Source organism: Vicugna pacos, unplaced genomic scaffold (genome assembly GCF_048564905.1).
Source record: "Vicugna pacos unplaced genomic scaffold, VicPac4 scaffold_76, whole genome shotgun sequence".
In the NCBI taxonomy this organism is placed as follows: Eukaryota; Metazoa; Chordata; class Mammalia; order Artiodactyla; family Camelidae; genus Vicugna; species Vicugna pacos.
Genome location: NW_027328757.1, coordinates 821,472 through 877,065, shown reverse-complemented (window position 1 = coordinate 877,065; position 55,594 = coordinate 821,472). Strand labels below are relative to the sequence as shown.

Genomic DNA, 55,594 nt, shown 5'->3' with positions numbered 1-55,594 from the left:
TTGAAATTTACATCTCACTTGTGAGTAAACGTCTTTCTTTTTTTTTTTTAAACGTCTTTCTTTTCATATATTTAAGGACATTTGTATTTCCATTTCCGGGAACTAGGAACCCATTCTCTTAACCAGTAAACTACCACTCTCTTGATTCACCGTAACTATCAATAAAAACATTCAGGGGCCTGAATACACATGGGTTTCTGATTCTCAGGATAGGAAGTACAATGTCTTGTAAGCCTCTGTTGGAGATAGAGGAGAACCATTAGTACAAGTGATGTAGTCAAACGTGTGTCTGATCACTCTGGCTACACTGCGGAGAATAGACCAGAGGCTCAACTGGAAACAGCGAGTAGGCAGGTTGCGGGATAAGAAGTCCTTGAAAGCAGAAGCAGGGCTGATAGGGACACATTCCCAGGGAAATTAGGGGGTGGGGGACAGGATTTGGTGATACCAAAGGAGATAATCAGGAAGTCCAAGGAGACTCCTAGGCTCATGAGCTGGATATTTTGGGTGTTGCCTTTAACCTATATGAGAAATTCAATAGAAATGCTTGGACAATTTACAGTATACCGTTGCTCAATACCTACTCTCGGTTTCTAGCTTTGCGTGACTACAATTCCCAGAGCCCCGCGCTTCACCACAATCCCCTTAGAGTCGGCCGCGCAGAGTTCTGGGACTTGAAGTCCACGGCCTATTTACCCAAGTTAGAGCTAGGGGCCTGTGGAAACATGAAGAGGTAAGGGCTGTCTGAGAGCAGGCGGCGAACGGAGCTCTGTTCTACGTTTTAACTTTTCAGATGGTTTTTGATATTTTGGGCTTGGGGTGTGTCTCGTTCTGGGGATGCGGTTTCGCGTGGGCGGGGAGACAAAGGAGGAGGGAGAAGGGGAGACGGGCTGGACAGGCCTGTAGGGCGAAGTTCAGGAAGGGCGGCCGCCGCCACTGCCCGTCCCCGTAGGGATGCCCTCCCGGCATGGGCACCTAGGCCGTGGCGCCAGCCCTGGGAGCTGGATGGATGCTGTAGCTTCTTCCTATTTCAGATGGACCCACCCGGGTAAAAAGGTCTTGGCTGACTGATGAAACCGGCCAGCGCCGGGGAAGCCTGGGCCAGCTCCTCGCTGTCCCGCCCTACCTCCACTTTATCCTCAGTAAGGGGCTCAGGGTGGGCGCAATTATTTGCAGTATTGTGTATGAAAGGGGACTTGATGGGGCTCCGAGAGCATGGAGCGCATTCGGATCTTAAAGTAAGCAAGTGATACTTTGTTTCTACAAATTTAGAAGCAAAGTATCAAACCGGTTCCATTTATTATAGAAAGACAGGCGCTGCTGCTAGCAGTTCCCCCTACTGGTTCTGCAAGAAATGGCAGCTTTAACGTGTCTGGTCATTGTTGGAAGCCTGAGCTTCACAGTTCTTGATTGTACACAAAGCCTTTTTAAAGGGTCCACATTAAGTGAGCTTTGTATTCACTCTGGAAGTAGAATAATCACTCTGGAATAGAGTGGTGCATTTAAAATCCTTCCTAGTAATTATGCTCTCCTGCACTGTCAGTTTCTGCATCTTTTAAAAAAGTGTTTGATTTTTCCTGCCTCAAAATGACTTGAAACGTTTATGCTCTATCTCATACATGCAAAATAATATATATATACAAGTTAAAGAATAATAATAGACTTGGACCCACTACAAGATTTAGAAATAGAACATTAACTGAATCAGTGTGATAGATACTGTATCAACAGATACAACAGGACCATTGATTCAGAATTAATAGAACATTACCAGTCAGAAGCCCCCTGTGTGCCTGACCCTAAGTGCTTCCTGTGGGGACCACTATCCAAAATTTTGCATTAATCAGTCCCTTGCTTTTTAAAAAAAATATTTTTACCACATATGAACTTATATCTAAACAAAATATTGCTAGTATTATCCAATTTTCAACTCTGTATAAATGGACACATATTGTGTGAATTTTTCTGTGACTTCCTTTTTTCACTCTACATTTCTTTTTGAAATTCTTGTGTTCTGATGTATTTAGCTATGTTTTTTTTCATTTCGTAGCCACTTGAAACTTAGCAAGAACTTTCAGAATTCTAAATAATAGCTAAAATTAAGATACTTAAAAGGGATTTTTGAAAACCCTGGGCTTCTGGATATTTCAAAACTAGGAGTTTGAGATTTGCAGATACTGACAGGTAAATATAAAATAGATAAACAAGTTTATACTGTATAGCACAGGGAAATATATTCAATATCATACAGCTCACGGTGAAAAAGAATATGAAAATGAATATATGTATATTCATGGATGACTGAAGAATTGTGCTGTACACCAGAAATTGACACAACATTGTAAACTGACTATAACTCAATTAAAATTTTTTTTCCCAAAGTAGGTATAAGTCTTTCTAGAGTATGGGAATCTTGCTTATAATTATAAGACATACATCTTCTAGGCCTCCTCATAACCCCAATAGTAAAGAGCTATTTTTTTAAAGGGCTATTTTTTAAGGAAGGTATTTAATATTTATTTTCCTCATGGAGTTAACTCATTTTGTTTTTGTCTTTTATAATCTGTTGTTGCATACTCAGGTGGTCCTGCTATTTCTTTACACTCAGAGTTAGTTAGCTCATATTAGCGATACCTAGATTTCTACACAGTAGTGCTTAAACTATAAAATATTATGAGTCCGTGCACCTTTGTTTCTATACTCTCTCCTTTGGTGATCTTTTCCTCTCTCACAGCTCCAGATCCTGACCACACAGATGACTGAAGACTTTTTCCATGTGTAGCCTCAGACTCTCATCTATGGAACAATCCTCCTATCTCTTACTTTCCTTTTAGCTAATATCACATTCTGTCACCTCGGACTTAATACGTCTTTGATATATTCCTGTTACTTCATGCTGCTGTTTCGGTTGTAATAGGTAGTTGACTCAACACGGCTGAAACAATAGTGACTTCTCTTTCCCAAACCGTTTAGTCCATCCGGAACTTCCTCTTTCCTTCGTCGGTCCTGTCATTCTCTCTGTTACACAGCTTGAAATTTGGGGTTATCTTTCACTTCTCCCTTACCCCTCCCATCAAAGGGCCTTTCTCTTTCCACTATTACCACTCAGGTTTGGATTTTCATCATCTCATGCTTGATAAATTTAAATAATTTTCTAACTAGTTCTTCTGGTTTCTTTCTTACTAACCCATAAAGCTTATTATAACCACATTGATTTTCCTAAACCATCACTTGTACTGTGTCACTTAACTGCCTAATAAATTACTTTCTAATACCTGTACATTAAGGTCCAGGCCTCTGAGTTGGTGTATTTAAGGCCATTCACAGTCTAATTACCCCTCTAAGATGATCTTCCAATGCTTCCATACATGAATGCCAGCTAAATTGAACTTCTCATTATCCCCCAGATCATATTTCTGTCTCTTCATGCTTGCTCTCCCTGTTCTTTCCTTCATCGCACCCAATCCTTCAAATGCCAGTGTAAGAGTTACCTTTCCCAAGTGTTCATTTACCACCCTTCCTCCCAATTATCTCTTCTGTGAACTCCTAATTCGGCATATGCTTCTTTAAATCTTTCTTCTCCTCTTTCTCCCTCCCTCTCCCTCCTTTTGTCTCTCTCTCCGCCCACCTCTGCAAGCACATGCACAGCATACATACATATCTGTTACCTCTCCCTAAATAAATTGCAAGCTTCTTGAGGATAGGGACTATGTCTTGAATATCTGACTCCATCAGTACCCCGCACAGTGCATTCACTGTGTGTGAGCAGGTATTCAGTAAATGTTTGTGGAATGAATGATAAAGGCCACCAAATAGTTAGAGAAGTATCTTTGAAAAATTGGAGTCACTAGTGGTAGATAATATGACTAAAGAATCTGTAGAATCTGTTTTGAGATTCATTGTCTCTTCTGCTTTCTGTATATATTCTTGTATCTATTCCAGGGTAAATAGCTGTGTGAAGAGTGATGAGCATGTCTTGGAGGAGCTGGAAACAGAAGGGGAGAGGCAGCTGAAAAGCCTCCTTCAGCACCAACTTGATACCTCTGTCTCCATTGAAGAGTAGGTATTGATTTTGCAAACAGTATCATAGACCCTCAGCTCCAGGTGAAAGACGCCTCTTAAAGGCTGGCTGGAACACTCCTCTCCCATCCCTCTTTCCTTGTCAAACTTCTGTTTATGAGGCAAGGTTTCAGTTCTGTGTCTCTTACTCTAGGAAGCCTCCTGTATCCCACTCAGTCTGGGCTAAGTACCTTTCCTGTGTCTTCCTTTAACATACATGGCACTTATAATCCAGTATTATCATTGCCTGTTTACTTGCTTCTCTTCCACAGAAGCAGAAACCACTTTTATCTTTTTTACTGTTAAATCCTCAGTACCTAGCACAGTATCTGATGCGTAGTAGGTGCTCAGTAAATAAATATTTGATTCAGTCATTTGTTAGTCTTAGACTCTAGGGGACTATGACTATTGATGGAGTCCCATATCATTGCAGTGGTGCTTCAGCCTAGAAATAGGACGTGAGAGAGAAATTGGCTGATGGGTTTCACTGTGGCTTTTTTTTAATGATGAGCCCCATTTCTGTGAATTGTGGTAGGAATTCACAGGTAGAAAAACCAATCTTCCTGTTTGTTTTGCAGATGTGTATCTAAGAAAGAGAGCTTTGCTCCTGGTACTATGTACAAGCCCTTCGGGAAAGAAGCAGCTGGGACTATGACTTTGTCCCAGTTCCAGACACTGCATGAGAAGGACCAGGAGACTGCTTCTCTCAGGGAACTAGGGCTCAATGAAACGGAAATCTTGATCTGGAAGAGTCATGTTTCAGGTGAAAAGGTGAGTGGGGCAATTTTTTTCTGGAGAATAAAAAGTGAGATCTCTTCATTTCGCACTGAGAACCTTTTCATTTTGAGTTCTCACAACACTGAACTTTGTGTCTGAATTTCCTTTGGTTTTTAGGATAGGGACCTCATTAAAAGAGAAGCTGTTCCTTGACTTCTCAGCTAACATGTCTATAAATGATCATTTATGGGCCCTGATCATTTTCTTTCTTATTTAAGGCATCAGATCATCACTTTCAGGGTGTGTCCTCTGTGATATATGCCATCTCATTTCTCTGGTTTCAGAGGACGAGAGTTAGAGCAACCCCTGAAGCAATACAGAACCGTCTTCAAGATATTGAAGAAAGGATCTCAGAGCGTCAGCGCATCCTTTGCCTGCCGCAGAGATTTGCAAAGAGCAAACAGCTGACCCGGCGAGAAATGGAAATAGAAAATTCCTTATTTCAGGGAGCTGATCGTCACTCCTTCCTTAAGGCTCTTTACTACCAAGGTATGTGATCGCCACTGATGTGATATGTTCTTTCACTGACAGAAAGATTTAACATTAGGGCATCAACTATGAAGAATTAGTGGAGGAAGTAGGGGAAAGATGAACTTTCGCTACTCTTGAGGAATGTATAGTCCCATGAGAAAGACAAATACGTGCATAGTTAGTTGCAGTACAACGTGGAGATTGCTATTATAGAGACGTGGATAAAATGCTGAGGGAGCACAGGACATAGAACGCCTAAGTCTAGTTGGGAAGGTCAGGAGTGGACATTTGTACCAAGTCTCGACAGATCAACAGGCATTTGTCAGGTGAATAAGGGAGAGAGGGCATTACAGATAGTGGCTGAATAGGCACAGGATTGTGAAAGAACCTGGTGCATCTAGGGAACAAGGAAAAGTTCGGTGTGACAGGAAGTATAGGACATGGTGGGGGCTGACAGGAGATGGCCCTGGAAGGGTAGGTGAAGCTAGATTGTGAAGGGTCTTTAGGCTGAATGATAAATTAGCACAAAATATGTAGGTAAATGGCGTGTGTCTTAATTAGAAAAAATGAGTTTAACAGATAAGTTTTTCTAGGCACTGCGGAAGGTGCACAGATGTTTAAGAAATGGTTCCTGACTTTGTATCATTTGCAGTCTGGTTGGAAAGGGAAACATGTAAGCTTCAGTAACAATGCTAGATACAGTTGTTAAGTGCTCTAGGAGGTTCAGAGGAGGGAAAGGCCACTGTGCCTTGGCCTGACTGAAGAAGGCCTCTCAGAGGAGGTAAGATTTAAATGTTCTTTTCATACTACCAAGTCTTCTGGAAGAAGGACAGGCATTTCACTTGTAGCAGATGGTATGATCATTATGGTCTGCTCGGAGGTATTGTGAGAGATGAGGTTAGAAAGGTAGCTAAAATTTTTTAACTTTATTTGGTAGGTAGTGTAGACCTATACAGAGTTAGTTTGTTATTTTGGATATGGTTAAAGGTCTTTGAGCCAAGAGTAACATGGCAAAAGCAATATATGAAAATGATTAATCTGATGGCCAAGAAATAAGATGCAAGAGGGGAAGAACTGGAATCGGGGAGAATGATTTTGGAGGTATTACAGTCATTTTGGCAGGAAGAGCTGGACTAGGGTGAGGGCAATGGAATTGGAAAGAGAAGTGGGTGTGGTTGTAAGACACATTACAAAAGAAGAATTGGGAAAACTTGTTGACTGAGAATGAAGGAGGATGGTCAGTGGAGAGGAAGGCACTAAAGATAACCCAGGTGTTTCAAGGCTGTGACTTAACAGTTGGTAAAATTAAGAAAGCCTTTAAGGGGAAATTTTGAGGATAGATGATGAGTTTGATTTTAAATGTGTTGAATTTGTGAGACAGGCAGTATCATCAAATGCAGATACTGAGGAGGAAATACAGCGGTGAAGCTCTGGGGAGAGGGCAGAACCAGATCCGTAGAACTGGGAATCACCTTTGCTTAGATGATAGGTAAAGCCAAGGGAACGAATGAATGATTTGGCAGAGACAGAGAGACCATAGACATGGAAGAGCAGTGGTGAAGGAAGGAATGAGCAAAAAAATGAATAACCTTTAGTGGAGAGACATCATATCATACTGATTAAGAACATGGGCTCTGGAGGCAGACTGCTGGGAAAATCCTGGATCCCCCACTTACTAGCTATAAGATGTTGGGTGAGCTACTGCTCTATGCTTCATTTTCTTCATCTGTAAAATGAGATTAATAGTAGCTATATTACAGGGTTGTTAAGAGGATTAAGTGAGGTAATACGTGTAAATCACTTAAAGCAGTACCTGGTATTTGGGGTGGGTGGGTGGTGTATGAATCTGTTCTGTTTCCTATCTTTGAAACTCCTTGCTTTAAACCTTCACAGCATACCACAAAAAGACAAGTGCAGACAAGTACATGACCTCAATGAAGAGGAAGATAAAATTAGGCACAAAAGGCAAGTCGAGAGTTTTCTTACAGTGTTAGATTTAGGAATGTAACCTAGGGTCCCAGACTTCTAAGTTGAGTGCTTATTTGATTCCATATTCAGTATATGACAATGTTTACAGGAGATGATCCACAGGGAGCATATTATCCTAATACAGAATATTAAAGAGAGGAGTTAGTAGGTTGTAAAGCTTTTACATTTAGTGTTATTGATTTTTTCTTTATACCTTTAAGTTATTGTACAAAGCATAAAATGACCTTAATGAATTTAGATCCTATTTTATAACTAATTATGAATATTTTATTAATCAGTAAAGTATACCTATTGATGATGATGATGATGATATAATAGCTAATATTTTACTTTATTTTGAAAATGAACTTAAACAAAATTGCCTGTTTTTTTGTGGGGGGCGTGTACAATTCTGTGAATTATAAATCGTGTAAATCACGTAGATTCATGTACCCACCACCACAATCAGGATAGAGAACAGATCCATCACCCTAAAACTCCATCATACTATCCGTTGACAGTCACCCCCAATTCCACCCATAATCTCTGGCAATCACTGATCTATTCACCATCACTGTGGTTTTGTCTTTTAGAGAATGTCGTATAAATGAAATCATATGATATGTAATTTTTTGAAAGTGGCTTCTTTCATTCAGCATAATGCCTTTGAGATTCATCCAAGTTGTTGTGTGTATCAATAGTTCATTCATTTTTCTGAGTAGCATTCCATTGTATGGATGTTCCAAAGTTTGTTTATCCATTCACCCATTCAAGTAATTTGGGCTGTTTCCAGGTTATGGTGATTATGAATAATACTGATAAGAATATTCTTGTACAGGTTTCTGTGTGAACATAAAATTTTTATTTCTCTAAGGTAAATATCTAGGAGTGGGATTACTGGGTCATATGGTAAGTGTTTATTTAACTTTATAAGAAACTGCCAAACCATTTTCCAGAGTGGCTGAACCATTTTGCATTCTCACCAGCAATGTATGAGAGTTCCAGTTGCTCTACATCTTTGTCAGCGTTTGGTATTGTTGGTATTTATTTTAGTTATTCTAATAGCTGTGAAGTGGTATCTCATTGTAGTTTTAATTTGTTTATCCATTCATCTGTCATTAGACACTTGTGTTACTTCTACTTTTTGGCTATTGTGAATAATGCTGCTGTGAACCTGGATGTACAACTATCTGTTCAAGTCCCTGCTTTCAATTCTTTTGAATATATGCCCCATTTCCTTAATGGCTAATGATATTGAACATCTTTTCATATGCTTATTTGCCATCCTTCTATCCTGTTTGCTGAAGTGTCTGTTCAAATCTTTTGCTGTTTCTTAATTATTTTTCCTGATGACTTTTGAGAATTCTTTATATATTCTAAACACAATTCTCTGTTGGATATATGATTTGCAAATATTTTATCCCAGTCTGTAGCCTGTCTCTTCATTCTCTTAACAGTGTCTTTTGCAGAGCAAGCTTTTTTTATTGTGGTAAAATATGCCTAATTTAAAATAGACCATTTTAACTATTTTTTAAGTGTACAGTTCTGTGCCATTAAGTATATTCACATTGTTCTACATCTATCATCACCATCCATCTCCAGAACTTTTTCATCTTCTCAAACTGAAACCCTATATCCACTCAACACTAACTCCCCATTCCCCCCACCCTCATCCCCTGACAACTACCATTCTGCTTTCTCTCGCCATGAATCTGACTACTCTAGGTGCCTCATGTAACTCGAATCATATGGTATTTGTACTTTTGTGTCTGGCTTATCTCACTTAGCATAATATCTTCAAGGTCATCCATGTTGGAGCATGTGTCAGAATTTCCTTCCTTTTTAAGACTGAATATTCCATTGTATATATATATATATACTACATTTTGTTTATCCATTCATCTGTCTTTAGACACTTGTATTACACCTACCTTTTGGCTATTGTGAATAATGCTGCTATGAACCTGGATGTACAACTAACTGAGTCCCTGCTTTCAATTCTTTTGAATATATACCCAGAAGTGGAATTGCTGGATCATATGGTAATTCTGTCTTTAATATTTTGAGGAACTGCCATACTGTTTTCCATAGAGGGTATACTATTCTGAATTCATACCAGCAATATACAAGGTTGTCAAAGTCTTTTGCCCATTTTTTAAATGGGTTGTTTATTTGTTCTTGAGTTGTAGGAATTCTTTATATGTTTTGGATATTAATCCCTTATCATATATATGATTTGCAAATATTTTCTCTGATTCTGTGTGTTGCCTTCTTACTCTGTTGATAGTGTCCTTTGATGAACAGAAGTTTTTGTTTTTGATGAAGTCCAGTTTGTCAAATTTTTATTTTCTTCTCTGTGCTTTTGGGGTTACATCCAATAAATCATTGCCAAATCTAATGCCATAAAGCTTTTTTCCTGTATTATCTTCAGAAAGTTTTACTTTTAGCTCTTATGTTTAGATCTTTCATCCATTTTGAGTTAACTTTGTACATGATATAAAGGTCCAACTTCATTTTTCACATGTTCATATCTAGACTTCCCAGTACTACTTGTTGAAAAGACTGCCTTTCCCCATTGAACGGTCTTAGTACACTCTTTGAAAATCATTAGACTGTAAGTAAGAGAGTATATTTCTACGCTCTCCATTCTATTTCAGTGGCACATATATCTGTATTTATGCCAACACCACACTGTTTTAACTACTGTAAATTCATAGTAAGTTTTGAAATCAGAAAGTATGAGACCTCCAACTTTGTTCTTTTTCAAGATTGTTTTCACTCTTTGGGTCCCTTGAGATTACATATGAATTTTAGGATAGATTTTTCTATTTCTGCAAAAAACATCATTGGGATTTTGATAGGATTGCTTTGAGTCTGTAGATCACTTTGCGTAGTACTGACATCTTAGCACTATTAAGTCTTCAATCCATGAACACGGAATGTCTTTGCTTTTATTTGTGTCTTTAATTTCTTTCAGCAACATTTGTAATTTTCAGTGCACAAGTCTTTCACCTCTTTGGTTAAGTTTATTCCTAAGTAGTTTTCAATGTATAAATTTTTTGCTTCAGAGAAAATATTTTAAATTTTGATAGAATCCAGTTTATCCATTTTTTTCTTTCACGACTCATGCTTTTTTTCATGTCTAAGAACTCTAACACCAGATTATGGAAAAAGATTTATTCCTTTATTTTCTTCTAACAATTTTATAGTTCTTTATTTTACATTTACCCCTATGATTCATTTTGACTTAATGTTTATATAAGGTGTGAGGTTTATGTTAAAGTTCACTTTTGTGCCTATGAATGTCCAATTACTTCAGTACCAATTGTTGAAGAGTATTCTTTCTCCACTTACTTGCCTTTGCATTTTTGTCAGAAATCAATTGGCCATATATTGGTGTTAATAATTAACATCATAATTAGTGGTGAAAGATTGAAATCTTCCTCCCAATACCAGGAATAAGATAAGGATGTCCATTCTCACCACTTCCATTCACAGTGCAATGAAATCAGAAATCGATAATAGAAGGACATTTAGGAAATTTACAAATATGCAGAAATTATACAACACTCTACTGAATAACCAAGGGATCAAAAAGAAGTCACAAGGGACATTAGAAAATACTTTGAGGTAAATGAAAAGAAAATACAAAACATAACAAATGCAGTAGAAGCAACACTTAGGGGGCTGTTTAAAACTGTAAATTGCTCATATTAATAGAGAAGAAAAACATCAAATTGATAACCAAAACTTCTACCTTAAAAAACTTCAAAAATTGTTCAAACCCATAGAATGTACAATAACTAAAGTAAATGGTAATGTAAGCTATAGACTTTGGGTAATTATGATGTGTTAAGTGTAGGTTCATTAGTTGTAATAAATACTCTACTCCAATGAGAGATATTAATAATGATGGAGGCTAAGTGTATGTGCAGACAGGGGAGTATGTGGGAAATCTCTTTAACTTCCCCTCAATTTTGCTGTGAACCTACAGCTGCTTTAAAAAGTAAAGTTTGATGGAAAAAAACTACAAAAAGTAGAACAACCTAATCCCACATAAAGCTTAAGGAAGGAAATAAAAATTAGAGCAAAAGTAAATGAAATATAGAATTCAAAAAATAGAAAAGATCAACAAAATCAAAAGTTGGTTCTGTTTTGTAGAAGAGTTCATGGTGTCCTTGTAATAACCTTTAATTGAAAAAATGTGAAAACGGGTATATGTGTGTATATATGGGACTGGGACATTGTGTTGTACATCAGAAATTGACACATTGTAATTGACTGTACTTCAATTTTAAAAAATTTAAATAAGTAAATTTTTTAAAAAAGTTGCTTCTGTGGAAAGACCAACAAAATTCACAATCCTTTAGCTAGACTTAACAAAGGGAAAAGGGAGAAGACTCAAATTTCTTTTACCCTGTTCTACTTTGATTCTTTTTTGCGTGGAATATCTTTGCCTATCCTTTTACTTTCAACCTTTAAAAAATAACCAAAGTGCATCTCTTGTAGACAGCAAATAGTTAGATCATATTTTCTTTTTTTAATTCATTCTTCTAATTGTGTAGAGTGTTAATTTATATTTAATGTATTTAATTGGAGTCTGTTGATAAGGTAGGATTTACATCTACCATTTTGCTATTTGTTTTCAGTATGTTTTATATCTTTTTTGTTCCTCTGCTAGTCCATTTATTCCTTCATGTTAAATAGGTTTTTTATAGTATATCATTTTAATTAACTTGTTGCTTCTTTTACTATTTTTGTTATTCCTTTAGTAATTGCCCTGGGGATTATAATTAACACCTTAGCTCAAACAAATTGGTTTGTATTACTGCCAACTTAATTTCAATAATATTCAAAGCCTTTGTTCCTGTTTAGCTCTGTTCTTCTATTATTGTCATACAAATTACATCTTTCTAGATTGTAAGCCTATCAACACAGTTTTATAATTATTGCTTTATGCAGTTATCTTTTAAGTCAGATGGAACAATAAAAAGAGTTACAAAGACAAAAACATTTCTACTGTCTTTTATGTTTACCTCTATAGTCAACTTTACTAGTGATTTCTTTGTTTGAATTTGTTACTGTTTAGTGTTAATTTACTTCGGTCTGAAGGACTCCCTCTAGTTTTTCTCATAGGGCAGATCTTCTAGCGATGAACTCTTGTCAGTTTATATTTTTACCTTGGGATGTCTTAATTTCTCATTTAGTTTTTAAAAAAATATAGTTTTTTGCTAGACATTGAATGTTTGGTTGGTAGGCTTTTTCTCTCAGTATATCAAATATGTCACCTCAATGCCTTTTGGCCCCTTGTAGTTTCTGTTGAAAAGTCAACTGTTAATCTTAGGACCTCTTGTCTATGATGAGCCTCTTCTTCCTCACTGCTTTCAAGATCCATTCTTCATCTTTTGTTTTTGATAGTTTGACGACATGTTTAAGTGTCTCTTTGGACAGACCCACATAGGTTTTTCTCGAGTTTATCTTGTAGTCTGTCGAGCTTCTATGATGTGTAGATTAATGTTTTCCATCAATTTAGGAAAGCTTTCAGCCATGAATTCTTCAAATATTCTTTTGACCCCTTCCTCTCCTTCTGAGATTCCATTACGCATATGTTGGTATGCTTGATGGTTTCCCACAGGTCCCTGAGGCTCTGTTACTTTTCCTTTATTCTTTTTTCTTTCTGCTCCTTAGATTTAGTAATCTTACTTAGATGAGGTACTTGACATATCTATAGGTTTGCTGATTCTTTCTTCTTTCAACTCAGATCTTCTGATGAGTCCCTCTAGTATATTTTTCATTTCAGTTATTATACTTTTCAACTTTAAAATTTCTATTTGATTCTTTGTTATAATTTCTTTTTTTATATTTTCTATTGGGTAATAGTCATTTTACAATGTTGTGTCAAATTCTAGTTTAGAGCACAATTTTTCAGTTATACATGAACAAATATATATTCATTGTCACATTTTTTTTTCGCTCTGAGCTACCACAAGATCTTGTATAGATTTCCCTGTGCTATACAGTATAATCTTGTTTATCTATTCTGCATTTTAAAATCCCAGTCTGTCCCTTCCCACCCTCTGCCCCCTTGGAAACCACAAGTTTGTATTCTGTGTCTACAAGTCTGTTTCTGTTTTGTATTTATTTATTTATTTACATTCCACATATGTGTGATCTCATGGTATTTTTCTTTCTCTTTCTGGCTTACTTCACTTAGAGTGACAGTCTCCAGGAACATCCATGTTGCTGCAAATGGTATTATGTTGTCAGTTTTTGTGGCTGAATAGTATTCCATCATATAAATATACCACAGCTTCTTTATTCAGTCTTCTGTTGATGGACATTTAGGCTGGTTCCATGTCTTGGCTATTGTAAATAGTGCTTCTATGAACATTGGGGTGCAGGTGTCATTTTGAAGTAGGGTTCCTTCTGGATATATGTCCAGGAGCGGGATTCCTGGGTCATAGGGTAAGTCTATTCCTAGTCTTTTGAGGAATCTCCATACTGATTTCTACAGTGGCTTTCCTTGCTTCCCTCTCCCACTCTTAATGATTTAGATGTCTTCTTTTACAATTTTGTGTTTATTCTTTTTGTAATTCATGGTAGTTATCTCCTTTCCAGTTATGAGCTTCTCATTTTTGTAGCATCCTGCTTCTTTTCTATTTAGAGTAGATCTGTCAATATTTCTTTTAGCATGGGTTTAGTGTTGCTAAACTCTTTCAGTTTTTGCTTGTCTGTGAAGTTCTTTATCTCTCCTTCTATTCTACAGGATAGCCTTGCTGGATAGAGTATCCTAGGCTGCATCTTTTTTTCATTCAGGACTTTGAATAGATCTTGCCACTCCCTCCTGGCCTGTAGTGTTTGTGTAGAGAAATCAGCTGAGAGCCTTATGGGGGTTCCCTTGTAACGCACTCTTTGTTTTTCTCTTGCTGCCTTTAGGATCATTTCTTTATCCTTGACTCTGGCCATCTTGATTACGATGTGTCTTGATGTGAGTCTGTTTGGGACCCTCTGAGCCTCCTGTACTTGGATATCTGATTCCTTCTTTAAGTTTGGGAAGTTTTCAGTCATGATTTCTTCAAAGATCTTTTCAATCCCCTTTGAAAGAAAGAACTTTCTTCCCCTTCTGGAACCCCTATTATGCGTAGATTGGCATGCTTTATATTATCCCATAGGTCCCTTATATTGTTTTCATTGTTTTTTATTTGTTTTTCTCTCAGCTGTTCTGATTGGGTGCTTTCTGGTGTCCTGTCTTCTAGGTCACTTATTTGTTCCCCTGCATTATCTAACCTGCTTTGTACAGCCTTTACATCAGCTCTCATCTCAGCAAATGAGTTTACTAATTCTACTTGGTTCTTCTTTATAGCTTGTATTTCATTTTTGACATATTTTATATCTCTAAACACTATTTCTTTTAGTTCCTTCAGTACTTTGATCACTCCTTTTTTGAAATCTTGATCTAGTAGGCCATCAATGTCTATTTCCTTGATTGTACTTTAGGGGATTTCTCCTGTTCTTTTAATTGGGAGTGGTTCCTCTGCTTCTTCATATTGCTCATATCTTTCTGGTGCTGTGGCTTAAGGAGTATCAGTTATCTAGTTCTCCTGGAGACAGTGTGCTCTTAATGATTTTATCGAGAGGTCTTTGTGTCTTTGCCCTGTTTCACAAACTCAGCTTGCTGTTTCCAGAGGCCCTCTGTCTGTGCTGCTCCCAGTGGCTGTTGGCTAGCAGATCACACCCCCTCCCAACACTGGGTCACATGCGGAGCTCTTAAAGGTGGGCAGGCGGGTCACTCCCCCTCCCAGTGCCACAGTCAGATACTGCACTCAGGTGAGGCAGGTGGGTGAATCGCGCCCCCTCCCGGCACCACGGTCAGGTGCTGCATTCCTGCCAGGAAGGTGGGTTGCCACCTGCCCTCTCCTGGCGCTGGTCACTCCCCTGCTCTGTGCAGCTGCCAGCTCCACCTCGGGTCGGCGCTCCAAAGGCGGGCTTGGGGAAGACCATGGAACAGCCCCCCCCGCTCTGTGCCAAATCTCAGCTCCTTGTTTCTCTTCGTGGTACGAGTTCTCTGAGGTGTCAGGGCAGAAAGATCCTATCTGCCTTGGTCTGTAAACAAGTCTCAGTCCTGCCTAGGATATTGCAGAGCCCCCAGGGTATGGATTCAGGTCTCAGCCTCGCCCCAACCTGGGTGCTGCACATAGGAGGATATGGCGGCTGTGGCTGCGCCCCGCCTCTCAAGAGAAGAGCCAGTAATGGCGGCGCAGGTCTGAGACAAAGGCTATGGTGCCTCTCCCCCAGGGCACACCAGCTGTGTTGCTTTGCTTTTTTTGCAATTTATGGGGGACCGAGGTTGTTCTGCTCCATATCCCCTCCCAGTCACGGCACACAGCACCCTGAAGTCCCCTGGGGCTGCCTCAGTGCAGCCGCCCCAGTCCTCCTCCTGGCTCAGGTGGCCTGTCCTGGCCCCAGCTGCTGGCTCGTGTCTTGGACTGGGTGTCGCGGGGACCCTTTGTACCCGTTTAACTTGGTTCTGTTGGTCAAGGGGTGCTCAGTGCAGATCTGAGCCTCGGAGGCTCCCTTTCTGTCCCACTGGCCTCTCCATTGGAGAGGGGAGACCCAGTGAACGAGCACCAGTCCTTCTTTGCCGCTCCCTCCCCGTGGGATCGGTCCTGCACTGTTTTGCTTTTTCTTCTTTCTTTTTCCCTTTTCTCTTACCAGATTTTTGGCATCTTTGTCTTTCAAAGAGGGTGATGTTGTGTCACAGTTCGACAGGTCCTCTGGTTGGCTGAGTAGGTCCGTATGTAGATGTGAGTTTTGGTGTATTCATGGGAGAGGGTGAGCTATAAGCGTCCTTCTACTCCGCCATCTTGCTTCTCTCTCCTATTATAATTTCTATCCTTATTTTTATCCTCTACTTGATAAGGTATTCTGAAATATTCTTTTAGTTCTTTATACATGGTTTTCTTTTAATTGTTTGAATAATGTGTGATAGCTGGTTTAAAGTTTTTTTCTGAGAAGCCCAGTGTGCTTCCTTAGGGGAATTTCTATCAACTTTTTCTTTTTTCCTGTGTATGGACCATACTTTCATGGTTTGTTTGTTTACTTGCTTGCTTGTTTATTTATTTTCAGTGTCTTTGTCTTACTCATCTCAGGCTGCTATTACAGAGTATCATAAACTTGGTGACTTATAAACAACAGATATTTACTTCCCACAGTTCTAGAGGCTGGAAATCTGAGATCAAGAGTTCTAGCATGATCAGGTTCTGATGAGACCCCTCTTCCAGGTTGCAGACTACTGATTTCATGTTGGATCCTCACATGGCAGAGAGCAGAGAAAGGAAGCAAGCTCTCCGATGACACTTAAGGGCACTAATTCCATTCATGAGGGTTCTACCCTTGGAACCCCATCTAATTCTAATTACTACCCAAACATCTCCACCTTCTATTACTATCTCATTGAGGGCTGGGGATTCAACATATGAATTTGAGGGGGGGGACACAAATATTCAGTCCATAACAATCTAGTGATTTTTTTGTTGTTGAAATTAGACATTTAAAATAATATTATGTGACAACTTTGAAAATCAATCAACCCCTCCCCACCCAGGGTTTGTTGTTGTTGGTATTTGTTTGTTTAGTGACGGTCCTGGACCAATTCTGTCAATTTTGAAGCTTTGTCCTATAAAGCCACTGAAGTCTCTGTCCAGTTACCATAGTGGTGCACTAATGATTGTAGAGAGTTTTCCTTAAGTATCTTGAACCAAGAAGTCCACCAGCTTTGCCAAGGGGCTGTGTGTGTGTATGTGTGTGTTGGGTCACTCCTTTAATGCAGTTTACAGCTTTGTCTTAGACTTCACTTCCTGCTTCAACATCAGAGCCTAAACATCAGCCAGAATTGGAGATTAGTGACTTCTCAGACCCTAACTTTCCTGGGAAAAATATTTTTCTTTCTTTCTTTTTTAATTGTGGTAAGAATATAACATGAGACTTACACTCTTAAAATTTTAAGTGTGCAATACAGTATTGTTAACTGTGGGCACAATGTTGTTGATCTCTGAAACAGTCATTTTGTATAACTGAAACTTTATAATCATTGAGTAGTAACTCCCCATTTTCCCTTTTCCCTTGGCAATAACCATTATGCTCTCTGCTTCTATATGTGTGATTTCAGTTCTTTTGGATAAATATTCAGCAGTTGGATTGCTTTATCATAAAGTATTTCTTTTTTTACTGTTTTGTGGAACCTTCATACTATTTTCAGTAGCAGTAATACCATTTTACATTCCCACCAAAAGTGTACAAGGGTTCCAGTTTTTCCAGATCCTCACCAACATTTGTTATCTTTTGTTTATTTGATAATAGCCATCCTAACTGTTGTGAATTGATAGTTCATTGTGGTTTTGATTTGCATTTCCCTGATAATTCGTGATGCTGAGCACCTTTTCATATACCTGTTGGCCAATTGTATGTCTTCTGTGGAGAACTGTCTATTCATATACTTTGTCCATTTTTCAGTCAGATTTTGTTCTTATGCCATTGAGTTGTAGAAGTTCCCTATGTGTTTTGGATACTAACTCCTTATCAGATATATGGTTTGCAAATACACTTGACCCTTGAACAACACGAGGATTAGGAGTACTGACCCTCTAAGCAGTTGAAAATCCCTGTGTAACTTTATGTCAGCCCTCCATTTCCAGGGTTCCACATCCACACATTCAACCAACTGCAGATCCTGTAGTAGAATATATATTTAGTGGGGAAAAAAGCCTGCATATAAGTGGACCTTTCACTGTGATTTGAAGTTGTTGGTTTTCAAGGTTACCACAGACCCAGGAGAAAAGGATGAAAAAAGGGCAAGTTAAAATGTCACAAAATTTATTATTCTTACTGAGATTCAGCTATTTTCTTTAATAAATATTTCCCAGATTGCTGCAAACTTTGGTTAATTTCCAGAATTCTGAAAAAGTTGATTCCGACAGTTTCTGCCAGTGTTCTCATTGCTTTTATGGAGAAAGAATTCTAAGAGGTTCTTACTCTGCCATTTTCACTGACATCACCTCTCTTAATGGCATTTTCTGAAGCTTCAGAGTTTGTGATATTGATGAAGTCTAATTTTTTATGACTTGTGCTTTTGGTCCTGTAGCTAAAATTTCTTTCTAACTCAGGATCACAAAGATTTTTCTCATGTGTATTCTAGAAGATTTATGGCTTTAGCTCATACATCTAGTCTATGAACCATTTTGAATTAACTTCTGAATTACACATACAGTGTAAGGTTAGGGTTGCATTAATCTCTTTACATATGGATATCCAATAGTCCTGCCACTTCTAGTTGAAAAGATGATCCTTTCCCAGTTAAACTGTCTTGGTACTTTTGTGGAAAATCAATTAACCATAAATGAAAGGATTTTAAAAACTTTTTCTCTTTATTCTTCTATTTTTTTTTAACTCTTTACTTTTCAGCAATTTGGTCATGCCATGCCTGGGAATGAGATTTTGTTATCTCAGATTCTAAGTTTCTTCCCTATTCCACCTGTTACTATGTACTTTTCACCATCTTCACATGCTCCATGCATTCTCTCTAGGTTTTATAGCTGTATTCAGTGGGAAAGGCAGGGTGAAGTGTGTGCTTACTTCATCTTACCCAGAAACCAGATTCCTAACAGCTAATAATTTTTGAGGGCTTATTTGTGCTAGTCCCTGTTCTAAGTATTTTGCATATTAACTCATTTAAACCTTCCAATAGCCCTACAAGATAGTGGCAGTATTACAGATAATGAAATTGAGCTTCTGAGAGGATAAGTGACTTTCTCAAGGTCAGTTATTGAGTGGCCATGCTGGAACTTAAATCTAGGTCCGTTCTTACATGAAAGTCTGTACTCTTGGTCGTGGCATTTGTATATGTGATTTGAAAAGATTTTTTAGTTTGTTAAGCATGATTTTACTATATCTTGAGATAACTTTTTTGGTGTGTGTAATACATATCCCATTTTCTAACCTTAAATCAGTGGGAAAACAGCATATATTATCTCTGGAAATATACTTCCTCTGAAATCTTAAACTGCAGTATTCTATTCTTGACCACAACCTTTCTCTTATCCTTCTGGCTCTCACAACTCTATTACACCCATTATACCATTTCTTCAACCCTGTTGAAATCTCCAGTTCCTTGACCTTTTTATTTTCTCCCAATCTGTCATCCCCTTCCTGTCTCTTCTTCTACATCTCAGACTCTATCATCCATTATTTACCCAAGTTCTTGCCACTGAATCATTCTCCTTGCTTCCTTGTCTGTGTACCATGCCCATCCAGTAAATCCTCAACCCTGAATCAGTCCAACCAGTTGTCTTCTTTATTTCTGCATGAGCACTACTAGAGAAAAATCATATAATTTTGTTGATTAGTGCCTCTACAAACTTCTCATCTCCCCTGGTATTGTCTAGAGCCTTCTTCGTTGTTCAGCAATCTATCTCTTAGTCCCTGGTCAGCTCTCTATTTCATTCCTTATAAATGCTATTTTGGATCTTCATTACTCTTTCCTGTCCTACTGCTTCATTATTTTTAGCAGATAGTCTTCTTTCGTGTTTCAAAGGAAACACTGCCATCAATAAGAACCTTCATCCACTTTCTGCTTGACTCTCTGCTAACTTCCATATCCCAGCTCTCATTTTCTTCCATCTCAATTCAGTGCTAGGGATATCCTTCCTGCCTAAGGTTAGTCTTTATACCTCTGTGCTGGATCTTATCCCCCTCATCTCCCCAGGGACCTCAGTCAGTTATCCCCAATATTGTTCCTTTCCTTTCAAGATTTTAACATGATTTGCACCATTTACCAGTTTCCATGGTGTACATACTCCTACCATGAACTCTTTAAAAAATGATAAAAACAAAAAATGCCCTTCAGTTGTTTAGCTACTTGAACAAACAATGTTTATATTCTCCCCCTTCACTATATACCATAATAAGTAGCAGTGGTTGAAAAAATGAAATATAAAAATTAAGTCCTAAAAAGATAAGATTAAGTACATATGTTAATAGTTTTTTGGTATCCAAATGGGAAAGCATTTTTTAATATTTAATGAAAATTTGTAAACACACAGAAAATTTGAAAGAATTTTATCATAAACACCCATTACATCAATGGCTAGATTCTACCATTAATATTTTACTTTATCACATCTGTCTATCCCTGTATCCATCTATCAAACCATCTTACTTTATTGATGTATCTTAAATAGATTGCCAATGTAAATACATGTCTCCCTAAATATTTCAGTATGCATATTGTTAACTAGAATTAAATATTTACTTTTTTTTTCTTTTGATGTAAAATTTGCATACAGTGAATGCATAATCTTAAGTATTCACTTGCTTACTTTTGACCAATGTATACATCTTTGTAGTGATGGTTTGGTAAATGTTTAACAGAAAAAAGACTCTGATTTGTATTATGTGCCAGTTTTCATGATGTACATATTCCCACCATGGCCAGTTTCAAGCTACCAAAATGTTATCACTGAACATGAAGTTGGGAAGAGATGCACACAATCATTGGACCATGTTCAGCACACCACTGAATCTGAATAACTTAACCCTTATTAACACATGGAAGATTACCATCACCTCAGAAGGTTCCATCATACTTCTCAATAATTCCCACTCCACTCTCCTAGAGGCAACTTGTGTTTTGATTTATTTCCACTATAGATTAGTTTTGTCTGTTCTAGAACTCCACAAAACTAAAACCATACACTATGCATTCTTTGTGTAAGGCTTCTTTAACTCAGCATAATGTTTCTGAGATTCATTCATACTGTGTATATCAATAAGTTTTCCTTCTGTCTACAAAGAAAAATTTCTTACAAGAGTTTTCCAAAATTATTGCATTATTTTTCTATTGCTGCTGTAACAAATAACTACAAATCTAATGGCTTAGGACAACAGAAATTTGTCCTCTCACGGTAGCTGGAAGTCTGAAATCAAGGTGTTGGCAGGGCCATGCTCTTTCCGAAGGTTCTAGAAGAATATCCTTCCTTGTCTCTTCTAGCTTCTGGTGATCTCCAGCATTCCTTGGTGTTGTAGGTGCATCATTCCAATCTCTGCCTCTGTCATCACTTAAGTCTTTCTGTGTGTCTATGTCTCTGTGTCTTCGTATAACCTTCTTATAAGGACACTAGTCTTTAGATTTAGGGCCCGCCCTAATCCAGTATGACCTCATCTTAACTAATTACATCTGCAAAGACCCTATTCCAAATAAAGTCACATTTAGAGGCTCTGGATGGGCAAGAATTTTGAAGGTATGCTATTCAACCCAGTATAATTAGCCCTCTCCACAAATTCATGTCTCACCTGCAAAATATATATCCTGTCACAACATCCCCTAGAATCTTAACCTATTTCAGTGTGGTCTAAGTCCCAAATCTCATCTAAATGTCAACTCACAAAGTCCAAAATCTCATTATCTAAAGCATCTAAATCAGGGTCAATGAGGCTCTGGATGTTCCATTCTAAGGCAAAATTCTTCTCTGTCCAGAGACCTATGAAACTAGACAAGTTGTCTGCTTCCAAAATACAATGGTGAGATGGGCACAGGGCAGGCATTCCCATTCTGAAAGGGCGAAAAAGAAGGAATAAAGGGGTTACTGGTCTAAAGGAAGTTAGCAGCCCAGCCGGGCAAATTCCTTTAGGTTTCAAGGCCTAAGAGTAATGCTCTGGGCTTAATGCTCTGTTCTCTGGCCCCCAGGGGTAACCTTGCTCTCTGCACCTTCTGGGATAGCCCCACCATCTAAGCCTACCAGAGCAGCCACAGCCCCACCCTCTCTGGCTTTTTGCATTTGTGGTTTCATTTTACCTTCCTTCATTTTACTATGTCTCTGTTACTTGTACACCAGGCTGGCACTGTTTCTGCTGGTATAAAGTCCTTAAAAATCTTGTCAGTCTCTTGTGTATGTTAGGAGATCCACGTGTTAGATATGAGGGTTCTCCACAGATCCTTTCTGGATAACCCCTCCTCTGCTCTTCTGTTCCTGGTTTCTGCTGAGATGGTTTATTGGATACATGAGTCGCATACCTAGTCTCTTCCATGAAAGTTTGTCCAGCCACACCATTGGCCCTTTTTCCAGAGCACACTATCTAGACAGGCTGAGAATTCTCCAGATCATCAAGTGCTGGTTCCTTTTTAAACAGATCCTCCCTCAATTTATCTCTCTCCTCTCTCATTTTATTATAAACATCACTGGGAAACCAGACTGCATTGCATCCTCCACACTTTGTTTAAAAATCTCAGCTAAATATCCAAGTTCATCATTTATATTATACTTTCCACCCAACAGCAGAACTCAATTCAGCCAAGTTTCTGCCACTTTATGGCAATGATCACGTTTCTTATAGTGTCCAATAACATGTTCATCATTTCCTTCTAAGACCTTACCAGAAGCACTTTTAATATTCATATATCTAGCAAAATTTTGTTCTTGATGATATATGTATTCTCTAAGATGATAGAAGCTTTCTCTAATGTCCTCTTTACTTTCTTCTAAGCACTCACCAGAACCACTATTAACATCCATATTTCTATCAACAGTCTCTTCCAGGTAACTAGCCTTTGCTATCAGGCACCTCAAAAAGTCTTCCAGCCTCTACCCATTACCCAATTCCAAAGCCACTTCCACAGCTTTAGGTATTAGTTTCCTAGAGCTTTTGTTACAAGATGCCACAAACTGGATGGCTTAAAACAACAGAAATTTATTCTTCCACAGTTCTGGAGGCTGTGAAGGCGAACCTATTCCATGCCTCTCTCCTACCTAGTGATTGCTGGCAATCCTTGGTGTGTAAATGCTTCACTCCAATTCTGCTCCTATCATCATATGATATTCTTCTTCTGTGTCTCTCTGTCTTCACAATGGCCTTCTTAAAAAGACCCCAGTCATTGGATTTAGGGCCTATTCTAATCCATTATGACCTCATCTTAACTAATTAAATATGCAAATACCCTATTTCCAAATAAGATTACATTCTGAGGTTCCAGATGAGCATGAATTTGGAAGGGATAATGAAATGGATCAAGGCAAAGAGTGCTTAACACATAAGTTCAGTCAGATCCAGAAATCAAACGTTGCTGATACTCCAGAAGTCCCTGTATGCCCTTTAGAAATCACAACCCCCTGCCCATCAGATATAACCACTATCCTGGCTTGTGGTAATAATTTCTATGCATGTCTTTATATTTTTACAACTCATACATCCAGCAGTAAACAGTATTCAGTTTTGCCAGTTTTTAAGTACTATATCAATGAATTGTACTATATGTATTCTGTTGGGTCTTTCTTTTCCACTTAACATTATATTTGTGATTCATCCATATTGCAATGTGTAGCCATAGTTAATTCATCTTCATTGCAGTATTGTATTCCTTTATCTGAACATACCAATATTTTATCTATTCTACGGAGGTCAGACATGTGAGTTGTTTCCTTTTATGGGGGTATAAGTATCAGTGCTGCTACTGTGGTCATTCTTGTGCATTTATCCTGGGATACGTGTGCAGGAGTTTCTCAGAGTATATATATCTAGGAGTGGAATTGAAGGGTGAAGAGTTCATACATCTTCAGCTTTAATAGATGTAAGCTCTTTTCTGAAGGGATTGTCCCAAGTTAAAATTCCACCAACCATGTGTGAGGGTTCATGCTGCTCCATATCCTTGTCCACACTGGTATTGTCAGATGCTAATCTGATAAATTACTTATAATTCATTGTATTCTTTTTCCCCTTTCTTAATCATTGATATTCATTTATATTACTTTTTATTTTCTTGATCTTTAGTAAAGTGTTATTTTCCTCAACCTTCTATTTTGAAAAAATTTAAACATGGATAAAAATTGGAAGAATAGTACATCCATACCCTTCACCTACATTTCACAATTGTTGGTGCCACATTTGCTTAATGTCTTTCTTTGCCTACATGAGAATGTTGTATGTGTGTGTATATGTGTGGTTTGTTTATTGCTAAGCTATTTGAAAGTCAGTTTCAGACATTTACAGATTTTACTTCTAAATACTTCATTTCCTAAGAACACGAACATTCTCCTATGTAATCACAGTATTATTGATCACTCCTAAAGTATTGAACATTGTTATACTATTATAATATTATCTAATATACAGCTTGTAATTAGATTTCTAAATTTTAAATCCAGGATGCAATCAGGGATCACATTATATTTAGTTTGCTTTAGAACAAACAATTCCCCAGTCTTTTGTGTATGTGTCTGTCTGTCTGTCATTCAGGACATTGATGTTTTTCAGAAGTACAGGTCTATGTTGTTTTTTTCTTTGTGATTTTTATTTTATTTTATTGATATCTAATGACGTTGGAAATCTTCTCAGACATTTATTGAGCATTTGGATAGCCTCCTTTGTGAAATGGCTATTCAGTTCTTTTGACCATTTAGCAAATGTAGAAATGTCTGTTTCCTGTCTGAATGTCTTTCCATCTGCTTGTATCTATGTCCAGATACAGTCTTGTTTCAGAGATCACTTTAGTATATATCAAAGTAATAGTTCAGCCCCAAAGCCCTAGGATATGGCAGATCTCAGTGATTACTACTTACCTTCAGTACTGCTATGGAGAAGAGAGGGCTAGAAAAGTGTTGTGGTTGTATATCATGAATATTCTGTCTCCAAATTTCATCTCTAATCTTACATGCATTTCTTACAAATTTGTACAAGTTCTTTATCATTGTGGATACTTGCTCTTTGTTGGTTATATGTGTTGAAAATGTCTATTCCCATTCTGTTGCTTATCATTTCCCTGCCTTTATGGTATTTTTTGATGAATAAAAGTTCTTTATTTTTATCTAGTAAAATATATTGATTTTTCCATTCTACTTAGTGCTTTTTTGTGCTTGATTTATAAATCCTTCCCTAAGTGAGCTCAGGAAGATACTGTTCTTTATTTTAAAAGTTTTATTTTTTCCTTTCAAGTCTTTAAGTCTTTAATACACCTGGAATTGATTTATGTATATGATGTGAAGTAAGGATTCCACTTTCTTATTTTTTTTCCACATAGATAACCCTCTATACCGATACCCATGTATTGAAAATGTGACCCCTGCATTGTTATTGTCCTGCTAGCTCTGGCATATATCAGGTATTCATACGTGCATGGGTGTTCTTCTGGGTTCTTTTGATCCTGTGATGTTTTTGACTGTTACAGAATCAATAGCACACAGTTTAGCTTTTTAGCCTTGATATCTAGTACAGTGGGAGAACAAATCCTTCCACCTTATTCTTCTTCAAAAGGATTTTGTCTACTTTTGACACTTTGCTTTTCCATGGAAATTTCAGAGTCAGCTTCTCAAGTTCCACATACAGACACACACACACGCACACTCACTCTCTCTCTCTATGTTAATTTGATTGACAGTCCATCAAGTAGATCAATTAAGGACAATTGACATGTTTATAATATGAATCTTCAAATTAAAATATGGTATATCTTTTTATTCATTTAATTGTTCTTTAATGTCTTTCAGTATGTTTGTTTTCTATTTCTTCTAATGTTTTGTGAAACTGAATAGTTTCTTTCTTAATTTTTGAACAGATTTATTGAGATATGTAACTTACATAGGATGAAATTCACCTCTTGTGTTCAGTTAGGTGCTTTTCTAGTAAATTTATTGAATTTTACAATCATTACTACATCCAATTTTGGAACATTTCCATCACTCTGCAAAATTCCCTTGAGCCCATTTGTGGTAAATCACTCCCATTTCTACTCCAAAACTTCTGTCAGTATAAATTTGTCATTATTAGATATGTCATATAAATGAAATATTATAATATGTGATCTTTAAAATTTTGCTTCTATCAGGTAACATAATGTTTTTGACATTTGTTCATGTTGTAGCATGTATCAGCAATTCATTCCTTTTTATTACTAAATAATTTTCCATTATATAGGTATACCATATTTTCTTTATTCCTTCACCACATAATGACATTAGGTTATTTCCACTTTGGGGCTATTGTGAATAATGCTATAAACATACATGTCCAAGTTTTTGTGTAGCTATGTTTTCATTTCTCTTGAGTGAGTAGAATTTCTGGGTCATTTGATAACTCTATGTATGGCCTTTTGAGGAACTGTGAAACTGTTTTCCAATGTGGATGCACCATCTTACTTTCTCATCAGTGATGTCTGATCATTCCTACTTTTCTACATCCTTGCCAACACTTGTTGTTGCATATTTTTTATTCACCTATTCTTGTGCATGTATACTGATATCTCATTGTAGTTTTAATGAGAATTTCTGTAATAACAAATAATCTTGGTACTTTTTCATGTGTTTATTACCGATTCATTTGTCTTTTTTGATGAAATGTCCGTTCAAGTCTCTTACCCATTTTTTGATTGGCTTGTTTGTTTTCTTAGTAATGAATGGTAAGTTTTTTATATATTCTGAATACAAGTCCTTTACAAGATACATGATTTGCAGATGTTTTCTTCCAGTCTGTATTTTTAAATTTTCTTAATGGTTTCTTTTGAAGCACAAATATTTTTAATTTTAATAAAGTTCAATTTATCAACTTGTGCTTTTATGACTTGTGCTTTTGGTGTTGTATCTAAGAAATCTTTGCCAAATTCACAGAAACGTATTCTCCTATGTGTTCTTATAGAATATTTATAGTTTTAGCCTTTACAATTAGATCTGTTATCCATTTTGAGTTGATTTTTATGTATGAGATAGAGGGTCCAAGTTCATATTTTTCTATATGGATATCCAGTTGTCCCAGCATTGTTTATTGTAAAGATTATTTTTTCTCCATTGAATTGTCTTGCCACCTTTGTAGAAAAATCAGTTGACCATAGATGTATTTATTTCTGGGCACTTATTTTGGTTCCATTGAACTGTATACCTATATATACATATGCCTTTATATATGCCTATACTTATGCTCTGAATCTCTTTACCTTTATAGTAAGTTTTGGAATCGGGTAGTGTAACTCTTCCAACTTTGTTTCTCTTTCTCAAAATTGCTTTTGTTATCCTAGGTCCTTTGTATTTCCATGTAAATTTTAGAAGCAGCTTGTCAATTTTTCTAGAAAAAGTCTGCTGGAATTTTATAGGATTGTGTTGAGTCTGTAATTAAATTTGGGGAAAATTGCCATTTTAATAATATTGAATATTCTAAACCATGAGCATGAAATGTCTCTTCCTTTATTTAGATTTTCTACAATTTATTTCAGCAATGTTTTGTAATTTTCATTTCATGTATATTATACTTTTATTTATTTCTAAATATTTTATTTCATTTTGATGTGAGTAGAATTGTTTTCTTATTTCATTTACTGATTGTTGCATGTAAATATATAGAAATATAGTTGTATAGCCATTTTATATTCTGTGACTAAACTCTTGTTAGTTCTAGTAGTTCCAATGCATGCCTTACGATTTTCTACATAGAAAATCATATTGCCTATAAATAAAGATAGTTAACTTCTTCCTTTTCCATCTGGATGTCTTGTTTTTGTTTTTGTTTTGTTTTGTTTTGCCTGTTTGAATTCTTTAAAACCTTCAGTACAATGTTGAAGTGTGAGAGCAGACATCTTTGCCTTGTTCCCAATCTTAGTGAGAAAACATTCAGTTTTTAACCATTAACTATGATTTTAGCTCTAGGATTTTTGTGCATGCTCTTCAGCAGAATATTACTTTCTTATGGATGCTGTAACTAATTACCATGAATTTAATTTGCTTAAAGCAAGATGGAATTTTTCTCTCAAAGTTCTAGAGGTCAGAAGTCCTAAAATCAAGATGTCCATAGGGCTGCATGCCTTCTAAAGTTCTCTAGGGGAGCCTTTTCCAGCTTCTGGAATCCATCTGCATTCCTTGGCTCATGGCCCCTTCCTCACATTACTCCAACCTCTACTTCTATCTGATTATCTCTAACCCTTTTTCCTCCTTCTTATAAGGATCCTTGTAATTACATTGGGTCCACTGCATGATTAGTAACTTAATCACATCTGTTGAGTCCTTTTTGCCATGTAACATTTTCACAGATTCCAGGGGTTAGGATGTAAGACCTCTTTGGGGTGTCATTATTCACCTGACCCCATGCAAGTTGAGGAAGTTCCCTCCTATTCCTAGTTATTTGAGGATTTTTAAAAAGTCACTAATGGGTGTTGAATTTTGTTTACTGCTTTTTCTGTACCTACTGTAGTGATCATGTGGTTTAAAGTTTTAATCTGTTAATATGATGTCCTTATAAATTGATTTTTAGATGTTAAACCAATCTTTCATTCCTAGGATAAATCCACTTACAAGTATATAATCATAATCATTTGTATATGTTGCTAGATTAGTCTTGCTAATATTTTGTTAAGGATTTTTATGTCTGTTCATAAGGGATATTGGTCTGTGGTCTTCTTTGCTTGTAATGCCTTTCTTTAGCTTTGGCTTCAGTATAATAATGACATCATAGAATAAGTTGGAAAATATTCCCTCCTTTATTTTCTGAAAGTGTTTATGCAGGATGGATATTATCTCTTTAATATTTGATAGAATTCAGCAATGAAGCCATCTGGACCTGGACTTTGTGGGTAGTGTGTTGGTTCCTAATTCAGTCTCTTTACTTATTATAGGTTTTTCGTCTGTTCTCTTTCTTCTTGAGACTGCTTTGGTAATCTATATCTTCCTATGAATTTGTACATTCATCTAAGCTTTCTAATTTGTTGGCGTAAAGTTATATATAATATTCCCTTTTAATTGTTTCCATTTCTATAGGGTCAGTAATGATGCCTCCTCTTTAATTCCTGATTTTAGTCATTTTTGTCTTCTCCCATATTTTCTTGGTTGGTCTAGCTAAGGGTTTGCCATTTTGTTAACCTTTTCAAAGAACTGGCTTTTGGTTTTATTGATTTTCCCCATTTTTTCTGTTTTCTATTGCACTGATTTATTCCCTAATCTATATTATTTTCTTTCTTCTCCTCGCTTTGTGTTTTGTTTGCTCTTTTTCTAGTTTCCTAAGTTGGAAGCTCAGGTTATAGATTTGAAACCATTCTTCTTTTCTGATACAAGTGTTTAAAGCTCTGAGCATTGTTTTATCTGTATCCATAAATGTTATGTTATACTTTCATTTTCATTTAGTTCAAATTATTCTAAAATTTCCTTTGGAAGTTCTTTGACCTGTGGATTATTTAGAAGTGTGTTGTTTAATTTCCAAATATTTGGATTTTCCCAGATTTCTTCCAGTAGTGGATCTCTAATATGATTCTATGCAGTCAGAGAAATATTTTGTATGATTTCAAACTTTAACAATTTTTTGAAACATACTGCCTCCTTGGGGCCCTCACTCCAATATCAGGGTGTTAGATTACCTCACTTTCTGTAAGTCTTCTCTCAAATGTCACCTTCTCAGTGAGACCTACCCGGACCAACATTAAAATTGCAACCAGGACTACTACCACCTCCTAGCCCTCCCAATTACCCTTTAGCTTCTGTATTTTTTTCTTTTTAATAGCACTGATAACCTTCTAGTATACCATATAATTCACTTAGTTCTATATAGATAGGGATGTTTCTTTCATTCATTGATGTATCCCCAGAACCTAGAATAGTACCTGGGATCATAACAGTCATTGAATAAATATTTTTGAGTATATACATTAGTGTATTCACCTACTTGGCCATACATAGCTGAAATTTGTTCACTTTCATTGGAGTATAGTATTTCATTATATAAACTTACTACAATTTTATAATTGATTTTTCTTAGATGGACATTAATATTTTCCTAGTTTCAGTCTATTATAAATAGCACTGATCTAAGTTTTCTTATTATAGTATCCTGGTGCACACATGCCCAAATTTCTTTAGGGTATATATGTTGGAGTGGAATTGATGGGTCATGTTATGAACATGTTTTTTGCATTAATAGATGTAATAGTGATTTGTCTTGTGGCTGCACATTCTTGGCAGCAATATATGAGGACTTCATTTGCTCTACAGTCTCACTGACCTGTGGTATTGGTATTCTTTTATATTTTTTGCCAATATGGCATTCCCTTCTTAATTAGCATTTCCCTGCATTCTAATACTGAGTATATGTTTGCATATATTTATTAGCCAACGTATTTCCTCTTCTGTGAGGCACTTTTTCAATCTTTTGTCCATTTTCCTAATGATTATGTTATTTATCAGTTGTACAGCAAATATCTTTACCAATTCTGAAACTTTTCTCTTTATGATATTTTTGATGAAGCTTTTAATTTTAATGTAGTTGAATTTGTCAATATATTCCTTAATGGCTAATGCCTTTTGACTCTTAAGAAATCCTTTCATAAATATTCTTATACCTTGCTGATGGAAATGTGGAATATTACAATTCCTACAGAGTGGAATTTAATAATATATAGAAAAATTACATACACATTTGCCCTTTATCTCAGCAATGCCACTTCTTGGAATCTATTTCAAAGATATACTTGAAAAATACAAAATCCTGTATTCACAAGGCTGTTTGTCAGGTCATTATTCACAATAGCAAAAAAGATTAGAAACAATGCCAGGGTGCATCAGTAGGGGAGTAGTTGAAAAAACTATTATACATCCACACAATGGAGTACTATGCAGCTGTAAGAAGGAAAGAGAAGAGCTCTATACATTAATATGGAGTTATCACCAAGATATATTGTAAAGTGCAAAAAAGTAAGTTGTAGAACAGTGTTTATAGTAAGTTACCATTTATGTAGGAGATGGATGTAATGAATTTTATACATGTGTGTTTGTGCCTATTTGCTTATATTTCAAAAAAGAAACAGTGGAACCATAAAGCCAAAACCTAATAAAAATTACTATTTATGGGGAAGGAAAGGAATGGAATGAATGGGATAGAGATGGAAGTGAGACTTCTATGAAGGTACTGTATACAAGAGTTGACACTTTAGACCCATGTAAATGTTTTGTATGATTTAAAAATTAATCAAAAAGGAAAAAAATCAATCCCTAAAATTTATAAACAGCCTGAAATGAATCAACCTAAATATGAATAAAGTTGGTAACATAAGTGTACAGTGAAAACAATTATTTAAAGTGACTTTAAAACAATATTTGTATATTCCTAATGGAATATATTTTAAGGGCAAAAGTAACTGCAAAGAAATATAAAACTATATTTAGTAGTTTTATTCTTGATAGATTAGTATTGTTATTGACATTTAAAAATTCTATATATTGTATGAAAAAGCTAATAAATAATTTTGTTAATATCATTAGGAACCAATATCTTAAGCATATGTGAAAAGAGATATAAGTTTAAAATAAAGGAGTTTGAGTAAAAAAATCTTATAATCTTACATATGAAGTGGAAATACTAGTGTTAATTTATGATTCATTTTTCTCATAAAAATTTTCTTAGGTTTGTCCACTGAAAAGCCCTAGAAGCAACAACTCAACATTTGTGAACACATCTAGCAACACATTATGGTTTCTAAACATTATTTCCCACTAACAGGAACCATGAGTCCTTAGAGAAATATTCCGGGTTTAAGTTAGGAAATATGCAAGATGAACTTGAAACGTCTTGCTGTGCCAGAAAACTATTAAGCAATACAGGAGCCAATTTGAGGGGACTTTCACTGATCCTCAGTGGGATAATTTGACCAATAAAAATAATAATGACTACATTTAATTGAAACACATCAAATATATGAAAATACATGTCTCACAATTATACTAAAAATAATCATTGGACACTGTTAAAGTACCAACTCATTACGATCATAGGTGATAAATAATGGTTAAAAAAATCAAGCATTTATCCTGCCTTTCCTGTATAAACTGTATATAGGTAAACCAAATAGTTGATGATGGTAAGTCCATTATAGAATTCCAGATAATAAATACAAAAGAAATAATAAGCACAAAATAAATAATAGAATAAGGGAAGCTTTGTTTTACAGTTCTTAATAAATTAATGGATTTAGGCAATGGTCATCAATGAATGTAAAGCCCACTAGGTGAAATGTGAATAAGACATAATGGCAGGATCAGACTAATACCACCTTAATCCACTGATCAAGTTCAGCATCACTAAAAATGGAACCACCAAACATTATATGCCTTATAATATGATGTAATAGGAAGTATACACCTATATATGGAGGATTCTTGCCTAAAAATACTAAATACGAATCTGATCAAGCCTCTGTATCAGCACTGTCCAATGCAACTTTCTACAATGGTGTAAGTGGTCTTTATCTATTCTGCCCAATATGGTACCACTAACCACTTTCCTAGTTTAACTGAGGAACTGGCATTTAAAAATTAATTTAAATCAGCTCATGTGGCCAGTGGCCACATGATAGCCTAGCTCTACATTTACCTGCCAATTTGTAAGAAATAGAGGGGATTGAGGAACAAGTTAAATAATATCATGAGGAACAACGAGTCAAATCCATTTGTTCATAGAACAAATGATATGGTTTCTCTAATAAATCATTGGGATGGGGGACAATGGGTTGGAGGCGTTGGAAAGAAGGAGAACTGTTAAAAAAAAAAAGAGGTTTAAACCAATGGCCGGTTTAGATCCTGAATCAAGTGAAAAAATATTTATCTTTGAGAATACCAGGGCCATTTGAATGTGAACTCAGTTGTAGATAATACTAAGGAATTGTCATTAATTTTGTGAAGTGTGATAATGCCATACTAGTTACAGTTTTCAAATGTCTTTATCACTTAGGTGCATGTACTTGCATGACCCTGAGAGTGAGCACCTCCTTAAATTTTGTACCACAGGTTCCTCACTTGCCTCATCATAGTCCTAGCCTTGCCTAAAATGTGCTGTAATAACATAGCTATATATTATTGTCATTTTTCACAGGTTGTAAACACCTGTCTCAGCAGAGTTTCTATATCTGAGATCCAAGATTTAATTTTTATTAATTTGTCAAAAGTTGTATTGGTAGGCTTTGTAGAACTTCCCTATCTCTTTGTCTTGATCCAGATGAACCCCAAAAGAAGAACAAAGGTGATCCCATGAACAACCTGGAAAGTTTTTACCAAGAGATGATAATGAAAAAACGTCTTGAAGAGTTCCAACTAATGAGAGGTGAACCCTTTGCTTCCCACTCACTGGTCTCAGCTACGTCAGTGGGAGATAGTGGCACAGCTGAGAACCCGTCATTACTCCAGGACAAGGGAAAACAGGCAGCACAGGGTAAAGGTCCCAGTCTCCATGTGGCAAAAGTTATTGATAATTCACCTGAGCAGTGTTGGACTGGGCCTAAGAAGCTGACGCAGCCAATAGAATTTGTCCCAGAAGATGAGATCCAGAGAAATCGTTTGTCAGAGGAAGAGATCCGAAAAATTCCTATGTTTTCTTCATATAATCCAGGGGAGCCAAACAAGGTATAGGCCAAACCAAGAAAAAAATGGGTTGTTTTCATTTCTATTTTCCTCTACCTAAAGTAATACTTTTAAATTAGCTTTGATTATACCAAAGAATCATGATATAGTCACAGTGATTGTGTTTTTCCTTGACCTTGAATTCTCTGCTATATAAGTAGCTCTGACTATATAAGTAGCATATTTCCTATGATATTCTTTGTGGTTTTCTAAGTTCCTAAACTACCCTTAGAATTTTAAAGAAATCTTGATCAAATTCTAGTCCATACCTACTAGAAACCCTCCATTGAAGGAAAAGTAACCTATAATTTCCTAGGCTAGTAGTAAATCAAATCGTATTCCTAGGACCACCATATCTGGTAGCCATGGTGCCTGGTTGTAAGGTTTACTGTTACCACATGAGTCTTCTCTTCAGAATGCTCCACCTGGCTTTCACATGACATGACACATGTTGCTGGTAGCTAAGCAGTAAAGTGAAAGCACAGGGCCTCTAAGCCTTGAGAAATTGGCAAATATCTAAGTAAAATTGTAAATAATCCTTGTTTTGTTGATCAGATCATTACTTCACATTCACAATATATGTGATATTTTTTACATAATTACATCCAGAATTGAAAATTTCATTATGTCACCCAAAGAAGCAACACAAGCCCCTGGAGCATCTACTTGGTTGTGTCTAATTTGAAAAACAAAACCAAAAAAATAATGTTAGCGTCTGGCTGTCCCTGAATTTTTAAAAAGGCATTGCAAATGAAGGGTATTAAAGCAGTTTCCTTTGAGTGATTGCATTTCTAATATATTCTTGCTGTTCAAGGGTAGCTTGATTTTTATTTATTTTTTGTTATGAAATATTACTAATTATAAAAACTTACAGAGAAAAATACAGCAGGCACCTTTGTACCCAGCCAGCCATATTTATCAGTTCTTAACAGTTTCCATATTTGCTTAATTTAAAAAAATAATAAAGCCTTATAGAAACACCTGAAGACTTTCCCATATCCCTCACCAGTCCTATTCCCCTTTCTCCTTTCCAGAGGTAACCACTGTACTGAATTTGCTATTTATCATTCCCATGCATGTTTTTATATATTTACTATATATCAATATATTCATAAACAACATATAGTTTTACATATTTTTAAACTATATAGATGATATTATACTCTGTATATCCTTCTGAAACTTGCTTTTTTGACTCAATATACATGTTTTTGGAATTTATTTCTAATGATGTAAGGAACTAAGTAATATTTATTGTAGATATTTACTATAATTCATTTATCCATTCTCCTGAAGATTGTTTCTTTTTATTTTTTATCATTACAGACAGTTCTGCAGCAAACATTATTGTACATATCTCCTGTTGCACATGTACAAGAGTTTCTCTAGGACAGTTTTTCAAACTTTAGATTACTGTTAGTAGGTCATAACCAGCAATTCTTCTTAAAGAAATGAAATAGAATAGAAAATATCAAAGTGCATTCCATACAGTAGTAAGGATAATTACTGTTTCTTGAAGATTTGTTTTATGTGTGTGTGTGATATGTGTGTGGGACAGAATATAAAATGCATTTCTTCCTATAGATCTCAGTCAAAAAAGCTGGAAAAATATTGCTCTATTGCAATGATTCTCAAATGTTAGTGTGCACCAGAATCACCAGGAATGCTTGTTAAAACACAGATTGCTGGGCTCCACCCCCAGAATGTTTTAAGTAGTATATCTAGAGTAGGGCCTGAGAATTTGTACTTCCAACAAGTTGCCAGGTGATGCTGGTGATGCTGCTGGTCTGAGAGTGACATTATTAAGAATCACTGTTTTAGATTACATACATAGGAGTGGAATTACTGTGATATAGGGTATGTATATCTTCACCTCCATGAGCAAGCAGAGTTTCAGAAATCTCTTTCACATCTTTGCCAGACTTTGTAGTATTTTGCTTTTTATTTGTACCAGTCTAATGTGTTTGAAAGGTATCTCATTGTTTTAATTTGCAAGTTCCTGATTTCCAGTGAAGTTATGCATGTATTCATACATTTATTAGCCTTTCAGGAACCTTCTGTGAATTGCCTGTTCTGTTTCTTTGCCCATTATTTGCTTGTTTAGTTTTTCATATTATTTATAAATTTTATTTTTAGATTCTGGATACAAACCCTTGCTGCACCCAGTGGGTGGCTTATATTTTTAACATTGTTTCTGATGTCTTTTGATATGCAGAAGTCTTTCATTTTAATGCAATTAAATCATCTTATTTGATGGTTTGTGCCTTTTGAGTCATTTTAAGGAAATTTTCCTACAATCTATAAGAAAAACATAAATAACCCAATAAAAATGGCCAGAAGGTATGAACAGGCAATTCACAGGAGAGGAAACATGAATGGCGAATTAACTTATAAAGTCTCATTAGTAGTCAAAGAAATGGAAAATGAAACTACAATGAGATATCATTTAATACCCAGGCTGTTGGCATACATTTCAAGGCTTGACAATGCCCAGTATTGGTGAACATATGGAACAACAAGAACTCTTAATAAACTATAATATACTACTGGGTGGATATAAAAAGTACAACTACTAGAACTTTGTGACATATCTAGTAAAATGGAAGATGCTCATACACTATAAGTCAGTAATCCCACTTCTAGGTATCTATCCTAGAGAAACTCTTACACATGAACATTAGGAGATGTTATAAGGATGTTCATTACAGCATTGTTTATAAACAACATGCATATTCATAAGCAGGAGAATGGATAAAGCATAATATATTCATAGAATACTATACAGAAGAGAAAATGAATGAAATAGAACTACAGGTATCAATGTGAGTGAAACTCACAAACATAATGTTGAATGAAAACAGTTTGTTGCAGACTTCTGGTTTCAGCCAACATGTAAAGTGCTTGAAGTCATCACTTCTGTCATACAATAAGAAGAACAGCTGAACAAACTAAAAATCAGTGACTTTTCTTGGACCCATCAGAGATTGGAAGTCACAGAGCAAACTGCAATCCTGAAGTCTGGAGAGACAGGCAATTATAGAGAATCACAGCCCAAATCTGCTTATCAGGAGCAGAAAGCACTGGAGCCGTAAACTGGTAGGAACACTTAAGCAGTAACTTTGACAAATTGCAGGAGGCAGAGTATAGAGTAGTGTTTGAGTAGCAAACTCGTGATGGCCACAATGCCTCCAGGAGCTCCACTATGTTCTCAATGTGAAGAGTCAAGAAAAAGTCTCCTGTTCTTGGTATGGCGAAGGCAAAAGTAATCATTTTGAAATACATACAGAGCTTCTACCTAAAGAGCTATCCAGCAAGTAAAACAACTTTACCAAAGCCTTCTCTAGTGTGGGAGAATGGAAATTATCCAACTCCAGTCTCCTCTAGCCTTACTGTCTCATCTAAGAGAGAGAGAGAGAATAAAAGCTGTGAAACACTTGTGAAGGTTACAGGCTGGGGGTACAGACATATTAACAGACTGAGAATTATAGGATTGCAGAATGTTTCCCCATACCCCACACCTTACTACCACATGAACAGGGCTTCAGTATAGTAACTGTGGATTACAGCTGAAAGCCCTTCAAGGCTCAGATTCTATTTAAGAAGTTTTTAGGGAAACCCGAAGAAAACATGGGAGACAAAAACAAGGATATTAGAGGAAATTTTTAAAAACCTCTAATACCTACAACTAGAATAAACATAAACACAGCCCAGCCTTTGACTAGATTAACATAAAACCTCACACTAATGGCTTATTTACCTCAGTTTCTATTATGTTATACATCACGTCTGGTTTTCAACAAAAAAAAAAGTTAAGGCATGCTAAAAGAAAAACCAGTCTCAAGAGGTGACAAGCATCAGAACCAAACTCAGATACAAAACAGGTTTTGAAATGATTGTATATATGGAATTTAAAATAACTATAATTAATATGTTAAAGAGTATACTAGAAATAGTATTCAATATGCAGGAACAGATGGATAATGTAAACAGATAGAAACTAAGAAAGAACCAGAAGGAGATGCTAGAAATCAAAAACACTATAACAGAAATGATGCCTTTGATAGACTTACCAGTAGACTGGATGCAGCAAAGGAAAGAATCAGTAAGCTTGAAGATATGTCAATAGAAACTTCCCAAACTGAAATGTAAAGACAAAAAAAGGGACTAAAAAAGTGTAACAGAATATCCAAGAACTATTGGACAATTTAAAAAGGTATGACGTACACATTATTAGGAATACCAGAAGAAGAAAGAAACAGAAGAAATAATTGAATAAGAATGGCTGAGAATTTTTCAAAATTAATGACAGACACCAGACAACAGATCCAGGTTCCAAGCAAAGAACACCAAGTACGATAAATACCAAAACAAAACAAAAAACACCTAAGCATTATCATGTTCAAACACAGAAAACCAAAGACCAGGAGAAAATCTTGAAAACAGCCAAACACTTTACCAATAGCGTAACAAAGATAAGAACTGATAATAATTACATTGGATTTCTCATCAGAAACCACATAAGCAAGAAGAGAGTGGTGTAAAATATTTAAAGTGATGAAAGAAAAAATACCCACGTGAAAATCTGTATCCAGGAAAAACAATCCTTCAAAAGTTAAGGAAAAATTAAGACTTCATCAAAAGAAGCAAAAACTGAGGGAATTTGTTGCCAGTAAACCTACCTTGCAAGAATTCTTTTTTAAGTTCTCCAAAGAGAAGAAAAATTATATAGGTCAGAAAATCAGATCTCTATTTAAAAAAAAAAAGGAAGAGCATAGGAGAAGGAATACATGAAGGTAAAATAATATTTTTTATTATTTTAAGTGATCTAAGCAATCACTGTTCAAAGTAATAACAGCAATGTGGTAGGTAATCAGAGCATATGGATAAGTGAAGTGAATGGCAGGAATGTTATAAGTGATGGAAAGAAGGAATTGTATTTGGTGTATATAACTGTTATAAGGTATCTGTACTATCTGTGAAGTGGTATAGTATGTGAGAGTGGACTTAGATTAATTGTAAATCTATATTGCAAACTCTACGGCAATGACTAAAAGCTATAAAAAGAAGTATAATTGATATGCTAAAAGAGAGGTGAAATGGAATATAACATGATACCCATTCTCTACAATCTTTTCCAGAAAGTAGAAGCAAAGGGAACACTTTCTGACTTACTTTAAGACCAGCCTTAACTTAATACCAAAACCAGATAAACACATTACAGTAAAGATTGCAGACCAGTATCTCTCATGAGCATAGATGCAAAAATCCTAAATACAGTAGTCCTCCATTATTTAGTGGGGATACATTCCAACACCCCCAGTGGATACCTTAAACTATGAATCATACTAAACCCTATAAATACTTTGGGTTTTTTCCTGTACATACATACCTAAGGTAAAGTTTAATTTATGAATTAGGCACAGTAAGAGAATATCCAAATTTCCAGCATCACTGCTTTTGTGCTTTGTGGAAATTATTAAGTAAAATACTTAAACTTGAACACAAGCTCTGCAATACTGCAACAGTTGATCTGAAACCAAGATGTCTACTAATGGAGCAGGTAGCATATACAGCATGAATATGCTGAACAAAGGGATGTCCTGGGTGGTACAGAGCAGGATGGAGTGTGATAGTACAATACTTCATCATGCTACTCAGAACATTGTACAATTTAAAACTTATGTATTGTTTATTTCTGGAATTTTCCATTTAATACTTTCAGACCATAGTTGACCTTGGGTAACTGAAACCACAGAAAGTGAAGCTGCAGATAAGGAGGGGGCTACTGTATTAGGAAAATGAAAATATTTGATCAAAATATTTGATTGAATAATTGAAATATTAAGAAATCAAGTCTAACATGTATCAGAAAATTATATATCATAATCAAATGGAATTTGTTCCAAGTGTCCAAGTCTGATTGAACTTCTGAAAATCAATTAATGTAATCTATCACATAAACAGACTAAAGAAGAAAAATCATATCATCATTTCAATTGATGTAGAAAAAGCATTTAACCAGATACAAACACCCATTAATGACAAAAACTCTCAACAAACTAGAAACAGAGGGGAACATCCTGAACTTAATAAAGAATATCTGCAGAACCCTACAGCCAACATCATACTTAATGATGAAAAACTGGATGCTTTCCCCTCTGATCAGAAACACAGCAAGGATGTCCCCTCTCCCCACTTATTTTCAGTATTGTACTGGAAATGCTAGCTAGTGCAATAAGACAAGAAAAGGAAGCAAAAAGCACACAGATTGGGAAAGAAAAAATAAAACTGTCTTTGTTCAAAGGTGACATGTATATCTATGTAGAAAATTCCAAACAATCAACAATAACATGAAACAACTCCTGGAACTAATGAGTATAGCAAGGTTGGAGGATATAAGATTTATATATAAAACTCAATTGCTTTCCTATATACCAAGAAATGAACAATTGAAATGAAAACCACAACACTCATTATAATAGCACCACAAAATAGTGAAATACTTAGGTACAAATCTAACAAAATATGTACAGGATCTATATGCAGAAAAATATAAAACACTGCTGAAATATTAAAGAAGATATAAATAAATGCAGAGATAGCCTGTGTTCATGGATTGTAAGACTTAATATTGTTAAGATATCAATTTTTCCCAAATTGATATGTAGATTCCACACAGTCCCAACGAAATCCCAGCAAGTTACTTTGTGGATATAGACAAACGAATTCCAAGTTTATATGGAAAGACAAATGATCCAGAATATTCAACACAATACTGAAGAAGAAGAAGAACATAGTTGGAGGACTGATATTACCCAACTTTAAGACTAATTATAATCAAGTGGTTTGGCTCTGGTTTAAAAAAAAACATTGAGTAGAATAAAGACTCCAGAAATAGACTCATACAAATATAGTGAACTGACCTTTGATAAGGGAGTAAAGGGAATTCAATGGAGAAAAGACAGTCTTTCAACAAATTGTGCTGGAACCCCTGGATATCCATATGCAAAAAAATTAATCTAGATACAGATCGTACATTCTTCAAAGTAATTAACTCAAAATGGATTATAAATCTAAATGTAAAACTATACTATAAAACTTTTAGAAGAAAACAGGAGAAAATCTAAGTGAACTTCTGTTTGGTGATGTACATACAGCAACATACATACAACACCAAAAGCATGATTTATGAGAGAAAAAAATTGATAAATCAGACTTTCTTAAAATTATAGACTTCCGCTATATGAAAGATGCTTTTTTTTTTTGGTTTGGGGAGGGTAACTAGGTTTCTTTATTTATTCATTTTAATGGAGGTGCTGAGAATTGAACCCAAGACCTCATGCATGCTAAGCATGCACTCTACCACTTGAGCTATACCCCACCCCCATGTGAAAGATGTTTTTATAAGAATCAAAAGACAATCCACAGAAAATTTGTGCAAAACATGTATAATAAAGTACTTGTATCCATAAGAACTCCTAACACTCAACAGTAGTAAAACAAACTACCCAATTAAGAAATGGGCAAAAGAACAGACACCTCACCAAAGAAGTTATATACATGTCAATAAGCATATGGAAACGAGCTCATCATCACTTGTCACCAAGAAATTACAAAATAAAACAATAATGAGATGCCATTACACACCCATTAGAATGGCTAAAATTCACAATAAAATTGACAATAGCAAATACTCTTGAGGATGCTGAGCAACAGGAACTCTTTCATTGCTGGTGAGAATACAAAATGGCACATCTTTGGAAGATAGTTTGACAGTCTGTTACAAGGCTAAATGTTGTTTTACCATACAGTCCAGTAATTGAACTCCTTATTTACCCAATTGATTTGATAACTTATATTCATACGGAAACCAGCATGTGAATGTTAATAATAGTTTTATTCATAATTGCCAGAAACTGGAAGCTTTCAAGGTGTCCTTCAATAGATGAGTGGATACATTCACCTTTGCTACTTCTATATAATGAAATCTAATTAAGCAATAACAAGAAATGAGCAGTCAAGCCACAGAAAGACATAGAGGGACTATAAATGCATATTAATAAGTGAAGGAAGCCAGTTTGAAAAGACTACATCTTGTATGATTCCAATTATATGACATTCCGGAAAACACAAGACTGTAGAGACAGTAAATGATCAATGGTTGCCAAGAGTTTGAGGACAGTAAGGGAGAAGGAGGAATGGGTGAAGCACAGGGGATTTTTAAGGCAATATAAGTATTCTGTATGATACTGTAATGGTGAATGCAAGAAATGCATCTGTCAAAACCTATAAAACAGCATGCAGAGTCACCTTTAATGTATACATATATTTTAAAAAATCGTTTAGGAGGTTGAGGTGACCCTGGAAAGAATGCAGACTATGACATGAGAATCTGTTACAAATATATGACACAACCTGAATGAAGGTATGGATGAAATGGTGCTGACCTAAATATCTTTGGAAATGTGTGGAGTCCAGAAGACTAATGGCAACAGAACTGTACATAATCACTGTACCCTAGTTGATAATATTGTGTTCCATGGGGGTGCAGGTTAACAATTCTGTTACTGATATTCATATATAATGAAATGAAGCAATTAAGTAAATGGATGGTAGATGGTAGGAGCCAGGTTTTTCACTGTTGGGATTTACAGATAAGCAAAGGGAGGAAACTAAAATGATCCATGTGATAGGGTTTAAAGTTGGAGACAGTGTGAACTCATGTTTAACTTAATATAGATATAGATGGTTACACACTGAAATATTTACAGTAAAGTGTATATACACAAGTTAGTGTAAACATAATTTTTTTCTCTATCAGCTGAATGGGTCTAAATGAAATGACACTCCAATAGCAACAAACATGTTCCGCACCCAGATCTTAGTTTCTAATACCATTCTTTAATAAAAGGAGCCAGAATTCCTTAGAGAAATGGCTGATTCTAGTACTGGAGCAGAAAATATACAGGATGAGCCTTGAGCATTTTATAGTGCCAGAAAGTACAGAAGTGCTAAAAACAACATGAAAACATTGTTGGGGATGAATCAGAGAAGCACGGGAACCATCTGAGAGTTTCTGATGACCAAAACTGGAACAATTTGTGCAACAAAATTAGCAAATTAATATTGGATTATAACTCAAAGTATAGAGTATCTGTGGGTCCATATTTATAATAAAATGATTGAGTAAATCAATAAATGGGGGAGAGGAAACAAATATCCCAAGAAGAATTCTAAATAATTTATGTAGATGCTCCACCTCAAGGAGTGGAAACAACTCTCACTCCTTAGTTTTGAGCTACTCTGAGTGAGTTCTTTCCAAAGAGTTCACTGTAGGAATTCAGGGGGAAAAATGTGTAGAAACCTAACAAATGCTACCTCAGTCAGTTGATCAAGGCCAGGACCAGTCATAAATCATGTTGAAAATATGTATGTTTGACATGATGTGATCAAAGTTGCACATTTTCTCTGTAGTCTTCCTCCTAATAATCCATAACACAATCTAACCATGAGAAAAATGCCAGAAAAATTCTAGTAGTGGAGCAGTCTACAAAACACCCGACCAGTACTCCTTAAAGATGTCAAGATCATTAAAAACAAGAAAAGTCTGAGAAACTACCACAGCCAAGAAGAGACTAAAGACATAAGAAAACTAAATATACTGTGATACCCTGGATGAGATCCTGGAATAGAGAAGGGACATTGGGGAAAACTATGGAAATCAAAATAAACTAAGGACTTGAGTTAATAACAATATATTGATATTACTCCATTTATTTTAACAAATGTACCATAGTAATATAAAATGTTAATTATAGGAGAAACTGGGTGTGGGGTATATGGGAACTCGTTGTACTATCTTCTTAGTTTTTCTGTCAATCTAAAACTGTGGTAAAAAATAAAGTATTTTTTAATTAAATAGGTAGCTGTAGAAGAATTCATACAGTATAATACCATTTATATAAAGTTCAAAAAATACAAAACAATACTGTTTATTGCAGAGGGATACCAAGAAGAGCTTCATCCTCTATTATCACTTGGAGTTTCTACTTTTCTGTTTCACAGAAATGTTTATCTTGTTTTTGAGCTTAGCTGTATCTTTGTATATATGAATATATATATATGTTGTAGATATATACATACATACATACCCATGCATGTGGATATATGTATGTATGTATGTACATATGTATGTATGTATATTTTTGGAGCAGAGAAGATGCATCCACGCAAGGAGTGACCAAGCCACCTTGACCAGAAGTCCTCTTGATTTTTTAAAAATGTTCATATCAAAGGGAACAATCTTAGTATGGATCTTTCCTACTTGGTGAGAAACTTGAAGTATGTTTCACATACCCTTCTCTTTCTATGGTTATTTAATTTGATGATGTTTTCATGATGAATATTTCAGAGCCAGAACTCTGGATCACCTGAAATTACTTAAGTGAATTACAAAGCGGTTATTCTATGTCCTTGCTGTTAAGATGAGTATGGTTAAATGCTAAATATGTGAATATCCAGCTTCTAAAACTTTCAGACATAAAGATCTGCTGCTTATTACAGTGTTTAATATATTTACTCATACATTTCAATAGATAAGTCATTTAAGTGGGCTCTATTTTCCTGCTCCTTGCTTTTGCTACTCCTGTCTTAATTTTTCTCAAGTTCTTTTAAGCTATAAAGGATATAACTTCGCTAGCTCATATATAAAGATCTCTTTTTTCACCTCCATCTTTTTTTTATTACAGGAAAATACACATAACCTGAGATCTACCTTTTAACAAAATTTCAAGTGTACATTACAGTATTGTAAGCTATAGGCACAATGTTGTACAGCAGCACTCTAGAAAATTTTCATCTTTCATGACTGAACTTTATACCCATTTAACAGCAACTCCCCATTTCCCTATCCCCCCAGGTCCTGGCAACCACCATTCTACTTTCTGCTTCCTTGAGTTTGACTACTGTAGATCCCACATATAAGTGAAATTATGCAGTATTTTCTTCTGTGATTGGCCTATTTCACATAGCATAGTGCCCTTGAGTTTCATCTGTAGCATATGACAAGATTTCCTTCCTTTTTCTGGCCAGATAATATTCCATTGCATGTATATACCACATTTTCTTTATTCGTTCATCTGTGATGGACATTTAGGTTGTTTCTACCTCTTGGCTGTTGTGAACAGTGCTGCAATAAACACGTGAGTTCAGATATCTCTTCGAGATTGTGATTTTAATTATTTTCGATAAGTAACCAGAACTGGGATTCTTGGATCATATGGTAGTTCTATTTTTAACTTTTTGAGGCACCTCCATACTGTTCTCCATAGTGGCTGCACCATTTTACATTCCTGCCAAAAGTGTACAAGGGTTTGAGTTTCTCCACATTCTCATCAACACTCATTTTCTGTATGTGTTCTTTGAAAAAAATGCCTATTTTGGTCTTTTGCCCATTCGGGGATGTTATTTGTCTTTTTGATACTGAGTTGCAGGAGTTCCTTATGTATCTTGGATATTAACCCCTAATCAGATATATAGTTTCCAAATATTTTCTTCTATTCTGTAGGCTGCCTTCTCATTTTGCTGATTGTTTCCTTTGCTGTGCAGGAGTGTTTTAGTGATGTAGTTCCTCTTTATTTTTGCTTTTGTTGTCTTTGCTTCTGCTGTAACATCTAATAAATCATTGCCAAGGCCAATGTCAAGAGGCTTTTCCCCTGTGTTTTGTTCTGGAAGTTTTAGGGTTTCAGATCTTATATTTAAATTTTTAACATTTTGAGTTGATTTTCATGTATGATATAAAAAAGAGGTCAGTTTTATTCTTTTACATGTGGATATCAACTTTTCTCAACAGCATTTCTTGAAGGGACTATTATTTCCCCATTGTGTATTCTTACCCCCGTCCCCGGCCTTGTTAATCAGTTGACTGTATATGTGCAGTTTTATTTTTGGGCTCTCTATTCTGTTCCATTGGTCTACATGTCTGACTTTATGCCAGTATCATACTGTTTTTATTACTGTACATTTGTAATATATTTTGAAATTAAGAAGTGTGAGGCCTCCAGTTTTGTTCTCAAGATTGCTTTGGCTATTTGGGGTCTCCTCTGGTTCCTTCTGAATTTTAGGATTATTTTTTCTATTTCTACAAAAAGTACCATTGGGATTTTGATAAGAATTGCATTAAATCTGTAGACCACTTTGGACAGTGTGGACATTTTAACAATATTGTCCTCCAGTCCATAAGCATGGGACATCTTTGCATTTATTTGTGTCTTCTTTAATTTCTTTGAGCAATGTTCTGTGGTTTTCAGTGTACAAGTCCTTCACTTCCTTGGCTAAGTTTTTTTTTTTAATTGAAGTGTTTGACATACAGAAAAGCTGTACATATTTAATTTATGCCCCTTGATGAGTTTGAAGATAAGTATACACCGTGAAACCATCACCAATACATGCCCTAAACTTAACTATCACCTCCAGAAATTTCCTCCCTCCTTTTTCCTTATGATAAGATCATTCAACATAAGAGCTACCCTTTTAACAAATTTTTAAGTATCCAATACAGTATTGTTAACTGTATACACTATGCTGTATGGTAGATCTATAGGAATTATTCATCTGGCATAAGTGAAACTATATACCCTTTGATGAACGCTTCCCCTATCACCCTTCCTCCTAACTCTGGTAAACACAATTCTACTCTCTGCTTCTATGTGTTTGACTATTTTAGATTCCTGATATAAGCGAGATCCTGTACTGTTTGTTCTGTTTCTGGTGTATTTCAGTTACCATGTCTTCCAAGTTCACCTATGTTGTAGCAAATGACAAGATTTCCTTTGTTTTTAAGGCGGAATAATACCCTGTTGTATTTATACACCACATTTTATCTATCCATTCAGCTGTCAATGGACATTTAGGTTGTTTCCATGTCCTTGCTATTGTGAATAATGCTGCAGTGAACATGGGAATGCAGATATTTCTTCCAGATCCTGATTCCAGTTCTTTCGGGGATATACCCAGAAGTGGGATTGCTGTATTATGTGGATTCTATTTTTAAGTGTTAAAGGATGTTCCATACTGTTTTTCATTGTGATTGTACCAATTTGTATTCCCACCAACAGTGTACAGGGTTAAAATTTCCCCATATCCTCACCAACACTTTTTTTTTTAACTTTTGAGTTTTAGGAGTCCCTTATATATATTAGATATTAACCCTTTATTAGATATGTGATTTGCAAAACTTTATCCCATTCTGTGGGTTGCTTTTTAACTTTGCTAATGTTTCCTTTGCTGTGCAGATGGGTTTTAACTGATGTAATGACATTCGTCTATATTTGCTTTTGTTGCTTGTGCTTTTGATATTATATCTAAGAAATCATTGGCAAGGTCAATATCAATGTTGATAGTCAATATCAATAAATTCCTTCTATTCCTAGTTTATTGAGCATTTTTATTATGAAAGAATGTTGGATTTTTTCAAATGGTTTTTCTCTAACTATTAAGATGATTATGGTTTTATCCTTCATTCTGTTAATGTGGTGTATCATATTGATTGATTTTCATATGAACCATCCTTGCATCCCAGGGGTAAATCCCACTTGGTCATGGTGTATGATCTTTTTAATATGCTTTTTAATTCAGTTTGCTAGTTTTCTGTTGAGCATTTTTGCATCTATATTCATCAGGGATTTTGGCCTGTATTTTTTTTCCTTGTAGCGTCTTTCTCTGCTTTTGGTGTCAGAGTAATGCTGGCTTCATAAAATTAGTTTGGGAGTGTTCCTCCTCTTCAACTTTTTTGGAAGAATTTTAGAAGGATTGGCATTAATTCTTCTTTAAATGTTTGGTAGAATTCACCTGTGAGGCCATCCTTTTCTGGGCTTTTCTTTGTTGGGAGGTTTTTGATTACTGTTTCAATCTTATTGCTAGTTATACATCTATTCAGATTTTCTATTTCTTCACAATTTCACCTTGGTAGGTTGTATGTTTCTAGGAATCTATCCTTTTTTTAGGTTATCCAATTTGTTGGCATATAATTGTTCATTGTAGTCTCTCAATCCTTTTATTTCTGTGGTATCTAGTTGTAATGTCTCTTCTTTCACTTCTGATTTTGAATCTTTCTCTTTTTTCTTAGTCTAGCTATAAAGGTAGTCAGTTTTTATCTTTTTAAAACTAACCCTTAGTTTAGTTGATTTTTCTGTTTTTTTCTAATCTCTATTTTGATTATTTCTACTCTAATCTTTACTATTTGCTTGTAACTTTGGGCTTAGTTTGTTCTTTTTTTTCTAGTTCCTTGAAGTGTAGAGTTAAGTTGTTTGTGATCTTTCTTCTCTTTTAATGTAGGCTTTTTTTTTTTGCTATAAACTTCCCTCTTAGTACTGTTCTTGCTGCATCCCATAAATTTTGGTATGCTGTGGTTTTATATTCATTTTGTCTCAAGGTATTCTAATTTCCCTTTAGATTTCTTCTTTGAGCCATTAGTTGTTCAAGAGTATGTTGTTTATTTTCCACATATTTGTGAATATTCTAGTTTTTCTTCTGCTATTGAAAGTGAGGTATTGAAATCTCCTAGTACTATTGTGTTGCTTCATATATTTAGGAGCTCTGATATTGAGTGCATATATATTTATAGTCATTATAGCTTCTTGGTGAATTGACTCTTATTATTATATAATGTCCTTTTTTGTCTCTTTTGACAGTTTTTGACCTAAAGTCTATTTTAGCTTATATAAGCATGGCCAACCTTGCTCTTTTTTTGGTTGCAGTTTGTATGGAATATCTTTCTTTACTATTTCATTTTCAGCCTTTGTATGGCCTTAAATCTAAAGTGAGTTTCTGGTAGACAGTGTATAATCGGATGTTGTTTTTCATTCATTCAACCACTCTATGTCTTTGATTAGGGAATTTAATCCATTTACATGTGATTATTGATAGGGAAAGAATTACTATTGCCATTACTTGTTCTCAGTCTTATAGCTCTTTTGTTTCTCTTTTTCTCTCTTGATGTCCTCCTTTGTGTTTCACGGATTTTTTTCATAATGATGTGCCTTTTCCTTTGTCATTTTCTTTTGTGTGTCTTCTGTAGGTATTTTCTTTATGATTACAGTGGCGCTTACTTAAAACATCTTATAACAATCTATTTTAAGCCAATAAGAACTTAAGTTCAATCACACTTATGAGCTCTTTTTTGTTTTCTTGACTATTACTTTCTTAAAAAATAGCATCCCATTCCTAGTAGATAGAGTATTCTCTATTTCTCTGAGGATATTAGTGATGGTTTTTTGAAGTTTTTTTCCTCCTTACATGGTTTCTGTTTTCTCCCATTTACTTTCATTTCTTAGTTTGTTCTGTTCTGTTTCACATTAGAGGCTTTCCTCAGATGTCTGATAATCCATGTTCGTATTTATGAGTAGGGTCCGAAAAACAGATTGGAAGCTCTGAGCACATGAGTGGTCCTTATTGACTTTGAGCTTCACTTTAAAGTCATCTGGCTGGTCCATTTGTTACAGAAATTCCCCACCCCAAATCAGCATTTTTAGATTTTTCCTGTTGAGGCTAATCAGATTCACCAGAGAAGACACTTCAGAACTCTTACTTGAGAGGGTACTACCAGAATTATAGGAGTCAAATGGCAGGGAGTATTTGTTGTGTCCTCACCATTCAGAATGCATTATTTCTGTTAATCTCCCTTTTTTTCAGAAATAACATTCATATCCCCAACTGTGTCTAGCATTACCCATAGTCAGTGAATGAGCCTCCAATATTCACCAGGTTTGGGAGTGGTCTAGTAGCATATTGTAGGGGAGGATGTTTAAAGATCTAGTTGGTTTTCAAAGAGCTTTCAACCTACCCACCTTATCTTAATCCCATCTCTTTACATCCATTTCAAGAGGCACCTGAAAAATACCAGTTCCTGAACTGTTTTAGGTTTCTTAGGTATAGACTGGGTTAGTTCCTGGCTTTCCCCACTGCTGGTTTAAGATTCAGCTTTCCTGAGTACATTCATCCAGTTATTTTCTAGCTTCCAGAATATTGTTGCTATTGCCTCCTTTCCCTATTCTTCCTGACCTTGTGGATTTGTATTTAAAAAAGAAAAAAGCCCGTATAGTTTTAGAGAGTTTTCTGAAAGGAATGAAATTAGATGTATGTGTTCAATCCAGCATCTTTATCTGAAACTAACTAATTCTTACCACAATGAAATAGTTGCCTTACCTCCCTCATGTGATATTTCTGTTGATCCTTGATTTATATTAGGTGTTATACCTGAAGAACCTTAGTCCTCGGGTGACTGAAAGAGATCTTGTCTCATTATTCGCTCGGTTCCAGGAGAAAAAAGGACCTCCAATTCAGTTCCGAATGATGACTGGACGAATGAGGGGGCAAGCTTTTATCACCTTCCCCAGTAAGTAGCTTCATCTGGATAATTACTCATTTGTAGCATCAGTTCATTAGAGAGTACTTATACCCTCTCTAATTTAGATATAGCTCCTTGATTTCTCCACAGCACATGAGAAGCATGTGCTTAAAGAAGCACATAGGAAGAAGGTAAGAGAAGTAAGGAAAACATATTTTTAATTTTGTTCTATCCTCCATTTTGTGCTTCCTCTTCTCCACTGACAGTGCATGACCACCTTACCCCATTGTCCTCAGTTTGCCCCAGTCTTGACACTTCCTTCTCATGCTATCAAAATTTATTTTCCCTTTGCTAAAAGTAATATTTCTAGTCCAAGTTATAATTGCATTACTTACTAGTATATTAGTATTCTGATCAGAACACTTGTACTTGCCTTATGCCCTATTCTTTTAGGACTAAGAGACTGCAAGCTAATATGCTAATTCACTAGTAATTCGTAACTAATTAATGGATGATATATTCTTTTAACTATTGTTTGCATCTTAATGCATGACTTCAGTATCCTAATCCAAAGGGAGGAATAATACAGGCATACCTCAGGGATACTGCAGGTTTGGTTCCAGACCACTACAATAAAGTGAACATCTCAATAAAGCAAGTCACATGAATTTTTTGGTTTCCTAGTACATATAAAAGTTATGCTTACACTATACTATAGTCTATTAAGTGTGCCAATAGCATTTTGTCTTAAAAAATATACATACCTCAACACTTTATTGCTAAAAAATGCTAACCATCATCTGACAGTGCAGGGTTTCCACAATCCTTCAATTTGTAAAAAATGCAATATCTGCAAAACATAATAAAGCAAAGTGCAATTAAACAAGTTATACCTGCATAGGAATTTCAGTTTCTATGACAGACTAGACTATCTTTCTTTTATGGTTGAGGTTGGGTAGGACCTGTATTTTTATTATCCATAAACTATCATCATTTATATACAGCCTAGAAATCTATTTATAGGCAAGTGCTTGTACACATGAGCAATACCAAACACCTCTGCACTGTCCTATCTCATTGATCTCTTTGAAGGTTTGTGGATCCTCAACACTAGTGGCTTTCAGTCTTTTTAAGTGTGAGGACTTTTTCCAACTTAAAAAATTATTTCCTGCACCCCCACCTAATATGATCCATTAATTGAAAAGATATGTAATAAAAAGACTTTATTTACTAAATACTTTTAAATAAATAGCTGTTTTACTAATTATAACAGCAGCTATCTACATTTGAAAATTTGTAGTGTATACACATGTGAGACATAAATTGGTTCAATCTAAAGACATTGCTTGTCTACTTATGATTTCATAGGCTCTGGGCAATAATTCCACTCCTTTTTAGTATCCTACATCCAAGCTCTAAACCCATAACTTGAATCCTCCTGCTATACACTATATATTCTCACCCCTCAAGCTTCCATATGCCTATAAGGATTCTTAAACTTATTTGTCCTAATGAGGGCTTCTAAAACCACTTTCTGATCAAAAGGAAAAAGTAGCAAAATGTCCCCAATACTATAACTTCTTTTATTTGTGTTGCCCATTTTGAAAATGATGTCATTCATTCTCACAACACCTATAATCTGTTATCTAAGATAGAGTCTTGTGTATTATTAGTTACAGCTTAGCCTTCTTTAGCACACTGTCTATATCCTTGTTTCTTTCCCTGTATCATTGAATTAGGAGACACTCTCAAATGTATTTTAAGTTTTTATTGTCATTATTCTTAACCATTACTTTAATCTTGCTGAGTTATACAAATTTGAGATTATGGAAAACACAATACAACCAAATAACTTTATGACCTTATAGCTTACACTTAACTCCAAGGCAAAAACAACATAAATTAGATATGGAATAGAATTGAATTTTTAAGCCATATGTAAACTGATATTTTTTCTTTCTCTTTTAGATAAGGAAATAGCATGGCAAGCATTGCGTCTGGTAAATGGATATAAACTACGTGGGAAAATATTAGTGATAGAATTTGGAAAGAACAAAAAGCAACGGTCAGATCTCCATACTACTTCTATAATATCATCTACTACAGATAGCACTACAGAAATCAGTGGTAGCTAGAATACATATAGATTGTGAGTCCCAGGAGGTCTTTCTTGCATCAGAATCTTAGATCTAAGATTTGTGTATAGATAGCAGTTTGTTTGGAATTGAACAAAAGAAACAGACCAAGGGAGAGGAAGTCTAATTAAGGTCATCCCTTTCAGCTTTTCGAAAGAATTGGTAGAAAACATTTTCTATAATCAAAGACCACAGGGTAGACTGTATACTGAGTATGAAGGGTAGGGTACAAAGAGTATAATTTTCTCAGGATAAATTACAATGGATTATTTCCAAGGATTTTTTTAATCTTTGTAATTTATATGAGGTCTTAAATATTTGTCCCTTGAGATAACATTCTTTCCAAGATTGCCTCCTATATGCAGAACTGAAAAAAAAAACTAACTAAATTTTGAAATATTTATTTTCTGGAGCCCATTTGGCCCTAATTTTATTCACCTCATAAATAAATGACCAGGACCCCAGGTCTAAACATCAGTAAATGCTGTTAAATGAGAACTATCAGCAGTAACAGTAGGTAGTTTTCATAAGTCAGTCAACATATTTAATGAGCACTTCCGCATTAAGTTGTCAGTGTCTTCAAAAAGCTATATATTTTTTCTAATGAAATAATTTAGATCAAACTACTAATGTTCTCATAGTTATTTAAGCTAGCTACCATTGAGTAATCATTGAATTCAAAGCAATAAACATTGAATTATTGTCTAATATGCTAAGGATTAGATATATGAATTTTAGAAGAGGAACTTACTAGCAAAGAATACTAAAAGAAAAAGAGCTCTCTAGAAGACAGGCAGCCAGCACCAAATCCCCAGTTATTTGTTTATAGTTGCTGGAGACTAGAAAGATGACATGATATAGAGGAAGTAGTACAAACTTTGAAGTCAGACCTGTTGGAACTCCACAGCCATACTTACCACTCTGTGACCTTGGCAAGTCACTTAATCTGAGCCTCAGTTTTCTCATCAATAAAAATGAGGATAATAATACTACTTACCTCACTGGATTGTGATGATTGTATCCAGGTTGAAGGACAGAAAGGAAAAAAATGAAAATTTATCAGGGTATAGGAACATTAAGCACTCCAATGTAATTGTAATAGGAATACCAGAGAAAGAAAGGAGGAGAAGAAATAAATATTCCAATAATAATGGCTGTAAACAACCCAAATTTGATGAGAAACATTATCTACACATCCAAGAAATCTCAATGAACCCTAAATAGGATAAACAGGAAGAAATCCACAGACATACCATAATAAGAATGCTAAAATCCAAAGACAAAGAGAAACTCTTGAAAGCAACATGAGGAAAATGAAGCGTCACTTACAAGGGAACTTCAATAAGATTAACAGATGATGTCTCATCAGAAACAATTGATGTGGCAGTGGGATAACATATTCAAAGTGCTCAAAGAAAAAAAAACACTATCAATATAGAATCCTATATTCAATAAAACTGTTTTTCAAAAATGAAGATGAAATAAAGACATTCCCACATAATCAAAAGCTGGGAGAATTTGTTGCTGGCAGATCTGACTTACAGGAAATATTAAAGGAAGTTCTGCAAGTGGAAAGCAAGTCACCTCAGACAGTAATTTACATCTACACATTCAAAAAATAGCACAGGTAAAGATAATTATATAATTATAAAGGACAGTCTAAATACATTTTTCCCTTCTTAATTGGTTGAAAATGTAATTTTATAAAACAATATGTATATAGTTGCATTGCTGGATCTATAACATATGAAACTGTAATATATTTACTAATAACAGGACAAAGGAAGTTGGTGAAAACAAAGCTGTATTGTACTAAAGAAATTACTCCAGATGGTAACTCAAATCCAGGAGCAAATGAAGAAAACAAGAAATGGGAAATAAGAAGTTTAATATAAAAAATCTATAAATATATACTTACTTACTCTTCTCTCAGCTACCTTAAAAGGCAAAATTGTATTAATAATTATAACTATGTATTGTTGGGTTTATAACATGTAGAAATAATAATAATAGTAACAATAATACCACATAAAAACTGGGAAAAGGAATGTTTATATAGGAATATGTTTTTTTATATCTCATTAGAATTTAGTGTGTGTATGTATGTGTGTGTGTGTATATATATATATACACACATATATATGTGTGTATATATATATATATATATCTGAAGCCAATTAAGTTGTGTATAGTAAGCCCTAGAGCAACCACTAAGGAAATAGCTAAAAAATATATAGTGAATATATTATTTAAGGAATGTAAATGTTACATTAAAAATACTCAATGCAAAAGAAAGCAAAAAAAGGAATGGAGAAACCAAAATAAAACAAAAGTTTGAGACATAAAGAATAGAAAAGAAACAGTAAAATAGCAGTTGTAAGACCACCTAATTAATAATAATAATAAGTATGAATGAATTAAACAATCCAATCAAAAGGCAGAAATCATCAAACTGGGAAAAAAACAAGACTTACTTCTGTACTTATTTATCAGAGTCACACTTTCAATTCAAACATACAGACTGAAGGTTAAAGGATAAAAACAAATACCAGGCAAACAGCAACTGTAAGAAAACTAGAGCAGCTATACTAATATCAGACAAAATAGACCTTAAAACAAAAAAATCAGTATGGATAAACAGTGACATCTTATACTGATACAAGAATCAATCTATCAAAAGATATAACAATTATAAATATATGCACCTAACAACAGAGCACCAAAATACATGAATCAAAAACAGAAATGAATGGAGAAATATAAAAGTATACAATAAGAGTTGGGGGATTAAGTGCCCTATTTTTAATAATAGAACTAGACAGAAGATGAACAAGTAAATAGGAGACTTGAACAATGCTATAAGTCAACTAGACCTTAAGGAGATTTGTAGAACACTTGACTCAACAAGAGCAGAATATACATTCTTCTCAAGTGCAATTGAAACATGTCCAAGATAGGCCATATCACATACCATAAAACAAACCAATACATTTAAGTGGACTGAAATCATGCAGAGCGTGTTCTCTGACCACATGAAATGAAGTTAGAAATCAATATCAGAAAGTTGGGAAACACAAATATGAGTTAGACACACTTTAAAATGACCAATGAGTCAAAGAAGGAATTGCAAAGTTAATTTATGATGAGTGAAAATGAAGACACAGCATACCAAAATTTATGGGCTGCACCTAAAGCAATGTTTAGACAGAAAATTACAAGTACAAATGCCTATAATTAAAAAGAAGAAAGATAATGTAAAAGTAATCTCACTTTATACCTTAAGGCACTAGAAAAAGAGGAGGAAACTAACTAGAACAAGCAAAAGGAAGGAAATATAAAAGGTTAGTTAAATAAATGACGGAGAATAGAAAATCAATAGAGAAAGTTGATGAAACCAAAAGTTGATTCTATATAGAGATCAACAAAAGTGACAAACCTTT

At 35.3% G+C, this 55,594-nt stretch overlaps 1 protein-coding gene across 1 annotated transcript; it reads left to right on the top strand.

Moving 5' to 3' along the window:
* Positions 1–700: 700 nt before the first annotated feature.
* Positions 701–52,551, top strand: RBM41 (RNA binding motif protein 41). The gene is made up of 7 exons (XM_031675489.2): positions 701–733; positions 3,943–4,059; positions 4,638–4,830; positions 5,121–5,325; positions 33,274–33,677; positions 49,920–50,067; positions 51,988–52,551. The coding sequence occupies exons 1-7, from the start codon at positions 726–728 to the stop codon at positions 52,152–52,154; spliced, it is 1,242 nt and encodes a 413-aa protein (XP_031531349.1). The 5' UTR covers positions 701–725; the 3' UTR covers positions 52,155–52,551.
* The last annotated feature ends 3,043 nt before the right edge of the window (positions 52,552–55,594 follow it).

Coding starts and splice junctions, on each gene's coding strand:
- RBM41 (XM_031675489.2), top strand. Junction 5,326..33,273: donor TAAGGCTCTTTACTACCAAG/GTATGTGATCGC, acceptor GTCTTGATCCAG/ATGAACCCCAAAAGAAGAAC. Junction 50,068..51,987: donor AGCTTTTATCACCTTCCCCA/GTAAGTAGCTTC, acceptor TTTCTCTTTTAG/ATAAGGAAATAGCATGGCAA.